The 70194-nt window shown below is 33.2% G+C and overlaps 9 protein-coding genes across 10 annotated transcripts; 5 read left to right on the forward strand and 4 right to left on the reverse strand.

Moving 5' to 3' along the window:
* Positions 1-7364: 7364 nt before the first annotated feature.
* On the reverse strand, positions 7365-15963 carry LOC115699546 (uncharacterized). Its single transcript, XM_030627016.2, has 15 exons — positions 15410-15963; positions 13634-14997; positions 12563-13261; positions 12373-12444; positions 12202-12282; positions 12040-12077; positions 11850-11937; positions 11614-11760; positions 10226-10417; positions 10063-10142; positions 9813-9885; positions 9614-9715; positions 9395-9500; positions 8556-8643; positions 7365-7800 (listed from the first exon to the last, which is right to left on the reverse strand). The coding sequence occupies exons 1-15, from the start codon at positions 15771-15773 to the stop codon at positions 7620-7622; spliced, it is 3675 nt and encodes a 1224-aa protein (XP_030482876.2). The 5' UTR covers positions 15774-15963; the 3' UTR covers positions 7365-7619.
* A 14649-nt stretch (positions 15964-30612) lies between these two features.
* Positions 30613-32072, reverse strand: LOC115698805 (uncharacterized). Its single transcript, XM_030625991.2, has one exon. It carries the CDS (start codon positions 31591-31593, stop codon positions 30655-30657), a length of 939 nt encoding a protein of 312 aa, XP_030481851.1. The 5' UTR covers positions 31594-32072; the 3' UTR covers positions 30613-30654.
* A 641-nt stretch (positions 32073-32713) lies between these two features.
* LOC115698666 (uncharacterized membrane protein At3g27390) lies at positions 32714-36278 on the reverse strand. Its single transcript, XM_030625799.2, has 10 exons — positions 35998-36278; positions 35698-35806; positions 35379-35571; positions 34861-34997; positions 34475-34763; positions 34236-34342; positions 33885-34080; positions 33605-33800; positions 33272-33512; positions 32714-33165 (listed from the first exon to the last, which is right to left on the reverse strand). The coding sequence occupies exons 1-10, from the start codon at positions 36089-36091 to the stop codon at positions 32943-32945; spliced, it is 1785 nt and encodes a 594-aa protein (XP_030481659.1). The 5' UTR covers positions 36092-36278; the 3' UTR covers positions 32714-32942.
* A 176-nt stretch (positions 36279-36454) lies between these two features.
* LOC133030269 (uncharacterized) lies at positions 36455-38622 on the forward strand. 2 transcript variants are annotated; one of them, XM_061102829.1, is made up of 3 exons: positions 36455-37585; positions 37703-37771; positions 38404-38622. In XM_061102829.1, the coding sequence occupies exons 1-3, from the start codon at positions 37349-37351 to the stop codon at positions 38590-38592; spliced, it is 495 nt and encodes a 164-aa protein (XP_060958812.1). In that variant the 5' UTR covers positions 36455-37348; the 3' UTR covers positions 38593-38622. The 2 variants fall into 2 exon arrangements, with proteins under 2 accessions (XP_060958812.1, XP_060958813.1); XM_061102830.1 differs by lacking the exon at positions 38404-38622 and having other exon boundaries at positions 37703-38132.
* A 185-nt stretch (positions 38623-38807) lies between these two features.
* On the forward strand, positions 38808-39883 carry LOC133030562 (uncharacterized). Its single transcript, XM_061103350.1, has 4 exons — positions 38808-38863; positions 39025-39430; positions 39538-39720; positions 39821-39883. Exons 1-4 carry the CDS (start codon positions 38808-38810, stop codon positions 39881-39883), a joined length of 708 nt encoding a protein of 235 aa, XP_060959333.1.
* On the forward strand, positions 39807-41659 carry LOC133030268 (uncharacterized). Its single transcript, XM_061102828.1, has 5 exons — positions 39807-40155; positions 40500-40583; positions 40675-40767; positions 40867-41165; positions 41260-41659. The coding sequence occupies exons 1-5, from the start codon at positions 39937-39939 to the stop codon at positions 41399-41401; spliced, it is 837 nt and encodes a 278-aa protein (XP_060958811.1). The 5' UTR covers positions 39807-39936; the 3' UTR covers positions 41402-41659.
* Positions 41660-45196: 3537 nt separating this feature from the next.
* LOC133030270 (uncharacterized protein At4g26485-like) lies at positions 45197-47962 on the forward strand. The gene is made up of 3 exons (XM_061102831.1): positions 45197-46922; positions 47003-47207; positions 47291-47962. Exons 1-3 carry the CDS (start codon positions 46769-46771, stop codon positions 47943-47945), a joined length of 1014 nt encoding a protein of 337 aa, XP_060958814.1. The 5' UTR covers positions 45197-46768; the 3' UTR covers positions 47946-47962.
* Positions 47963-61796: 13834 nt separating this feature from the next.
* On the forward strand, positions 61797-63308 carry LOC115700139 (uncharacterized protein At4g26485). Its single transcript, XM_030627701.2, has 3 exons — positions 61797-62259; positions 62364-62565; positions 62695-63308. Exons 1-3 carry the CDS (start codon positions 62103-62105, stop codon positions 62807-62809), a joined length of 474 nt encoding a protein of 157 aa, XP_030483561.2. The 5' UTR covers positions 61797-62102; the 3' UTR covers positions 62810-63308.
* A 46-nt stretch (positions 63309-63354) lies between these two features.
* LOC115700896 (protein high chlorophyll fluorescent 107) lies at positions 63355-66839 on the reverse strand. The gene is made up of 8 exons (XM_030628563.2): positions 66227-66839; positions 65957-66100; positions 65362-65667; positions 65206-65265; positions 64720-64965; positions 64445-64555; positions 64172-64348; positions 63355-64069 (listed from the first exon to the last, which is right to left on the reverse strand). The coding sequence occupies exons 1-8, from the start codon at positions 66725-66727 to the stop codon at positions 63722-63724; spliced, it is 1893 nt and encodes a 630-aa protein (XP_030484423.1). The 5' UTR covers positions 66728-66839; the 3' UTR covers positions 63355-63721.
* Positions 66840-70194: the final 3355 nt, after the last annotated feature.

Below are 70194 nucleotides of genomic sequence, written 5' to 3' on the forward strand. Positions count from 1 at the left end.
ATTTCCCAACGAATACGTACAAGACGCCTCAGATGCGGGCTTTGCATGTTGCTGTTGTGGCACGAAGCACCACGGCGAGCTGCGGTTTCGTGGTACGTAACCTTTTTTATCACTCGGACGGAAACGGTTCTCCCGTCTTCTTCCGGCGTTGCTTTTTCTTGGACGACCTACGGGCTTCTTTTCCACAGGTACCCCAACTTTCATATTCTTGATGTGTTACGGGAGAACCCAATCATCCTCGTCACCGGCGAGATTGATGGTATCATCGTAAATCTTCCTCCACGTTTCTTTTGAATAATAAGGTGAGCAAAGCGTGTACACACTTGTGTTCGTTTTCAATGCCGCGGCACATGCATGAAGGCAATGGAGTTTCAATAACGTGAACACGCCGCGGGTGCATGTTTTTTCAACTAGATTCACATCACCACCTCTTTCACCGTTAGGTCCCCTACCAACGTTATACAAATTGGCTCCATTTCGTTGGACGCGCCCGTACCTTGCATTTTCATGAATTTTTGCCAAGTTTTTTTCGAAGAGCGTGGCCAAAGGGGTGGCACATTTGTCGGCATTTTCGAGGCGATCGGCGAACCACGATTGGAGTGTGAACACGATAAATTCAACCAAAGTAGTTATTGGATATTTCTGAACTCTTCGTGACACTATTGAAGCTTTCGGCGGCGTTGCTCGTCATGATGTTGTATCTATCGCCCAAACAATAAGGGTGAGCCCACTTCTCAAACCCTATACTCTCCACATATGCGGCGATGGCGGATTCATCTTTCTAAGCTTCTCGAACTCTCTATCGCATTCCGCCTTCGACCATGCGTAAGCAACATTATATATTTGGTTGTGAAAAGCATCGAGTCTTGAATTTGGCGTTCACGTTCATAACAATGTGGTGATAGCATGCACAAGGATCTGCTTCGGGAAAAACGAGTTCAACGGCATGATCAATGCTTTGATGCCTATACCGACACAAACACTAAGTTCTCAACCACGCCAATTGCTACCCTCAACTTCGTAAGAAATACGTCCAGAGTCGTTATTCTCACCGTCAACGATACCATAAGCAACCGGCAACAATTGGTTGTTCGCATCGTATGCCACCGGCAACTAACATTATACCGCCGTACTTCGTCTTCAAGAAGGTGCCATCGATACTCAAAACGGGACGACAAAAAGAAAAGCCCCTTCTACATGCACCGAGTGATATAAAACGGTACTTGAACCGCTCATCCTCTAAGTACAAGTCGGTAATGGTACTGGATTCTTCGTTCCGGCATGTACAAGTACCCGGGAAGCTTCATGTATGAAAACTCGGGCGTACCCCTAGCATACGTAAGTCCCATCTCCCCGCACCTCCACGCCTTCACATAACTCATACCGATACCGTAGTTGTCAAACATGTCCCTCTCGTATGTCTTTAGCCTTGTACTTAGTTCCGTCTTGGGTGTACTTCCCCTTAATAAGGTGGCCAACTACCCATGGTGCCGCTTGACGGTGATACGAACGTCTCGCATTCAAGTTACATGTGTGTTCATTGTGAAATACGGTGACCTCAAAGTTGTCGAATGCATCTTCTTCCTCCCCCTCAATCTCCATTTACAATGCTGGAGCCTTGCATGTAACGTACAACACATCGGGGGATGACTTCTTCACCATCCACTCGAAATTGTTATTAAGGGCAAACCTACCCACAACTTGTCTCGGTTCTTCCTTGTTTTCATAAAAATTACCAAGCTCTATCACCCTTGCTTCCTTACTTTGTAAACAAGTAGTTAGCTCATGATTTTCCATTATATCTTCCTTTGTCCACATGGGAGCTTTGAACTTGGTACAAACTTCGAAAGAGGAGAACGTTGAGAACGTTGCATGACGAGCATGTTCTTCGGTTACGCACAGTCGACTCTTGCTAGTTCCGGGTGTAGTGCGATTTTCACTACGAGGTTGTCGTTCTCGCTGTGTACCTTGGTTACTCGGTACACACTCTAACCTCAACAATTGTCCCGCTACGGGTTCATCGGCTCGCTAAATCATGGTCATCGTCCATATTCAAATCTACAATAGGATCATTATTGTAGAAGGGTGTATCGAACTCTTCAAACTCGATGAAATCCTCGTCGCTTCTTGTTCTTGCCCTACATTGGTCGGAACATCAAAATTGGTCGGAACCTCTAAATTGGCGGAACCTCCTCATTCACACCAATCCCAACATACGTTTCGGGAACGCAAGACCCTACCACACTCCGAGGGAGAGGATTAGTAGGCGGCGTAGGCTCCGAATTCCCAACTTTTCTCACCTTGGTCACGAATAATGGCATAAACTCTGTATTTGACATTGTTGCCCTCATCTCTAAAAACGTTCTCAGTTGGCGTTCTCTCTTAATAACCTCTGGCGCAACCATTTTTCCCTTCATGTACAAGGAACAAATCTCCAACTTTAAATCATACGCTACGGATCAACTTCCAACTCTTCATATAAAATTTGTCGCAGTTCTTGCGGGGTTGTCTCGGTTGTAGCTGTCAACGTCAAGCTCGCTATTTGCTTTGTAGATCCAATTATAATTCTCACATAACCAAACACCATCGTACGATACAACACGGAACACTTTGTCTCCTGCAATTGCAAACCAAAAAAACAAGGTGAGTAAAGGAAAAAACACCAAAAAAATAAACATCGACATCCCATCGATATCAATAGACATAATGTCGAGAAGCACAACACCGAAATTAGGCACGCGATTGTCGACATTGTGTCGACATAATATCGACATACAATCGACAACAACAACAACCATGCTCGTCATCGACATACTATCGACATACCATCGACATTATATCGATAATAAAAACGGTTGCACATTAAATGTTAATAAATTTTACATACGTTCCCAACAACCCTTCCCAACTGAAACGTTGCATGTCAGACACGTGTCCTATCGACAACATATCGACATGAAGTCGACATGTCGTCGACAAATGTGTTAAACGGTGACACTAAATTGGCATGTTGTCGATAAGATGTCGACATAGTATCGACATTACGTCGATAAATACGCCATTTCATGCGTTTTTCCTGTACTGATTACGCATTTAATGACCATTAAATTTTCATACATTCCCAACATTTTCTTGCTCTATAAAAGCAAAGGGAAATCTTATTCATAAGTGCTCTTGTATTCTACCTATCTCTTACTCTTAAAAATTTTCTCTTATTCTCTTAAGTTTGAAATATGGCCCCAAGAAAGAACGGCAAATTCCCCATCCTAACTCTGAGGAGAGTGAAGCGGGGAGGAGGATGTTGGCATAGTTACTCCCGCAATGCGGAAAGTTTTGGACGCCGCTCGAGCTTTCGAAAGAGAGCGAAACGGTAACGAGTTCGAGTTCATGCAACTTGAAAGAGAATTTGCAAAAGCGGTGAATGGCGGCTCCACCACCTGGGTTCCCCGAAGGATGCCGTCGTTGCAAACTGGGCATCTTCAACGGTAAACCGGTGAAGCCTGGAACATTATGCAAGTATTGCAAGGCTCACCCACAAGCCAAAGAATTTTAAAAAAAATAATTTCTTATGTTATGGTTTGTGGGTTTTATTTAATGTTTTTTTTTTAATTTTTATGAACTTTTATTTTCTGTTTTTTTTTTATGTTTTTTTTGTTATTTTTAATGAAGTTTATTTTCTGTCAATGTTATGTTATGTTTTATCTACGGTATTTTTCCATTGCATCGATATTTTGTCGACATCATGTCGACAAAATCTCGACAACTTCTCAAAAACAACAAAAAATGCTTGTTGTCGACATTCCGTCGACAAACATGTCGACAAAATGTCGACAAATAGTTAATCCCAAAGTTGGTTGCATGATGTCGACAACATGTCGACATAACGTCGACATAACGTCGATAATGGTCGTCACTGACCTCTCCTTTATAATCATCGACAAACCATCGACATATCATCGACATATCATCGATAACACTGGAAAACCCAGAAATCGACTGAAAACCAGATCTGCCAGATCTCAACAATTTCAGACCAAAAAACGATTCCAACAATAAACACACGTATAACAATTTTAAACTACATAAAGTCAAACAAAATGCTTAAAATGCAACTTACCCATTATAATGGTGTAAGATTCTTGAGTGATGTTGTATTGTGCTTCGGTTTTCCACCAACACCCACCGAGAAAACAACCATGCAACAGCAAATAATTACGTGTGGGACGGATTTCAGCTTCGGTTTTTCATAAATTTTTCAATTTTTTCCTAGAGAGAGAGAGTGGTGCACGAGAGAGAGAGGGAAGAGGGAAGAGAGAGAGAGAGAAATACACTTTCAGATTTTAGCTTTTTTTTTTTTTTAAAAAAAGGGTAAAATGGGAAGTTCATGTAATTAATGGACTAAATTTGTACAAATTATAAAGGGGTATAAATTTTGATATAGGTTGTATTATTAGGGTCAAAAATTGAAATTTCCCTATTAATTTAATTAAGTATTAAATTATATAATTTAATGTAATAATTTTTAAAAAAGATTGATAATCAATTACAAAACAATATATTGAAAAGTACTAAATATGATTAATGCCGTTAATATGATTAATGCCGTTAATAGTTAATAAGAATGCTCTTCAAACAAATTATCCGACCAGATCTTTCTTTTGGCACGTGAATCCATGTTTGTGCACTTTTTCATTTCTTTATTTCTTATATATTTACACATTGTTGGACGAGTCACAAGTAAATTTTAATCATTGAACACATATTGTCCCATTTTTCTTCATATGTTGACTACAACAACTCTCTCTCTCTCTCTCTCTCTCTATTCACACCCGTGACTCACTCCTTTCCTTTCTATTTACTCTTTTATGATTATTTTTGTTAGACCTTTTGAAAATATAAAAATTATGTTATATTTAACACAAAAATAATTTTGTAATATATTTGTTTTAATTTTAATATTATATTTCAATAAATAATTATAAAATTTGTTAAAAAATTTATTTTTTATTAAAGTATTTTTTTTTTTTTGAAAATATAAAAATTATACTATATTTAGTAAAAAAAAAATACTTTTGTGATAATTTACATCAATTTTTAGTATTGTACTTAAATGTACAATTACAAAATTTGATGCAAAATTTAATATTTTTGTAAGAATGTTTTGTTAACACTTTACAATTAGATTAGATGAATTATGTTTTAGTACAAAAGATGCTAACTTTTCACTAAAATATTTTTCAAATTGAGCATCGTTCACTTGGAAGATATTTCAGTGAGTAATTGATAATTGATTTTACACTTTAATGCTCACAGTACATTTCCCAGCATATCTAGAAGAAAAGTAGTGTCAAACAACTTGCACATAAGAGAACTTAATACACTATAGAGAGGACAACAAAGACAACCTCACAATACAAAGTATTATTTCTTTAATACAAAATGAAGAGTTGAAAGATTGAATATCTAATATTTTGGTACGGCCCACAATGGAGGTATGGTGGTAGCCAAACAAAACATTATTAGTTGGCTTATGTTTGTGATTTGTGAATCACACCTCAACAATATTAGATATATTTTCCTTTTTCAATATAAGACACATCTCTACATCTAAATATATACATACTGTCCGTGAAAGTGTACGTAAATAAATAAAAGATCAAGAAAAAAAAACTCAGTAAAAGCTATTAGAGCAAAAGAAAATCCCAACGGGATCAGAATGGGCTGATTTTGACACAACCTAAAAGTAAAAAAAGAAAGGTATCAATTTATTTATTTTTAATTATAATTTGTATACTGGAGTGCTTAGCATAAACGCAAATGTAGATGTAATATTCTTTATTATGGAAGTTTACACAAAAAATGACTATTCTGTCTGTATAATTAATAGGTTTGGAATATGGCAATTCTTAAGGTATGGACCATTTTATGTGAAATCAGCTGTCTGGCTGAGCAATTTATTAATTTAATAGGAGTAGACAACAAACCATGCCACACAATTGATGGTTTCTGTCCTCTCTCTAACAAAATTAAGTCTCAAAAATTGACTTATTTTACATCACCACACTTGTACTACTAACTCATTTCAAACAAAATGGCTCAAAATCACTGCATCACATTATTGAATTTCAAACCCACTAGATTAGATAGACCTCAAAAATCGTTTTCAAGTGTATTTAAGATTATTTATATATTTATTCTTTTCAAATTATATATATAAAAAAAATCTATGAGCAGAAAAAATAGATCTACCAACTTATCTGCAATGTAATGTGACGTGACACATTATTTGAGTTAAATTATGGTGCTTTTGTATTTACAATTTTATCACTTTCCTAATAAGAAAAGATAAAATTTCAATCTATCCTAATTGTATTTTGCACTGCTCGTGATATTCTTCAACTTTTTGTATTTTAGTTTACATTTAATTTTCTTGTTAGGAAATTATAATTAGGTGTATAAATGATATATTTGTCTTGTGAAACTATTCTAGATAAATTTGAGATATTTTGACCGCAAGTGCTTTCCAATTGTGCAAACATTTATATATATTTATATTAAAAGAAAGATCTTTCATTTGAAAATATCCAAACGGGCAACTTTTCATTTCTTTCTTCTACTCTATAAAACTAAAAGGCGAGCTCTTAAAAAATATCTAAAAAAGGATATGCAAAAAAAAAGAAAAAGAAAATAGGCCTTATTTGGTGTGACTTGTGACATGTGAGCTTAGACTTAGTTGGAACTTGAGGCCTCACGACAAAAATAAGCTTGCCTAAAGAATCATGATACAACTCAAATTTGGCACGTTTGGATTGGACCACCAGCCATAACATAACATGTCACAGAACTCTATGCATATTGCCAAATAAAAAAGAAATAAACCAAAATACATATCTAGATCTCTCAAGCACAATCTGGCACTTCCTAACTATGATATCCAAATCCAATGGTACAACAGTCTACAGAAACTAAGATTCATTAATCATCAGACATACACAAAGAGATTAGTACCATTAACCCTACTAATTAGCAGATGCATTATAATTTAACAAGCTTAACACAGGGAATATAATAAGAAACTAACTTCATTATGTATTACCTTTCTTTTTCCAAGGGAAAAGCAGAAATATTCATTGGCAGTCAATGTAGTTCAAGCTTTAGGGCACCCTGGAGTCAAAAAGACAAGAGTCTTCTTGCCCATATCTGCCATAATACCTACCTTTTCTGGTTGAGTAGATTTTTGGGACTCAGGACCATTATTCAGTTAGCTTCTCTGTTCCCTTTTTCCTTTCCAAACAAAGTTGTGGTCATTTTAACTTGTGAAACTTAATTTTTTAACAAATAAACAATTGGAATGACAACAGGACTAAAGAAATCCTCAAGCTCACAAAACTAGATTGACTTGTTAACTTTACACTCGTAGCAATGGACAGTTAGCTAGAACATTGCTATAGGAACACATAGAAATCTCAAATACATGATGGAGCTATCATCAGCTAAAATATAAGAGCAAGGACAGGACCTCCTGTACTCACCATCCACAAAACACCAACTACAATGCCCAAATTTAATGGACAAGTGCATGAAGTGTCCTATTTACTAATCTCCATTGTTTACAAATTTTACATGCTTGAAGCTTGCAGAACTTGGGAAACACATCTGCAGAGCCTCAATATCCTCATGTATCCAACTTCAAGATTCTCAGCTGCAGATCTAATTTCATTCTCAACTGGCCTCGAATTTTGTGAATCAGTCTTGGGATCATGTACCTCATATGGAAGGATCTCTGAAGGATATACCCCACTGTCCAGAAATATGTCAATATACAATTTAGTGTAGTGATCTTTACAATGCAGGAAATGTCTCTAATATTAGATTCATCAATTGTACAAACAGCACAAAGTAGGATTGCAACAGCTATCATGAACTGCAGCTTGGTGATTGAAGGGAGAGATCAAAAGAACAGACACACAACAATAACAATTACCAGTAAAGTTCCATTGAATTCTTAAATGAATAGTGAAGTTCAAGGCAGATGATACATATTACAAGATATTCACTTAATATATAGATAAATACTTATAGAAAAGGTAGTGATTGTTTTTAATCACTGTATAGGTATTTTTAATATTTTCAGTACATGAATAAGATGCAACTTCTTCCTTTTTTACATAACGGTGTATAATATAGTTACAAGACTTTGCACAAATATTTAGAAAATTCCGAATAATTTACTTTATCGAAATCAAGAATGAGATAGCTTGTTGCACACATACTTGTTTCAATATTTATATGTTACATGTACTGAAAATACTAAAAGTACCTATAAGTAGTTATTAAAAACAATCACTACCAAAATGCTACCCGTACATATATATATAAAAACACACATTTACATTGTATGAAACCTAAACAACCAGAAAACAATGCAGACTCCAAAAAACATTGGCAATGACAAGATGTAACACTATTTAACGTCCCCCAATTAGTACAAAATCAACCGATAATCCAAATTAACAACTAATTATGCAGAAAAAAATACAACATCGATATTATACCTATTTAGACATGTAACATCAAGGGTCAAAGCCACCTTCCTGCCGGTATGAAAATTCATAAAACAAAGCTGCAAGCTAAGTTGCTGACCTGCAAAACAAGAGCATAGACCTTGAAAACTTAGCTTCGAAACTTTTCACTTGCAAACTCATCAATAGACAACAAAATAGCAATAATGTCAAACCAGCTCTAACATGTACTTTTTGAATTAAAAAAAAGGTAACTGGTACAGATTTTATAATTGTATATAATGCATAAAACAGAACTATTTAAGAAAGAACGTATTTCTAGTTTCTAGCAAGACTGCTCTTATCTACAAACTCAGCAAGCCAGACTTATTAGTTTTCCCAATTGACAGATCCAAGACTGAAGTTGACTTTTTATTTATTCCCTCATGAATTGGGATAATAAATAAACATTTGGAACCTCTTGCAGCACCATGAGCTAGAGACAGATTTAAATCCTTTCAGACAAATTACAAATATGATTAAAAAGCATCCAAATAATGGAAATTACTAGATTAGAATTAAAACATGACAAAGGAAAGTAGATAATTAGAGGACAGAACACTCATCCATCTTCAATGTGACAAAAATGGAAAAGGGAGGAAGTTTATAAATCATTTCGGCCAGAGTATCAGGGTCCAAATGCAATCATTTCACATGTCCATTTGGTTCCTCGATATCAAAGGCTGTATGTGATTGTGACTAGTTTTCCCCTTTTGACTTTTCCCTTGTGTTACTAGACAGGCAACAAAATGCAATACTATCTCTCTAGATCCCAAGTCCAAAAACAGGGGAAGGATAGGGAGGAGAGGGAATGTTATGAAAATATATTTTACCAGATGGAGAGAAGAAGTTAGTCTGAATCAAATTCGTAAGCTCTATCTGAGCCATCTGTACCTCCTCAATAACACCTAGCAAATTACATAGAAGAGAATGTGTTCCCTGCACAATACACCATGATCAGAGGAAAATCCAAAAAAGTATATTGTATATAATGCAGTAATTTGTTCGCTCTGAAAACTTGAGCAACAAATAAAAGAAATGCAATAACTTACTTGAGTTTCTTGAACTATACATTTTGAGTCAACAACTCTTTTGACAGCCTCAACATTTAACACGAATGCAAATGCAATGTGAGCATCCATGTTTGGGAATTGCTGGGGGATTATTAAAATCAAAGATAATAAATTAATCAGAAAAAACATCTTTACAGGGAGACAATTAATAAAGCAGACACATACTAAACTTCATTACCTTCATAACATTGATGTCATTCAGTTGATTACAGACAACTATTCTCGATACTGGTCCAGAATTTAGTGTAAACCTGTATCTTATAACAATAAAATCACTAATATGAAATATAAAAGTAACAGAATCCAAATATAGCACTTTAATTGCCCAATTGCACATATGAATATATATGATAGTAGAGATGAAAATAAGTGACCACATAAATTAGATTTTTTCAAAGAAAAAACTGAATGAATTAGAAGAAACACACCTTTGGCTGAGGTAGCCCTGATAGTTGAGAAGAACATTGTAATGACCATTCTGACTCTCAAAACCATCAACTTTCCACAACTGAAGAATTACAGATGAGATTTCTGTCAGGTAAATTAGAAAAAAATATATAAATTAGAAAACACAGAAAACAACAGAAAGACCTGTAATTCATGACGTATAAGCCTGCAACATTGCTTCCTCTTCAGATGATCTTGAACTGATGCAAGAGAATTGGCATAACTTGGTTCTTCTTTGCACTTTGAATAATTGTGCAAGAAACTGCTTAAGCTATTTAATTTTCCATCTAATGTTTTAATCTCCTGCTTCATTGTACTGATAGTATCATTCAAAACCTGTCATAAAAATAAAGTAATAAACAAGAACTTTACAGCCCAACCTCAAGATAACTATTAAGAAATTTATTTATAACATTCACAAAATAGATAAACGATGATCAGTTCTTTTTTTCAATAAATGTAGATCTGATCAAAATAAAACAGTAAGCAGATACATGATACATTTATATACACGATCAAACTCCAGCTCTAACAATTTAAATCAACAATTTTTCAAAAAAAAAAAAAGAAACGATAATATAGTCATGCATACAAATATTCAGTGTCTTTCTTGCATATTTTGACCTTGGTGCCCACAAGCACATGTTGTATGTGTGCCTTAGACTGAGAAGGAGGGCAAGAGAGTTTCATTCCAGCTATTAATTTTTCTAGTTTAAAGTCAAATCCATATGTAAGACTACACAAGAGATTGAAACTTATGGATTACTAAACAGTTTGAATCCAAATATAAGCACAAGGCCAGGAGTCACCACCTCCAAACAATAGCGGACTTCATGATACCCATATACCCAAGGGAAAGTTACCATGTTATGGTATCTGGTGCTTCAACATTATGTTTGGTAAGAAGGAAATTTGGAACGATGGAAAGGGTAGGAGGGAAAGAATTGGGTGGAGAGATGTTTGTCAAGAGAGAAAATGGGAGTCGAAAGAAAGATAAGAGGGAAGAGATCTCCCTCCAAATCCTCCAAAATCAATCCTTCCAAATTTGAAGGATTATATAATAAGACAAATTCTTTAATGAAGAGTTACATATATATTCTTCAATAACAATAAAACACATTATTATATAATAAATACTTTAGCAATTTTATATTTAAAATTTAAATTCATCCTTATCTATTCCATCCATCACTCCTATCCCTACTTTTTAAACTCTCCATCTTTCCAACATTCTTTCCTTCTTGCCAAACATAGTGTAAAACATCTCACTAGAGAAATATACAAACATCTGACATGGAATCACAATGTCCTTAAAATTTTAACATATGTTTTATTTCTTTAAACAATGTACCATATCTACAAATATATATATATGTATTTATATGTACTTTTCTTTTGTTTGCAACAGTTGTGCTTTCCCAGCTAGAAAATAATCTTGTTAAAAATGTTTCTACCAGGTTCAGATAAAAATGAAGAAATTGCAGAAATTTTATTATCTTCATAAAAGCCCATCTATTAAGATGTAAACATACCGGGCATTCACCATCAAGATTATCTGAACATGCCTGAAGATGACAGGCTACAAGTTGAGTGTCTCTTCTACAATTCAACTGCTGGATAAAATTTGACTTCAACATTTGAGACTCCTCAATTCCAGAGGTCAAAAGTTCCCCTTTTTTCTGCTTGCAAGGGTGAGTGAAATTAAACTTACTATACTTGAGCAAAAATACTCACCCTATAAGTAATAATTACTGAGAAAGAAGAATACCAGCAATTTCTCATGCTTTAGGCACATTAAATGCTGTTTGGCTTTCAAAAAAACTAGCTTATATAGCAACAATCTGGTTTCAGTTATCCTGCAGCAACATCAATATACCAGTCAATAGACAGAACCAGCTACAGCAGACAAAAATAATAATGCAACTCCATGACATAATCACTAGAATATAAAATACTACCTTTTATTATGCCTAACACTGGTGTGGTCAGCAACTTTCTGTAGAAGACAAACAGAACATTAGAATAGAACACCAATGATTAAGAAGCAACATGATTGACAAGAGCAGAATATGCATAAAAAATTTAAGATACCCTAGAACAAAATCCTTTTCTCAGTATACCTGGGACTGGATTTCAGAACCAAGCATCTCATATTTCTTAATCTTCAAGAAATGAAGCAAAACATCTTCCAACATGCTAATCTGCACATATTGATGAAACATTAATTACTTATTTAACTGAAACAATGAAAAGATTAATTGTAGCCAAAATCACACATAAGGAGAATTTACTGCTTGGACATTGAGCTTATTTATTGATGGCGAGAGCAAAGGATCTGCATCCCTAGAAAACTTGGCCAAAATCTGCAAAATAACTCTTTTAAGTGAAGACAACACAACCGAGTTGACAAAAAGATTTACTAACTTTGTCAGCACAGCAGAATATGTCAGTATCACAATACATGAAAAGTAATACACTTACATCAAGCCAATGCTTCTGTGATCTGTCACCAACAGTTTTGTCTGTTTCTGTAGACTTTTTATTAGCATGAAATGAAAGGAGCTCGGACTCATTATTTCGAAACTGGTGAAGTTCTGGACTTTTCTGTACCCTGGGATTTTTGTACATGTGTCTTCCATCCTCAAGAACAAATTCTGCTCTTCTTTTCCGTTCAAAAGAGATCTCTGCTTCTTTTTGAGAGAAAGGACTCTGTGAAATATGATGTTCCTCATGAAGATTGTTGTTTTCATGCCTAATGAAATCAGACTGCGGTGATGGCATGCCACCACCATTTGATGCTTTAGATAATTCTGTTCTGGAACAATTCTCTGTTGGTTCTTTCCTGGTAGAACTCTGAATTGCTCTACTCCCAAGGGGACTCAAAATAAGATTTTCCATCAACGGACTTTGAGATGACTCTCTGTTAATAGTGCAAAGCATAGTTGACTCTTTTCTAGGGGAATTCTGAGGTTGCAGTTTCTTGGGGGATCTCGAAGTCGGTTCTTTCCTGAGAGGACTCTTGGTAATCAATTTCCTGGGGGAACTCTTGGTTAGAATGTTGTTGGAGGGACTCTCAATTGAATCTAGCTGTGCAGATTTTTTATTTGGTGTTTCCGTCATGGGACATTGGATTGGCACATCCTTGAAAGAGCTGTGAGATAACTCTTTAATGGACGGGCTCTAAGTTATCCATTTGACCAAAAAGAACATTATCATTACAAGTGACAGTAACTATTACTCAATTTATTGAAGAAAAAAATGTTATCAGCAATGTAAAAGAAACAATGATGATAATGATTCCATAATTGACAAAAATATCCAAAGTTAATGAAATTACTGCAGAAAAGGTGCATCCTTCAATTGACAATTTAACACTTTTCAGTAAAATCCAGTCCAACATCCAGCCTAAATTAAAAGTCCAATGTTTCAAGAACCATTTAAATATAAGCTCAAAAGATAACTAGATGCTTTAAAATTAAGACATATTGAGTGCAATATGCATATGATGTTAAAGTGCAGAGAAAAACAAAAGGATTGCAAGAAGTTTGAGACCTCAAGAGTTGTAGATCTGGGAGTAGCTCCACTACCGTAAATTGTAGAGGTCGGTGATTTTGTTATGATTTGAATGTTCTCAGAGCCCTCCGGCTGAAAATTGGAGATGACTTTATTCTTAGGGGATTGATGATCAAAAGCCAATGTGGAATCAGTTCCACGAGCAAACAACATCTTATTTACAGAATTCTCTGAAATTAGGGCACGTTGGATTACTTTTCCTCCGGATGATGCCGACTGAACGTGTGAAGACAATGGTGTTCTCTGTGTACCAGTTGAAATTGAATCTAGAGGCTCTCCATCTTTTACAAGGTCCTCAATGTCTTTGTTAAATCGTTCCTCCAAACAAGCAACAGGAGCACCCACAGACTCATGTAGGAGTTCTTGGCCATCTTTATCCAGAAAACTACTGTAGGGAGAACTTAAATATGAGTACTTGGACAATCTATGTTTCAAGTTGTCAGTCCCCTGCTTGATATTGGAGGAACCCATGTATGATATATTAGGATTTATCGACATAGAACTGCTTTTTTGAATTGACAAAATGCCCTGGTCATGCTTCATGTAATCATTACTTTGGACATTTGTCAGTTTTGAGAAAGGAGACACTGTGTTTGTATCTCCGGCAAACGTAGGAGTATTCATGATAGATAGGTTTCTTAAACTGATTAAAGGACTAGGGCTTTGCATTTGGTTGGAGACACCAGTAGTTTGACCATTATTTTGATCAGACAAGCAATCAGAAGCAATTTTGTAAGGAGATCCACCAATCCTTTGACCCAAATTGATGTTAGATACAGAAGGGACCTTAGCCGAATTCTCATGAGTATCGAAAATGTCAATTTCTGAATCTCTACCATTTCTACTATCCATGTGGTGGTTGGCCTCATATATCAAAACCTCACTCATTGGTGATTTAGAATTGGCAGAAATGTTAACTGGTTCAGGATTGAGATCATTGCTGGTTTCAGCCAATAATGCATCTAATGTGGGTGATAGCCACCCATAATTATACTTATTTGGGTTTGCATCCACCATACTCATGTCATCTGAATCTTCACCAACTCTAACCTTTTCAAAGGGAGCCAAAGATTGAGAGCTTACCTTCTTAAATTCTGTTAGTGCCATAGAGTTTCCTGAATCAGTACGATTAGAATCCTTTGTTGCTGTCTTTTCATCAAAAACAAGGCGGACAGCTGTTGGAGTCTTAGGATCTCCAGAATCTGACATCGCAATACTTCGGTAATGCAATGAAAAAGTTGTCTGATCCAAAGTCGTCTCATGATGTTCATCTGAGGCAGCAGAGTCAGAAAGTCTTCCGGGTCTAATGAAACTCGACGATACAGGACCAAAGAAATTGTCCTCTGCAAAAAGGAAGCCGGATATAAATCATTCTGGGTGTTCATATTGTTAACAGGCAATAAGAACTTAGTCATTCAACAACAACCCAGTTACAATAGTAAGAAATACAATGAGAATAACACAAATGCAAACAAGGAATCGTTCTTTTATTGTATGCAGATACAAACAGTTCAATAGAAGGAATAGACGGAGAACATTTCACAACAAACAGACAATTAGCACGAATCTTTAATCGAGATAGTTTAATTTTATAACTCGAAAGACTAAACTATTTGCAGAAGTCTTCTTACAGAAAATTCTTCCTCGAATTTTTTTTATTAGTTTCTTTTTTTTTTTTTTTTTTTTTTTGGTTCTACATAAATATGATTTTCCCGAGAACCAAACAGACAATAAGGGCTAAAAACAAGAGCTTGCCATCATTGGATGTGACAGAACCAGCAGTACTGCTCCCAGGGGAAGGCGATCCAATAGGCCTGAGGAACGATTTCCTGCCATCACTACTCCCTTCATCGTCTCCGGAATCATCACTATCACCGCCAAGTTCCCTGAAAAATCCGATCACCTCGTTGTCAGGCTCCAAGGCAGTGTCCATGGCCCGAGAGCTGGGCTTGGAGTCAGGAGGCGTCTCGTAGTCCTCATCCCGGTGGAAAAAGTGAACGGAAGTGATCTCGGTGTCCGCGAAGCTGACTCGGCGAGAGCGTTTGTTCTTGGTGCGGAGAGCGAGGTTTTCGTCCTCTGTCTTGGTGTTAGAGCCTTCTTCGGGGACCTTGGAGGCCATTGAAGGAATGGAAAGCGAAATTGGGGATTAGGGTTTGAAGAAGGAATGAGGAATTAGAAGAATGTGGTAGTGAGAGCGTGGAGACTCATCTCACATCAGAGGACAGAAGGAGGGAGGAAGGAAGGAGACGCAGTGCTTGTTTGTGCGGGAAATCATTTTATTATTTAATTTATTGGTTTGAAAATGAAATACAAGAGAGTTTTTTTCTTCTTCCTTTTATTTATTACTAGGTGATTGTTACGTGCCAAGCCATTAGTTTTATTTAATATTTTAATTTTTTATTTTAATTAATAATTATAATAGTATAATTATTTGAACAATTTATTTTATAAAAATAAAATATGTGTCAGTATATTTAGTAAGTAAAACATGTTATAATAATGTATGTTTTTTTTTTTGAAAGAAATAATGTATGTTACTAATAGTAAAATGTACATTAATCTTCTAATTGAAAAATGTTCTATTATCTCATTTCATATCTAATAATAGCTACACAACTATATATTTATAGACTTTCACATTCTTTGCAAATTACTAATCGTTAAATTTAACAGAATATTCTTTTATTTTTTAAGTATATTCTGTTAAACCAAGAAATGTCGTTAGATAGGCACTTTTAATATATAAAGAAATATATTTTTGAAATTTGAAATAATAATTGGTTTTTTTATAGGTTATTCTCCTTTAAAAAATAGTAATAAAATTAAATTAATAGGATTTTTAACAACATGCTAGGAACGTTTTGCCTCTACAATTTTTTAATTTTATAACAATATATACTTTATATAATTATATTATATTAGGAGTTACATAAAAACTTATTTATAATTAAGAATACATTTTATAGCTTCTAAAAAATATAATATATTATTTTGACTCGAGGCCTATTTGAAATAATTACATGATATTAACATGGATTAGCCAAATACTCTTGAGAATCTAAATAGCTTATTGTGGGCCAACCTATCATTCACGATCCTTCTAGGAAAAGGAAAGAAGCTCTCCTAGTTTGTACACTTCCAGCACCTCTGAAGAAGAGGAAGTTTGATTCTTATAAAGGGAAGTCAATTAAAATTGATGTTAACTTTTCACGGGCTGATTCCAAGCTCTAGGGTGGTGTTTCGTCCTTTCGTGAGAAGCATGTGACAGCCTTTGGGGTCGGGAATGATGGTGTTACTCCTAGTGCTCTCATCGGTGGCTCCTTCGCCCATCGAAACCTTCTGGCCTCTAATGCGCCTTTAGGCTCTGTACTTGGGGCTATTAAACCTTCATGCTTGTTTAGGAGATTAACTGTCTAGAAATTAATGGCTCGCCTCAAGGATGTATCAGTGTCGGAGGTGGAGGTGGACAAATTTGTACTCGGTGAACAGTATTACTGCAGCAACCTGCTCACTTGTGGAGGATGGGGTCTCTGTTGTGATTTATTTTACCAAAATCTAGATTTACTAACAAGTATGTTTCATTAACATCCTAAATATGAATTTTCTAATACGATGAAATTAAACACGTAAGAGTTTAGAAAACCTTACATTGATTGCACCGGAATAATGTGACTCCTTCCGCTCAGATTTCTAACCCTTGTTCCTTTCTATCACAAAGTAATAACAAGATCTGAGTATGGATCTCTTTCTTTCCTTCGAATTGGTTACCACCGTTTAACGTACTATGATTGAGTACTTGACTTGCTATGTGTGAGCATGACACACTATCACTATGGCTCGAATTGATGAAGAACAATGAAGGAGGTTCGAAATCACTATAGAAGGTGTCTCTCATCTACTAGTTGTCAGAGAATGAAAACTAAGTTTGGTAGGTTGAAGTTGTCAGTTGGATGAGATGAGAGCATCATGTTCCTTTTATAGTTTTTCAACTAGGGTTTAGGATTAAATTATATGGATTAAAAAAATAAAATAATGGACAAAAATCAACACAAAGTGGTCGGCCATACATGGGCATGGGCTTCAATAGTTACAATTTTGCCACTTTATTTCAAATATTTATTCTTCTTTCAATAATACCACATTTTCCAATTTCAATCCTATAAATGTCAAAACTATTTATTTAATAATTATAATTGATTATCAAATAAAATTGCCATTTACTTTATTTATTAATTAGACCACTATGTATTCCTCCTTGCGCCACTATGTATTCAGAATTTCACTCTTAATTATATAGAACGCTTTATATATATCAAGATATAGATACGTTATGATTATCCATTGTTACAATCCAAATAGTCAAAGATCCTCTATAGATTATCTACATCGAATAGGGATAAATTTACCATTCTACCCTTCAATATATTTTATCCTTAAAACACTAAGCTACCTATGAATGATATTTCAGTAAACTAATATAATTACTGAAATGAGATCTCAATCATTTATCTCTATTAAGCCAAGCTCGAAGAAAATCATCGTTTCACTTCTAAATACTTATAGAAGCTATAGATTCTATATATATGATTAGCGCTCCCACTCAATTGAACTACCATGTCCTTAATTTATATATCACGAGAAGATCCAATTGGTCGACTTTAATGAACAAATTAAAGGACATAAATAATACAATTAAGATTGAACATAACCATATCAAGATTAAGATCCATAGACCTAAGAACAACCAATGATATTGACTTATAAAGATATCACGGTAATTTTATGATATCTTATCCAAGTTCAATATCAGTCTGATCTAATGTATACTCCATACATCTGATACTAGTATACTTTGTCAATGCTCTAGAAAGGACATAACACTTATCCAATGTGTAAGTATGCCTTATCATTAATTATCATGTCAGTCTAAATCCAGTGTACTGACAAATCATGAGACTTAAACTTTTGAACATATAATCATGATTATATTTCACTGTGCCAACAACACTATAATCATGAATAAATATATGTTCTGGACTTAATAGAATTTATACATTAAACATAATCATGAAATAAATCACGTGAACCATGCAACATAAAATGATTTCTGATCTTTTATTAATTAGTAAATTTGATTATATTAAAATGAGTTTTATTTAGGGCAAAAAAACCCAACAAACTCCCACTTGCACTAATATAAAACTAAAAGTGCATTTCAATTAATCTCAACATCTTGATATCTAGATCAAGTGTAGTATGTAGTATTCTCTTTGTAATAGGATCTGACAGGTTTTATTCAATACAAACTTTCTCCACCATTACATCTTCTTAATCACAAAATCCTTGATATTGTGAATTTCCTCTCTATATGTCTACTCCACTAGGGATACTGGATTCTTTACTTTTTGGCAACTACATCTGTGTTAGTCAGGAAGTAACACTAGTAGTTAATTCATTATTAGTACAATGCCAAAAATGTATAGAAATTTCCAAAGGCTGAATAAGTATCCTTTCTACAACTTTAACATTCAGTCTCACTGGTAGAATTAGAGACTTCATATAGGTTCTTACACTTCTCCAAAATTACTGTTCCATCCCCAGAGTAATCACTATCTCATCAATAGACTTGCTAGCATTAACGCAAGTCTATAAACCTGATTTGATGTAGTCTAAGAGTATTAAAATACCACCCTTATCAACTAACATACAGTTCCTCTTCTGATCTTAAGATTCACTTGATTGTCTTCCAATGTTCATTTCCTGAATTAATCTGATACCTACTCAAAACTCCCACTCAACAGCGGCTGTCTGGTCTAATGCATATAAGAGACCTCTTACTGTTGATTCTTAATAAATTCTTTCCTTGGCCTTTACCTTTTATGAAATAGTTGAAACTTTTCCCTAGATAAATAAAATCTATGTCTTGGAGTCAAAAGACTTCCTATAGAGCTAGCCATTAGAAAAAAAAAAAAAAAAAAAAAAAAAAAGCTCTAGCATTTTACTAAAGTAAGTTGTTTGCACTAGAGTAGCAAATTACCAAGTATACCATGAGCCATAGGTTTAGATAATCTCAAACCTATAATACTAGGATCAGGAAGTTCTGTTAAGTCCATTGAATAGACTTATTATCAAAATTTCCTTTCTTCTCCTTATAATAGAAATCTTTTGGTTACTCCACATGAATGAATTTTAACCATAGTTCTCTTGGCTTTGCTTCTTTGTTATTTATTCTGACTATCCATTACTTGTTTAAACTAAAAATGGGTTTTTAATCACAAGTGTCTCCCAAGTCATAACATGGTGAGTTCCTTGAAACCCTCCCACTACGACAAGGTACCATGACTTTCTATCTAAAAACACTAATGGTATTGTCCTCATCGGTTGTGTCAAGACAACAGAGGCAGTGGGACTATCTTATATAGAAAAAGATGATAGAACACTTTGGAATGAAAATATCTCCTCTACTTTGCTACTTTGTTTTCAGATTTAGTCATATTCTTAGAAAAGTAGTATTTGTTGAAACAAACACTTTCTTATCTTAATGACCATAGGATGATCCTGTTGGAATTTATTTTACCAGGATCTAGATTTACTAACAAGTATGTTGGATTAACAACCTAATATGAATTCTAAAACACATATAAAGTTAAGAAAACCTTACAGTGGGTGCAGCAGAATAATATGACTCCTTCCATTCAGATCTCTAGCCCTTGATTCCTTTCTGTAGCAGAGCATAATCAAGATCTGAATCTGGATCTTCTTTTCTCATTCTTTGATGTAGAATTTCCATAGTCTTACATACTATGATTGGGATACCACTTGATGTGTGTGGGCACTACTCATCACTCAAGGATTTTCAAAAATTTTGAGAGAAGAAAAGAGAGAGAGACGTGTGAGGCTTTTCTGAAGGAAACAAAGTGCAATGTTGTGTGTCTATTTCCTGAAGCCAACACTTTCTATTTATAGAAAATCCTCTAGGTTTAGGTTAGAATTGTATGACATTAAAATAATGGAAACTACAAATGGTAAATCCTATGCATGTGGCCGGCCATACAAAGGGTATTGGGCCTCACTTTGTAACTTTCCCATTTTGTTATTTTCCATTCCCATTTTCTCAAAAATGCCAATTTTTCAATTTAACCTTTTAAATGCCAATTCTAATTATTTAATAACTTGAAAATAATTATTAAATAATATTGCCATTTAATATATTTATTAATTTAGACATATAAAGTCTCTTAATCAATAAATAAACCTAAAATCTCTTTTCTTTACAATTTCGCCCTTGCTTAGTGAAAATTCATAAAGTAGACATAGTTTAACTTTTAGAATTTTAATTGATTAATTAAAATCAATTAATTGAGTCTTACAAGCAGTATGGTCTCAACTAGTATGGGGACCATGGGTCTATATAACCGAGCTTCCAATAAGTCGAACTGAATTTACCAAGTAAATTCCCTAACTTATTAATTCCTCATTGAATCCACACTTAGAACTTGGAATTGCACTCTCAGTCATATAGAACGCTCTATATGTTCCATGATATAGACACGTCATTAGTTATCCATTGTTATAACCCTAATGTGATCAATGATCCTCTATATAGATGATTTACACTGTAAAGGGATTGAATTACCGTAACACCCTACAATATATTTTATCCTTAAAACACTTAACCCTGTATAAATGATATTTCAGCTAAGTGAAATGAGATCTCCAACATTTATTTTCGTTTGCTTAAGCTCGAAGGAAATCATCCTTTACTTTCTATTCGCCAGATAGAAGCTATAGATTCCATATTTATGTTAGCGCTCCCACTCAATTGCACTACCGTGTTCCCAAAATGTACGTATCACCCTGACCCAAAAGTAGGCTTAACTAACAAATCAAAGAACACGGATAACACTCTTGAGATTGAACCTAACTATATCAGGATTAAGATCATTTGATCTAGGATCAACATGTGATATTGAATTGAATAGATATTACTGTAAGTTTTAATATATCTAATCAAAGTTCAATATCGGTCCCTTCCGATGTATACTCCATACATCCGATACTGGTAAACTTTGCCAATGTCCTGGAAAGGACATAACACTTTTCCAAAGTGTAAGAATACCTATCGCTGATTATACCATGTCAGTCTAAATCCAGTGTTCTGACAAATCAGGGAATAAACTTTTGAACATATCATTAAGATTATATTCCACTGTGCGGACAACACTATAATCTTTAACAAACTCATATTTTCTGGACTTAAAAAGAATTCATACATTATATTCATATAATCATGAAATAAATCATGTGAACCATGCAACATAAAATGTTATTTCTGATCTTTATTAATAAGTAAATCTGATTATATTGAAATGAGTTTTATTTAGGGCATAAAACCCAACAGATCCACCCTAATCACTTTAGAATAGCTATCAAATATGAAAACCTTAGTTAACAGTTCTAGTTTTTCTTAAGTTCATGATCAGGACATCCATGAATCTAGTAATGGTATATACTAAGTATATAACCATTCCATCATTCTGAAATTTTCCTATCACTAGGGTATTTCCTTAGAAAGACTTAGGCAATTGCTAGTAACTAATCATAGACCTATCATCAATATGTAAACTGAATTTCTGGGGAGATAAATTTGAATACAATTCAAAGTTTAACTTAATGATCTTTGAACTACATAACCAAAGATTTCTCCACCTGTATCAGTTTGCAAGATATTTAACCACTTACCTTAATAGTTTTTACCATTGTTAGAAATTCATGAAAATTTTCAAACATTTCAAATTTCTTTGCATAAGGTAAAATCTAGAGTGATTGCCTGAAGAATATAACGATAACTCATATCCACCCCTAAATGTACATACATATGTTCAAATACTGATGATCCTACTTTCAAGTGGATATAGACATGCTTTCTCTTTACAGAGGATGACTTGTCAAAATCACTATGAACAAGATGCAAATGTCATAGATGTATTATGTGGTTGTGGTTTTGATGACTTAGGTCTAGTTACAACAAAGAGTTCTTAGAATAGTCCAAGTGGAATCTGGTCACAAAATACAAAACTCATAATCCCTTCATTAACATACAGTTTGGATCCATTGACAGAAAATGGATATAAACAACTTGTGAAAGTTATACTGTATTGTCCAATGTATTATGAAAACTGAAATTAAAAATGTCTATTTAGAATCTAAAATTTAAAGTTAAAGACTTAAATTTATACCAAATTTATTTTGAGTAATAATTCTAGCTTGGATCATCACTACTAATCTAACTCTAAGCTTAAGTTGGCTTTGAGTAAGCATATACAAGTAAGAGATTCTAAGATCGATAATTTATATCGTTTTCGGTTAGAATGTCTGAAATATAAAATAGAATGACATCATAAGCATATGATTTATAAGCCATCTATCTAATGATATACTATCTAAGCAATTTCTTAATAAAAAAACTAAGAGGAAAATTAAAGGATAATTTTGATTAAAATAAGAATCCAACGATGTTCCATTTAGGCGATAGTCAAAGTTATTCTTATTTTATAAAATATCTTCATTATTTTATATTGTAAACACTAGTCTAAGTTGTCATCTTTGGATGTAAAACTTGATGTTGCAATTACAAATACTAATCTGTCGAGATCTAACACTATTATGTTTGTCTAACAGATGACAATCCTTTCAGATTTGTCCCATTAAAATAACAAATTAAGTTAGACCAACAATGAAAATTCAAAATTATACTACAATAATTAGCAACAGAAAATAACATGATTCAATATTAATTCATACATATTCAGAAATTATCATACATTTAGCAATTAATAAAGACATGTAAAAATACAAAACAAACACATCTTAAATAATTTCCAAGGTTTCTAACAAACTGTTACAGTGTCCTGTTTAGGCGAGAGTCAAATATATCATTCATTGAATGGAGTAGTCAACTCATCTAAAATGGATATCATTCTAGCAACCTTTTATTCGATCAAGATAAGAATTCAGCGTTGCCCCGTTTAGGCGAGAGTCAAGGTCATTCTATCTTTTGAGCTTCCACTATTGTTTCATACTTTGTAAGTCCTACTCTTAGCAACCACTATTATGGTAGACGTTACTAAGAATAAAAGATTTACAATAATTTTTATCTTTCAAGATTTTACGGAGTTAAATTGTTAATGAATGAACATCTATTAGGGATGAATCTCACTAAAACAAGAACTATGTAGAACCAATAATGGAGATTGAATATCCTTATAACTAAAGCTCATTATTTTAAGGGGTTTATATTTTCATTTGATATATATTTTAATCTGTTTATTTTAATATTGATATATTTATTTAACTAAAATTACTAATTTAGATAACTCTAAATATAAATTTTAATTTAATATTTATAAAATTATATCCAAGGAGAATCTGAAAAATAAAAAATTTATTTTTCATCCTTAGTATTAATTTTTTTCAACAAATATTATGAAAATTACTTAATTTAAGTTGATCCAAAATTAATTAAATAATTAATTTTCAACTCAAATTTAATTTTCTATAAATATATATATCTCAATTAAATTTAAAATCCACTGTATTTAAAAAATAATACATTTTTGAAATTATACATTAAAATAAATTAAAATAAATCTGGAAAAAATTATTCTAATTGATGTTAATCTAAAATTAATAATTAAATTAATTTTTAACATAAATATAATATTCATATTTAATTAAAAAAAATCAAATATTTAAGTGTCTTGAACTAATCAACTGAAACATTAAATTTTTTTATTTAATTAAATATAACTAGAAATATATCAAAAGTCCTAGAAAATATCTATCTAGATATTCATAAACTAATTATTAATTTTCTAATATAATATATTTTTATTTTATTTATTTTAATAAAACATTATGAAAATTACTTGATTTAAGTTGATCTAAAATTAATTAAATTAATTTTTAACTTTAATCTATTTTTCAAAATTGAAAATTTTCAAAATATCTACATTTAAAATAAATGTATTTCAAAATTTATGTGAGAAAAAATTGATTATTAAAATAAAATAAATATATATTCTGAAAATTATTCTAATTTAAGCTGGTTTGAAATTAACAAATTTTTAACTTAAATATAATTTTCTATTTAATTAATTTATCAAAATAGAAATAAATAATTAAGCATATTGAATAAAATCAACTTAAATATGAATTTTAATTAAATATCTAAGAAAAATATTCGAATTTAGGTTGATCTAAAATTAATTAATAAACTATCTTTCAACTTAAATATATTCCACTATTTAATTAAATTTCTTGAAATAGAAATAAATAATTAAGTATCTTGAATAAAATCAACTTAATTATTAATTCTATTTTTAAGTTCTAAGAAAAATATCCTAATTTAAGTTGGTCTAAAATTAATTAAAAATTTTTAACTTAATTTTTTTTTCTATTTAATTAAATATTAGAAAATATAAATTAGTTACTAGAAATTACTATCTAGAATTTTTCTTCAAACTAAATGTATTTTTCTAAATTAATTTTAAAATAATCTAATGAAAAATTAAAGTATGTATTTTCATTTGATATCTATTGTAATCTATTTATTTTAATATATATTTATTTGATTAAAATTACTAATTTAGATAACTCTAAATATAAATTTTAATAAAATATTTATAAAATTATACTTAGATAGATTCGAAAATAAATAAAATTATTTTCCATCTTAGTATTAATTTTCAATAAATTTTATGAAAATTACTTAATTGAAGTTGTGCCAAAATTAATTAAAATTAATTTCAACTCAAATTTAATTTTTTTTTTTAATAAATATACATGACTAAATTCAAAATCTAATGTATTTAAAAAAAATATATGTTCGGAATTACATAAAATAAATCCTAAAAAATTATTCTAATTTATGTTGGTCTAAAATTATTAAATTAATTTATAACATAAATATAATTTTTCAATTTAATTAAATTTCTTGAAAAAAAATATCTAATATTTAAGTATCTTGAATAAAATTAATTTAAATATTAATTTTTTATTTAATGAAATATATATAAAAAATTGTTGGGTTTTATGCCCTAAATAAAACTCATTTCAATATAATCAGATTTACTTATTAATATAGATCAGAAATAACATTTAATGTTGCATGGTTCACATGATTTATTTCATGATTATATGTACATAATGTATAAATTCATCTGAAACCCTTTTCACATACTTGATCCTGTTTATTGTGTCGTCAACACATTGGAAAGTAAACATGACTATGTGAATAAAGTTTCCTAGATTTATCAGACATAGGGTTTTACTGATATGATAATCTACAACAAGAGTTTACTTGTATTTGGAGAAATACTATGTTCTTTCTAGAACACTGGTTAAAGTAAAGCTCAGGTTGGATGCATGGAGTATGCATCGGAAGGGACCGATATTGAACTTTGACTTAGATTTATTAAACTTACCGTAATATCTATTCAAGTCAATATCGCCTAGTTGATCCTAGATCAAATGATCTTAATCCTGATATGATTAGGCTCAATCTCGAGAGGCTATTCGTGTTCTTTGATTTGTTAGTTAAGCCTACTTTTAGGTCAGGGTGATACGTACATTTTGGGAACACGGTAGTGCAATTGAGTGGGAGCACTATCATAAACATGGAATCTATAGCTTCTATCTGGCGAATAGTAAGCAAAGGATGATCTCCTTCGAGCTTGACCAAACGAACATAAATGTTGGAGTACTCATTTCACATAAGCTGAAATATCATTTATACGGGGTCAAGTGTTTTAAGGAATAAATACATTGTAGGGTGTAACGGTAATTTAATCCCTTTACAGTGTAGATCATTCATATAGAGGATCAATGATCAAATTAGGATTATAACAATGGATAACTAATGATGCATCTATATGGTGGAACATATAGAGCATTCTATATACTGAGAGTGCAATTCTAAGTTCTATGCGTGGATTCAACGAAGAATTAATAAGTTAGTGAATTTTAGTGCTAAATTCTTGATCTACTTATTGGAAGCTCGGTTATATAGACCCACGGTCCCCGCACTAGTTGAGATAATATTGCTTGTAAGACCCATGTATTTGGTTTTGATTAATCAATTATAATTCTCAAATTAGACTATGTCTATTTGTGAAATTTTCACTAAGTAAGGGCAAAATTGTAAAGAAAGAGTTTATAGGGGCATAATTGTTCATTATGATACTTTGTATGATTCAATTAATAAATATGATAAATGACAATATTATTTAATAATTATTTATAGTTATTAAATAGTTAGAATTGGCATTTAAATGGTTGAATTAGAAAATTGGCGTTTTTGAGAAAATCAGATGCAGAAAAGGTAAAACTGCAAAATTGCAAAAAGTAAGGCCCAAATCCACTAGCATAGGGCCTGCCACTTTTGTAGGAAATTTAAACTGATATTTTCATTATTTTAATGCCAAATAATTCAAACCTAACCCTAGTGGAATGCTATAAATAGATAGTGAAGGCTTCAGGAAAATTACACTAAAATTTCTACACTTTTCATTTGACACTTTCTGAATCAGAAAAACCTGAGCCTTCTCTCTCCCTATCTTTGGCCGAACCCACTCCCTCTTTCTTCTTCCTTAAATTTCGAAAATCCTTAGTGTATGAGTAGTGCCCACACACAGCAAGTGATACCTCAATCATAGTGAGGAAGATCGTGAAGAAAGACTTTCAGCAAAAAGGAGTTTCAGCATCAAAGATTCAGAGAAAGAGATCCAGGTTCAGATATTGATAATGCTCTGCTACAGAAAGGAATCAAGGGCTAGATATCTGAACGGAAGGAGTCATATTATTCCGCTGCACCCAATGTAAGGTTTCCTAAACTTTATATGTGTTTATTTCATCGTTTTAGAAAGTTCATATTTAGGATGTTAATAAACATACTTGTGAGTAGATCTAAGATCCTGGTAAAATAATTTCCAACAAAAATACCAAAAGTCTATTCAGAAAACAACTATCTAGATATTTCATAAACTAATTATTATTTTCTATTTTATAATATAATATATTTTAGTCTATTCATTTTAATAAATCATTAATGACTTTTTAATTAAATTGATCTAAAATTAATTAAATAATCAATTTTCAACTTTCATCTATTTTTTTTAAATTTCAAAATATATGCATTTAAAAAAATACAATTCAAAACTTATTAAAAAGTAATTAATAACATAAATTAAAATATATCTTGAAAATTATTCTAGTTTAAATTGATCTGAAATAAAATTTTTAACTTAAATATAATTTTCTATTTAATTAAAGGGAGAGAAACGAGAAAATTTGAAAAAAAAAGAGTTAGTTACAAAAAGAAAGTTTGTTAAAAAACAATCACATACCTATAAGTATACGACTTTCTTAAAACACCTAGTTGCTATAATGATATTTCAGCAAACTAATTTAATAATTGAAATAAGCGTCCTATCATAAAGGTTGCCACACTAGTGATATCCAATACCACCATAAAATGTTATATGGCTATTAGTGAAATTAAATTTGAGGTCTTACATATTAAATTTAATAATTATTTTTTTTTAAAAAATGCTAATTATTCATAAGATGCCACTTCGTAGTAGAATCGGATACCACTGGTGTAATTATAGTACAAGGTGGTGCTTCATCCCAAAGAAGAGTGCACCGTGCACCGATGTACTTGGCATCCAAGAAAATTTTTTAGTCCATTTTTTCTTATTGTCGTGTACATTGTAGTTATTTAAGGACATCTCTAATAAAATGCTATAAAGATAGTGTATAAGTATTTTTTAGAAATAATTGCATATTAACACGTTCATTTAAAATTATTTAGGAATTTTTTGTCAGCTTTTTTATTAATGTTAATACCGGAATGGGCATACCAAGACTATTGTTCATTGTTTTTGTGTTTTCTTTCTCTCTCTTTCTCATTTCACGCACTACACATCAACATGTTCTTTTTTGTCTTTTTCTCCATTCACACGCACGCATATCACCATTTTTTTTTTCTTTTTCAACTTGTTTTTTTTTTATTTTCTGAGGCTTTTCAATTTTACAACATTTCTTACATTATATTGTTGATATTAAAAAAATAATTTCTCTTCCTTTTGTTTATATATTAAATAAATTACTAAAAAATATATATTTTTTTTATTTTTATATTTGTAGATTATATAAAAATATTTTAATAAGTTTATAAAATAAGTTGTAAATAAATTAAATAGTATCTACAACATCATATGAGTTACATTAAAAAAAATAAAGTAACCTTAAGGTATCTTAAACAATAAAATAACATAATATAGTCTAAAATTATAAAAAAGAAACAAAAAAGTTTCTTTTAATATTAATCGTCCTTTTATATTTCTCACATATTAAAATGATTATTTTATTATTTATATATGTTACAATTCTGAAATAAATTTTTTAATGAAAAAGTAACCAATTGATATCTTATTTAAATCAAAAGCAACTAAATGATTGCTTTTTTCAAAACTCCCAAAAAGCAAAAATTTTTGGAAACGAGATTTTTCCAGTTTTTTCTATTTTCGGTAATTATTTTAAATTTTGGTATGTAAGCTGACGTGGCACAACGGTATTTGTGCAAATAATTTTCTTAAAGGTATTTTTATAAATAAAATCATTTTTAGGTATAATATTAAAAAAACCCCTATTTTTTAACCTATATTCATAAAATTGAACTCCAATAGTAGTGTATAGTGTGGTTTAAATTTGGCACATATTAAGAGTTGTGCCAAATTTAGGACAAAAATATAGTATGCTCAGAATTTTACACTATAATAAATATCACTTTTTTTATTTATTATTTTGCCACTCATTAATGTAATTAATAACTTTTTTACATTAAAAAGAACAAATTAATACGATTAATCAATTGATAATACATACTGTCTTCAGTCATCTGTGAGGGGTTTCAACAGCAGTCGTCTTCAGTCGTCTGTGAGGGGTTCAAGAGTAGTCGTCTGATGAGAGTGGTTCGGTTCGGCTCAACAATTGCAACTCATTCGTGGGATAGAGTCAAGTTAGAAACAAATAGCTTGGCGTGTGTCCAAGCGATTTAGAGCGGTATTTTTATACCTTCAAAGTTTGGTCTAATTGTTCAAGATGTTCGAAATTTGCTTTTGGCTTTATCTTTTGTTGATTTGTGTTTTGTAAAACGATCTACAAATAAGTTAGCTCATTGGCAAGAGACTCTTATTTCTCTACAAATCGTGTGCTTCAGTTGGAGGAATGTTCCTCTGAAGTGCGTTCTATTGTTTTGAACGAATTTATTAATTAATAGATCTTATGATTTTTATTCAAAAAAAAAAAAAATAACTTTTTTACATTTTATTTATATATTTAATAAAATTTTATACATTTCCAATCAAAATTTAATGTTTTTGTTAATTTTTTGTACACATCTGTACCAAAAATAAAGTTAATTTCTATAAAATTTAGGTCAAATATAATATAGACTTATTTTTGAGCCAGAACGAGCACAAAATTTATACCATTAATTAGAGATGGTCTAAGATTATCTTGTAAAATTTTAAAAATTTTAAAATAATTTATAATATAAAATGTAATGTTAAAATAATATATTTTACTCGTATATAAAATAAAAAAGATACTCGTACAATAAAGACTGTTTGAACTTTATTTTCATCCTGTTAATTTTTTCTAAATTTTGCAAATTACATGATATTTTAATAACTACAAAAAAAAAAAAAAAAAAAAAAACCTGTACCACAGAATTTTCCAATAATTTTTTTCTATGTATAAAATACTGTATATAAATTCTGAGTCTTAAATAAAAAATAAAAAATTCTTTACAAGTTACAACTTTGTTTAGTTAGTAACAAAAGGGGCTTCCACGTTTAATATTTTGTTGTATAAACAAACACCCACCCACCCACAAAGTAAGATCAAATTCAAATAATTTCTCTTTCTTCTTCTTTTCACTCAATTTTCCAAGCATGAAGAAAAAGACAAAACTCACTGGTATTGGAGTTACTAATGGTGGAATAATACAAGCTTCCGTTTTCACTCCCATGCCCACTATCTTCCATCTCACTCTCCTCAATCTCTGCAATCCCTGGTTTGAAGATGAACAACCCATGTCCATTCCCAGGACTCCCAAACAACCAATCATGCACATCCCAAAACACCTGAACCGTCTGACTATTCCCATTCCCACCCACCACCACTGTCTGATTCCCTCGAAACTTCCATTGAAGGTTCTTCACATGGATTACCACGATCCCATCCACGCTGATCCACATCTCCGGATCTTTAGGCCCCGCCGTTGAACTCTCAACTACGATCTCGTGAGCCTTCTTTCTCTCGTCGAATTTCGCTCGCGTCGAGAAAGTTCTCTTCGCGAACACGTTCTCCTTCTTGTAGAACAGAACCGCGTCGATTAGCGCTGGCCGCGATTTCGTCCTCTTGTATGCTTTCTTCTTGATATCGCCGATTAAGAGCACCACCTCATCGTCGCATATCAATGCTACGTAGAAATCGGTGCAGGGTTCCGGTCCGGCAGAGAATTTCGCTGATCGGAGATCCCAGTATACGTCGATGGAGTTATTGGATTCGATCTCGAACGATTTGAAACCTTTCTTACTCCAGAAATGCCAAGGTTTGAGGTCGATTTTGCAGGTATGGCAATGGAAATCGCCGTCTATGCTCTGGATGGCGATGTTGAAGAAATGGCTCATCAGGTTTTTGCACCAGGTCACCGTTACCTTCCGCCAGTAGCCGGAGATATTGGCCATGTAAACGCAGGTCACCGTGCTCTGTGCCGTTCTCGAGGTAATCGGTTCATCTGTGATTTTCTCTGCTAATGGTGGCGCCTGGTTCAACGAGTGATGACCTCGTAATGACCGACTAAACGACATCGTTTTATGTTCATACAGATTTCCTTATGCTATCTGCTCTGAAATTTACAACAGAAAAAAAAAAAAAAAAGAAAAGAAAAGAAAAACTGAAAGGCTTGATGATTTTTTTCTTTAAATATTTGTATTAACTCCTCATAAAATCTCTTTATTGAAGAAGAACCTGATAAGATTTGGAACCTAGAAGAACAATGAGAGACTCAGAAAGAAGATTTTTGACCTTTGATGTTGAAACTTGGAAAATGAAATTTTATTTTCTCTTTTTCTTTTTCTTTTAGTTTTTGTGTCATAAAAATATGAAGTTAGTTATTTAGAGGGAAAATTCTATATTGAGGTTGTAAATAAATAGGACTCCGAAACAGAAGGGAGTAGAAAATTTTATATTTATATTTTAATTAATATTGATTTATTGTATTTTGTACACAGCTGTTTGATTTTCTACTCTTGAATATGAAACTGTTTTTTTTGTATGCCATTTTGGGTTAAATATCAGTGGTTCCCATACGTATTTGAATTAAATAAAATAACTGAATACTTATCTCATTTTATTCGTAAATTGATATAAAATCAAGTCATTTTATTTAGACTTTAGAATTGTTTTATTGATAATGATGATTCAGTGGTGCAATCCCAATTTATCATATTAAAAATATATACGTTCATGAGAGATAAAAGAAGGAATCAAATTCGATATTTGACTTGGTTGGTTTATTCTTATCCATATTGTCTAAAACTCAATTTAATATCATTATATCATTCTCAAAAGATGTAAATCCAAATTTAAATTAAACTGTTGATTGAGATAATTCCATTTTACGAAAGAAAACAAAAAGCAGACGTAATATAAACTGTGGAGGTTGTTTCTTGTTTTACTGTTCCTGTTTAGACCTGAAGAAATAGGGTTGTTATGATTAGTTATTGTTGAGTTGGTCAAGTAGGTATTTCAGTTAAGATTCTCCTTGGCATACGAGACTTGTAATTGTATAAAAAAATACCCACGCCCAGAGAAGGGAGCACTGCAAAAATGGCTGTGGAGAGAGAAAAATGCTCCTGTTGGAATCGATTTCTGGTGGTTCACCAGGTGTTCTTTTATCTTTGTTGATTGTTTTAGTTTTTCACAACATTTCTTATAAATTTTCTTCAATCTCTATATCCCCATAATTTTCAATGTACATGTCTCAGAAAGAAAGAAAGAAACAAGGAAAGAGTGGTAACATTTCGATTACAAGGCTAAAATTCTGAACCCAAGTTTTCATGTTCAATCTCAGAGACCCGAAACTGGACGTCCTGTTCTTTTCAAACAAACGGCAAATGGAAATGGTATTCCTTAGCAACACGAAGGTCATTCTTCATCAAACTATATCTACATTGTTGTTCTTGTACTCAGTTGCACTGTTTTGAGTTTGGTCTCTCAGAATTAAGCTCCCGTTTCCATTTTTGGGTTCGAAGATGACTCCCATGTGGTTGGCTGATGCACTATCTTGAAGTGCTTCCAAATATAACAACTTCACTAGATTCCTAAATCTGCGCCTGAATGTCGGTATGCGAGAAATTGACCCAACAAGACCCTGCAGTCTGGTAAAAAAAAATATGCATGTTTTAAGCTTATAGAGAATAAGGACTTACAATACCAGCAATCCAAACTCCTGAGCTAATTAAGAAGTGGCTAACCTTGACTTACCTTCTAATTATAGCTTGTAATTGAGCTCTTTTAACGTTATCAGTGGAAGGGAAGCAAGTTCTGTCCCACTCCTCAGGTTTATCATTTTTGCCTCTCATAAGCAATTCTTTCAGACAGTTTTCTTCATTCTCATGCAACTGGAGAGCCTTTATTTGCTCTTTCATGATCAACAGGGGTCCAATGAACCACTCAAACACCTTGTCTTTGGGTCCATTTCTCCTCGTCAGCTCCACATCATCAGCTTGTGATTCGATTAAACATAAATAAGTAAATCATGATCTGAACAGAAATCAACATTAATGAGCAACGGACAAGTTAAAGTAAGGTACATACAGATCATTAACCCAGATGAGTGGCACTTTGCTGATCTAAGCAGACATTGTAATATAGACCAAGCAGGCAGTTTCACGCTTAACTTCTTACAATCACCCGTTAAAATGCATTCTCCGATGTCCTTGAGACTTACCAAACCATCGCGAATAAGTATCCTGCCATTCACCTCACAAGATTTAAATAGCCAGTCCCACACCTGACATTAAAAAATCAGAAGTATTATTTTCACATGTACACAGAAAAAAAAATATTGATTTTCTGTATCTTGGAGTGTCCTTGCCTGCATTGGTTTATACTGTTGAATTGCCCATTTCAATGTTCTTGAACCTTCTGAAACAAGTTTTGAAGTGAGTGAGCCCTCTCTCTCTAGTTTTGAGGTGATTGAATCATCCTTTCCATTTTTTGCTTCTTTGTTGCGGTTGTCATCTAGCTTGTCTCCGACCGAACCAGAGTTAACGTCTCTACTGTACTTAGGCCTGGCTGTCACAAGCAAATCTTATTAGTAAAATCCAAAAACAGAATAATAGGCATTCTATTGTGAGATGTACAAATTGTTTATTAGATCATTCTTCATCTCAACAGGAGTTGTAACCAAAAATTGACAACACACAATAATAATACAACCGTGTACCTCGGGAGGCAGGATCCCTCTTTCAAGTAGAGCAAATCATTTACATATTCATCAAACAAGGAGACCACCGATATGACAAATGCAAGTCCCAGACAAAGTGAGTCTTCCTGGAAAATTTGTCTAACTTTTAAGATAAATTTTCATACGAATACTGACAGAACCTAACAACATAACAATAACATTCAAAACTAAGATAATTAACTCTATAAATAGACAACAAAAGATGCTTCTTAGCAGACCTGATGAACAACAACTCCACTGTATAGCCCCAGAAAGAAGCTAGAGACAATAGCACCCATCACTGCTCCAACAACAGCCAGAGGCCATAAGATAATGGCAAGGCCAGCAAATGGTACACACACCGTCTCTAAGAAAGGCCCTTCTCTGCCAATCAAATCTTCTAAAAGCCTCTTCCAACCTTTAAACAACATGTATGGACTTTTCCACAAAGCAACGGCTGTAATCAAAGGGACATCTACTGCGACACCAATCAAGCAGACTAACAAACAGCTTGGCAATTTTGAGACACTATCATAGAACAAATAACATATCTAGAGGTTTTACTTCCACGTTTCAAGTTCTTGTAAACAAATCAAATGAAATGAAATAAAATAGAATTTCTTACTTGATCTCCATTGGCTTTTCATCCTCAGGTATTTGAGCAATTAATTCATCCATGTAGGAGAAATAAGAGTGGAAGCAAAAATCTATTAAATCTAGAACCACAATGCAGCTTCCCTTGATAGTAGACCAACAACCATCCTGGTAGAAAAGAGAGCTCATGATTGTGCTTCTAAAAAGCCTTATTATGATCATCTGGCATGAATTCGCTTAATAATACAAGATTAGAAGCAACTATTCAACTTTTGCTGATGATGGTGGGATGGCCAAGCAAAATGAAAATCTACACTTTTACTACTTATGTTATGTATAAATCCTACTATAGACCATCCAAAGCCATAACAGAGAAACTTACAACTAAATACAATTTGTGTAAGACCCTTAAACTAATCACATTATATCTCAGTAACCATAGGTTGTCAGTCAAATGTCAATTTGTATAGTGTTAGCTTCGGTAACCAAACTATACTTCTAGCAAAGAAAGAAAGAACATAGTATTAAAAAAAAGAAAAAGAAACATACAGCAAAGCAGTGGAAGAATTTTTCACTGAAGTTATGACCCTTAGCCTCAAATGTAGCAATAAGAGGAGCAAAAACACCATACCCAACTCCACCCAAAACACTTGCAACAATCCCAATACATGGCCAGAGGACTGAAGGGACTGGCAGTAATACCAAAGCAAGAACCTTCAGAACCATCCCAAGTCTCTTGCTCCTGAAATTATTAGGACAACGTCACAAACAACTTTGCGACTCTCATACTAACATTAACATAAACATTTAAAATGATGAAAAAAAAAAGAAAAAGAAAAAAGAAATATGAGAAGAGAAGCTCACTGACTTTGCCACACAGTAATAAGTCCAGATAAAATGAGCAGGCCAAAGACCAATTATCACAGCTGAATTCCCAACCACAATGATAGCTACCACGATTGGCCCTATTATTGCAGCTGAAACGCAACATAGAAAATAACTCAAAAAACAGTTTGGCTATCTCACATCAATCCATACCAAGAAAAAAGCAAACGAAAAGAATCCACTACAGGTGTAATGTAAACTACACCATCATTTTCCAAAGAAATATATGAAAGTAAAGTAGTGAAAAGATACGAAAGATGGTAAAATTTAGATAGGTACGTACCTTTGAGGAGGCCAAGTGTGAAAAGCAATAAGAAGAAAGGCAAGAATGAGATGAAGCTCCATAGGCCGGCCAGAAACCCCTGTGGAACCTCCATTAGAGGTGGGTATGAAAATAATGTAGTGGCAGTCTGGCAAGAGTTGAAGAGAGAGGGAAATTGGTTGTTTGATAATGGAAATTGAGGAAGTACAAAATTTTTGTGGGGGTTAACAAGTGTCCATAAAGGAGAGAGTGTTGAAACGAAGGGGGGGTTACGTGGAGAGTTTAGATGATTGAGATGGACACGTGGCTACCAGGGAACTCGAATACCGTGATGTTGTATCTGCCACGGGCAGTTGGGACAGCAACTCGCCGCCCCTCCTCTTGTTTGCTAATTGCTCTCTCCTCACTTTTTTTATTTTGGCGGGAATATGCACTTTCTACTTCTTCTTCTTAGTTCTTTTCCACTCCATTTCTCGTTATTTTAATATTTTCAGTTTCTACAAGGTATTTTTGTGGGCTGTATATATACCCTATGCAGATGTTACTGGCCCCACACGTATTTGTGAGGAGATCGTATATATTTCTTAAAAAAAAAAATACTTTGCTTCTCTATGATGTTTAAAAACGTGTATGATCCTTAAATCAAAATTTTCGGTTGTTAAACTAATTAAAATTTAACACCTCAATTAATTTTTTATTTTTTAAAAAATTAAAATTCTAATAAAATTAATAAAATTAGTTAACATATTTAATATAAATTAAATTAATTTATACTTAAACTTTGACAAATTTAACAGGGTAAGAGACATCAATTTTTAACAGGTGATCATGATCTTGATTCATGATCCTTTGGAAAAACCCCACTAAAGTATGGCTAGAAGTAATGCAGAGGATAGTAAACCATGACTGTTGACCGTTCAAATCAACTCTTGAGTCTGTGTCCTTTTTTTTATTATTATTAATTTTTTTTCCCTTAATTGAATCTGTGTCTTCTATTCTATTAAATTTAGAGATTTTTACACCTCATGTCAAAATTGACATCTTTTTTACATTTTTATCAATACACGGTTTTTTAAACTTTTTTAACTTTTACATTTTTCAATTTTACTTTTCAAAAAGTTTCATAATTACAAAATTACCTTTTCCCTTCTTCCTTACACACGTACACGCACGCCACCTCATAACTCCTTTTTTATTTTTTTTTTTTGAATTTTTCATTTCTCTGATTCTTCCACTCTTCAAACCGTAGCTTCCCACGATCACCATTCTCAAGCCCTAACCCATTTCTTCTTCCCACGATCACCTTCTCCAAGCCCTCACCCACGTTTTCCTCAACCTACATTGTCATCCTCCACTATTTTTTTCTATATAAATGGCAACCACTAGAAGTGGTTCGAAATCACCATCTCCGGCGAAGAAAGTTTCTAAAAAATCGAAGAAGGCTCCAGCTGTTACTTCCAAAGTCGAACCTAAAATGGGGTTAAAAAAAATTGCTAAAAATTTAGTGGCTGATGTTCCAGAGACATCGGCCTCTAAGAAAAGAGCCCTTCCTGTTAAAGTAGATGCTCCTAAGACTAAGAGAGCAAAAATTTCCAAGTCTGCACGCGATGTAAGTTTCTCTTTGTTGTTTTTAAATTTTTCTTTAGTTTTTTTCTGGTTGTTTTATTTCTGGTTTCCTCATTTTCCTCATTTGATGATTTAAAGTTTTCCCCATTTTTTGTTCTAGGTTTCCTCAGATTCCGATTTTGAGGATGAAGTGCATGGTGAGGACCAAAAGCCCAAAGTTAAATCAAAGGTAATTTAAATTTGCTTGGTTTCATTTTATTGTGTTAATTTTTACATGAGCTTTTTAGGTCACTGGTTTAGGTGTTTATTAGGATGTTTTTATGTTTTTTTTGTGTTCTTTATGTATTTCTGTCCTGTATTGTGGTTGATGTTGTTTTGTTGTTTTTATTCAGTTGTTGTTTGGTTGTTGAAAAAAAACCCAGTTCAATTCGTATTTTGTCACAGTTTTGAGTTGCTTTTCCCCATTGGTTGGTTATATGTTTTTTGTGAATTTGTTTTCGGTTGTTTTACACACTATTGGTATTGAAAAGCATTTTACTAATTTCAATTGCAACCAGATCTTTCAGTTTATTCTTTAGTTTTGTATATGTTTATTGTCGAGTTTTCTCGGTTGTTTGTCACACTACTATTTTCGACTACCATTTTCGAAATTTCATAACAACGAGTTTGTACAGTGTTGTTTTATTTTAGTTGTTTATGTTTTTTTGAAAGTTGTTTATCTCTTACATTTATCATACTGTAAGGGTTTAGGAAAACGTTGTTTTTAGGTTTTTTATCGTCGTAATTTGGTTACTACATTTTCATATATTCATTGTTATTGTATCTAAGATTTGTTGCTTTTGTTTTTCTTTTTTGTTGCAGGTCCATGCTAGGACCTCAGTGAAGGTTGAAGGATTTGACCTACCAAAGAAAAATCCTGCTAAGGTGTCTTTTTTTAAAAAAAAAAAATATTATTTTTATTATTTGTTTTCTATTTTTTTTTTAGTTTTTTTTGTTTTTGTCCTGATTTATTTTGTTTATATTGCTACAGGAATGGGATTATATATATGACCAGAAGAATCTGTTCATTGCTAAAGCCTTTTCCACTCGCTACTTTCCAGTGATAGAGAACATTAAATCTTGTCTTTCGGATGTACGGCTTGAAATCTTTTCAAAAACTGTTTTGGTCATTTCCTTGACCTTCCCGAGTTTAAAGTTCAACCCCAAGTGTTTCATGGGTTGTTGCTCGAGAGGTTCGGCAACCTAATGATGCCGAGTTGTGGGTTATGATACGCGGTGTTAGGCTTAGGTTTAGCATTGAGGAATTTGCATTGATTATTGGGTTAGGCTGTGAAGGTATTTGTAGTGTCTTAGATTTTAAGCAAGAGGTTAATAGTCTTTGTGAAAGATATTGGCCAACTTCGTCCTCTATCACTAAGGAATACGGTAGGGAATGTTTTACCACCAAGAGGTGGGGTGATTCGATGAGGATGCTTTGTGAAGTTGGCGAGTTTTGTATTTCGTGGAGTGGTTCTTGCTTAGTGGCACTAAGCATAAAAATGTACCCAAGTCTATTTTAGATGTTGTAGATAGTGGGAGGTACAATGAATTTGCTTGGGGCCGGAGTTCTTTTGAATTGACTATTTCCTCATTGAAGGGTAAGCTTGATAGTTGGGTTGACGGGGTTAGGAAGGCAAAGAGTTCGGGAAAGAGGCCGAGTGTTTTTTACACTCTGATTGGTTGTCCTCATGTTCTACAAGTTTGGTTCTACGAGTGTTGTAAGTACATGAAAGGTAAGTACTGCCAAAAGGAAAGCTCTCGTATTCCAAGGATCACTCAGTGGACATGCAATAGTCAACCTACTTTCAAAGTTTTGAAGACTACTATCTTTGATGTTTCCAAAGATAAGGTATATCTGTTTGTTGTAATTTGGTTTTTCAGTAGTTGTTTTTGTGTTGTTTTTTATTATTATTAATCTTTATAATTGAAATTTTAATTTTGGTGTTTTTTGGTCAGCTGCAACTTTCAAATATGAGGCCCACGGCTGGTGAGTTCAAAGCTTTGAGCGAAGCGGTTTCAAGTTCGACACCGACTTCAACTCTTACAAGAGTCTTCCTGTCCCCGAAGAGCCAACTCGTTGCTCGAGTGACATTTACGTCAAGCTTGAGGCCTTTTCTCGAGAAATTTCATGGGTTGGAGGTCAAGATCGATTCGTTGCATACTTCCCAACGAAGATTTCATCCGATTTGGTTGAGTTGAAAGAGTTTGTGTACGCACGGTTGTTTCTTTTGGTGCTCAGATGGCTTCAATGCAGACACAGTTTTCTACTGTTTTTGCCGATTCCTATGCCAAGGTATTTTAGTTTTTCAATAGTTGTTTTTCGGTTTTTTTTAAGTTGTTTTATACTAATTTAATATGTCATTTCAATATAGGAAAAAGGCAGTGACTCTTCCAATTTTTGATTTAAATGAATCTGAAGAAACTGATGAAAATGAAGAAGAGAATGTTATGGGTGATGACGAAGGGGAGGGTAGTGAAGGTGAAGAGAAGGATGATCAACCCGATGAAGATTCTGACTCAAAAGAAAAAAATGATAATGGCAGTGATGATGATGCCACTGATAGTGAGGAGAAGGTAGATAAGTAGACAATGTAACTAGGTTTTAGTTACTTTGTGTGGTTTATTTTGTTGTAAGTCCGTTTTAGGTAGTGCTCTTGTAATTCTATGTTATTGTTATGTCTCTTGTTGTGTTTTATTTTTCAGAAATTTGCAACTATTTTCAGACTATTTATTTGTATTTATTATGTTATTTATATGGCTGTGTTTGTAGATTTTGTTGTTCGGAATTTATTGTTGGTCTTATTATTTTACTTGTTGTTTTTATTTTGTTATGTAGTTTTTTTTAAGTTGTTCAAGTACTTCACAAAAAATAACTTCACTTTTTTCCATTTTCTTTTTCCTTTATTTTCTGTATCAAGAATTTCGTTGATTTCAATGACGGCCCTACTCAAATAGATGTTGAGGCTACTGTTCAGTCCGGGGTAAAAGCAGTTGAGCTTATGGTAATGTTGCTTTTGTGTTGTTTTTTGGTTGTGTAAAGGTTGTTATTTTTTAACCATGCTCTAATTCCTTTTTAATACCATATTTAAACAGATGTCTTCAGATGGAATTGGTGGTGATCCTTGTAAACAGATTTCAGTTTCTGAAAATGTTGAGGTTACGGATCGTCGTCTTGTTTGTTTTGAGGTATATTTTTTTTTTTTTTTGGTTGTTTTTTAGTTTCTTCATACTTTTTGTGTTTAACACTGTCTATTTTCTTTCATTTTTGTGGAAAAAATATATTAGATGGGTGCAACAGGTCTCAATGTTGATTCTAACATTGAACTTGAAGATGACCCAATTCCCGTTGAAGAAACTCCTCTTGTTGACAAGAGGAAATCTAAGAAACCCATAGCGCTGACGTCTCCGTTTATGGAGTATGACTCTTCCATTTCTAGTTCTAAAGATGGTTACGGTTATGGAGTTGTTAAGTATGTGGCTGGGTTGTGTCCTCTCGATGATAAGATTGGTGAAGATGTAGAACATAAAGACGAGATTGATTTTGACTTGTGGCTTGGTGAAGGACGCCGATCGAAGAAAGATCCGTAAGTGTTTATTTTCAGCACCTTTGTTGTTTTTTTGTATTTTTTCTTTTTTACTTTACTATTTATGTTTCACTTTTTTTTTTAAAAATGTTAGGCATGATAAGGAGAAGGTTTACTTGAAGGGTAAGGATAAGATTGTTCCCCCTTTTCGTTTTGGCGTGGAAGATGTTGCAACCAAGATGTGGTTCCACAAGCTTGCATATCCTGGCCAATGTTTGACTAATTACGTAAGTTAATTTATTTTTTCTTTTGATTTTTTTCAAAAATTTCAGTCTATAGTTTTATTCATGTTGTTTGTTGGTTGTTTTTAAGTTGTTGAAATATAATTCATTTTCTGATTTTCCAACATTTATCATTTTTTATTGTTCAGCATCTGGACATCATTTTTTACTATCTACGTAAAAAAGGAAAGTATGCAAAGGAGCCAAAGGTTAAGTTCACAACCACCGATTGCTTATTCTTCAAAACCATTCATGCTTTGTATGAAAAATTTATTGCACGAAAAAAAATCTTTCTTTGATAATCGCACTTGACATGCCATTGCTGATTATATAAGAGGTAGAAAAATGTTATGTGGTTCCCCTTGGCATTTGTGCGATCATGTTTTCTTTATCATCCATATGGAGACTGAATCACATTGGATTCTTGGTCGATTGAATATTGAGGAAAGGCGTGTGTACATGTACAACTCCTTGTCGACTGCTATGAAAGATAGTCTCGCCATCAAAGCTTGTCGGCCCATTTGCGGTGTTGTTGCCCCACTTTTTTGCTTTGTTTGATGAGTTCAAAAAGGAAAACAAACCGATTTGTTTAGACCCTTTCGAAGTTGTTAAGGTTGATGGTTTGCCTCAACAAACCTCTAAGTAAGTTGTTTTTATTTTTTATTTTCAAATGTTTTTAAAATTTGTAATGTTATTTTCCTTTTCTAAGTTTTTCTCGTCGTTGTTTTTTGGTTGTTTTGCGGTATTTGTGGTTGTTTCGTTGCATCGTTCGCCGAATACTTTATTGATATGAAACCGATTCCTCCCATATTTGATGTTGAGAAACACCGTGATAGGCTTGTCGTGTTGTTCTATAAGTATGCTCGCATGAAAGAAGTGGAATTTATTGATAGTGAAGATGAGGCTCCTCCAAAGGGTCCAAAGAAGAATTTGTCTTAGTTATCTATTGGTTGTTGTTGGAAATACTACTTTTTTTTTTATGTAGCTTTTGTTTTTTCTATTACCAGATTATGTTCATAATCATAGACAAGTTGTTGTTTCTATCATGTTTTTTTCTTAATTGGAATTGGTTTTTAATTTGTTCATATTTTTGGATTTTTAATCTTTATATTTACTCTTACTCATGACAGCATACTATTAACAACCTTATTACAACCATCTGATAAACAACTAAATTGCATTTGTAATCACTTTATGTAGTTTATTTTTCCTTCTTATTAATTTCAACCTTCTTCCACTCATTTAATTAGTTATCTATAATATTTGATGTTCTTTTGTATATTAATGATAATAATACCAATTCCCTATTATCAATATCTCTCCACATAAAAAATCACAATAAAAAAATGTATGTAACAACCAATCGTAATATGCAGTATGTGTTTTCTAAATGTTTTAATATAGTTGTTTTTTGGTTGATGTGTAGTTGTTTCCACTTCTATGCTGTAATTCTTCTGTGGTCTTTTTGTTATGTCCCTTTTGTCCACACTTGCCACACTTGTTTTGTTTCTTTGTTTCCGAAGCGGCTGCCATTCTTCTTTTCCTCGGCCTTCCGTACTTGATTCTCTCCTTTGGAGGCAACACTATGATTTCTTCAAAAATGCGGAAGTTCCCATTCTCTTACGTTTCCAACTGGGTATACTGTTTCTTCATATGTTTGCAGCCATGCTTTTGATGTGTAGTATTGTGCACAGTAGTTGTATGTGTTTATGTTCAAGTCCTTCATGACGGCGACTGCATGGTTACATGGCATTTCATCTTTTTGAAATCTATTGCATGTGCACGTCTTCTCCTTCAAGTTTACTATTCTTGTTCTGTATTCATCTATCACCTCAAACAGTGTTACGGTTTCTTTGGTTTCACCTGCAAGTTTTAAACCAACTTTAAAACAACCAAACAACTATGCAAACACAACTGTTTTAATTTTACTTTATGCGAACGATAATCCGAACTTACTGTTAGTCGCAATGACTGTACATAGTTCCCTATGAGTTTTTTCTCAGATGATGGTGTCAGCCTTGTTGTGCATTTTTGTGCCTCCTTTCTATTATTGTATGTCCACTCTTGCATTTGTGCCCTCGAAGCACTCCATTAATGTTGTCACCGGTGTTTCCCTTGTCGCTAAATTTGCCGAGTTCGGTGCCTCGGCCTATGTTTGATGTCATGGTAGAGTACCTACAATTTGGACGAGTTTCGTCATAGTTCTACTTTTGGAAAAAAAAACTCCAACGCAACGCAAAAACAACGCAAATACAACGCTATAAATAGGTGAACATATCATTAATTTTATCCTCCTTATTAGTTTTCACCGTTGTTTTCTCGAATGATACCTTGACCATTTTTCATGGCCAATTTTCTCCAGTACGGTCTTATGCGCTTATCCAAGTTGTCTAGCTCCCTCATATGGAATTCAAACTCCATTTCGTGTAAGCTTTTGCACTCGCAAAGAATGGCACTACGAAATGCTTTGCATTTTTCTTGAATTTTGTTTTGAGGTTCGACAAGAGGTGGAAGATGCGGTAGCCATGTGTTATTTCAGGGAACACTTTCCTAGTTGCTTTGATGATGCTTTCATGTCTGTCTGATATTAGGCATTGACATTCTCGAACCCCGAATGCTTCTCTTATTTTTTTTAAGAACCACTCCCACGATTTATCGTTCTCAGAATCAACTATGCAGTATGCTAGTGGAAAAATTTTAGATTCTGCATCTTGTGTGTTGGCAGTGAGCAACGTGCCTCCATACGCGGCCTGTAGGAATGTACCGTCTACCACGATGATTGGTTTGCGGTTTGGCCAACCTTTTATAGCGGCATTCAATGCAACAAATGCATATTTGAAACTCGTCATCATCATCTTTCTCTATGTCTATTAATGTTCCTGAATTTTAATCAAACAGGATTGTTTCAAACAACATGTACTCAACGAAATAACAACTCAAAAACAACTGTTTTTCCACAAATATTATCAAAGTAAAATTTTTAAATTTTTTTTTACTCGGATTTGTTTTCCGTAGCATGTACAGGTATCTAGGCAAGAGATTGTACGACTCTTTAGCATTTCCATGTACTGGGTTTGTGCTCGCTCTTTACTACGCCATGCTTTCATGTAATTCATCTTTATTCCGTATTTGTCTTTCATTTCGTCTTTATGTCTCAGTGGCTGCACTTTGTTTTCGTGTTCAAGAATTTTGGTTTTACAAAGTCTGCTATCAACTTTGATGTAGCTTGTCGTTGATCTCCAAATCTTATTGTAATCGCACATGTGTGTTCTTCTTCGTAGCTCCTTATTATGAATGTTTACGTGTTTCCATTTTTTGTAGCCTTTAAACTCCATTTGCAGTTTGTGTCCAAACACACTATGTTGTATTCTTTTGTGCAAGATTTCACTACTTTGTATTGAAATGTCTTCTTGATTGCAAAGTAGCATAGTGTACTTATCAATGTTTCTTTGTCCTTGTAAATTTGCCCCTTCTCTATTGTTTCATGTCGTTTGTCATTGATGATCATCATTTCTGTGTTGTCCACTTCCTCTTCTTCTTCCTGGTTGTTTTCTAGTTGCTGTACCATTTCTGCAGCCACAAGCTTTGCGTAGTCGGTGAAGTCAAAATCTTCATCTACTGCTGTAGTTTTTTCTCTGTTGTTGTCTGGTTGTTGTATGGTTGATTCTGATGACACTGTTATCGTTTCTAGGAAAAATGCATCAACTTCACCGGATCCCATCGTCTGCTTGAGATAGTTGTTGCTTGGAAGTTGTTGCCGTGTTGTTTCCAGTGTTGCCGCAAGTCTTCACTTGTCTTTGCGTAGTTCTCATACGATTCCATGATCATATTGTTCCACACCATTGTTTGGTTAGGTGGTGCCGTGTTACTGGTTTTGTTCACACACAATGGGTACCTTGTGAAATCAACCTCCTTCGTTAATAGCTTTATGTAGAACAACAGACTTTTGTCATCCTTGATTTGTAGTGGTTGGCCTCCTTCCTTCAGTTGATATTTCAGTTGTAGTTGTGTTGATTCATGGTTGCATTGGAGTTCTTCCATCATTATTCTCATTAGTTCCTCAAAAGTGCACTTGGTCGAAATTAATTCTCCACTTGATTCATAATCAACATAGTTTTTTTTGTCATCCCAATGCCCATTGCTTTGCACCAATATTTGTAATGGTTCCGTTTCCTGAAATAATGTAAATTATTTACTTGGTTCAGTTTTTGTAGTTGCAAACAACTATTTTAATCTGCCAAAACAACCAATAAACAACTCTTTCCAACAATAACTTATGCATCTAACACTTTCAGCTGGCCGACTATTTATATAGGTTAAATCAACTATCAAACAACTATTTCAAAACTGATCACCAATTAATAACAGAAGATTCATATTTTCCAGTTTCTAGATCCCAAACAACTATTATTCCACTGTAAAACAACTTGTAAACAACCGTTTCAGAATAAAACACTGTAGCAACTATTTATATGCCTTAATGTTTATTTTCATGCAAACCGTTGTTGTTTTTTTCTCAGATTCATCAATATTTCATTATTTTTTCAATTTAATCCGGTTTTCATCAATTAATATCAAATTTCTATTCATCTACACTAAAATTTTTTTTCCACGTTCATGAAAAAATTTGTTTACCTTCAATTGTCCTTCTGATTCAATCATGGGTGAGTTTCTTTGATTTCCAGCTCTCCTTCTACTCGGTTCTTCTCCTCTGATCGCGATTTCTTTGTTCAATGATTGTTGTTTTTGAGTTTTTTTTGTACATCAATGGAGGTTTTTTGGTTTTTTTTTTTCCCTTTTCGTTTTTGATTTTGGATTTTCGGGATTCAGCTGGTTTCCTAGGAGTTCTACATTTTTTTAGATTTTGATTTTGCTGGATTTGGAAGAAAAATGGTTGAGATTGGGTTGTTGGGGTTGGATCGTTGGGTCAAGAAGAAGCTGCGGCTGGTCACGAAGAAAAATGGTTGAGAATGGTGGTTTCCGTTTTCTCAGCCGGTATTTTTGTAATTACCAACTTTTTAGTTTCCACTTTTGTTTATTTCCTTTTTTAGGGCCATAAATGTAAATTTCATCTATTTTTGGTCTATAATAGAAAAAATCTCTTAAATTTATCAAAGAAAAAAAAAAGGACTCTGTGTCTTCTATTCTATTCTATTATGCCGTTTCAAAATCCATAATTATCAATTATTTTATAAAAATAATAGTGTTAGTACTTATACGAGTACGTATCTACCAGTGGTATGTGGAACTAACCCCAACAAATAATTATGATCCTTTTCTAGTACTACTACTCTCTGTTCTGTTATATATATATATAATAAAACTAAAGACCAATTATTATATATTTTACTTAAAACTCATTTAGGTTAGGAAAAAAGGAAAATGAGTAGGAGGAATAGAGATAGATGGATAGGAGAGTACAACAGTTCTCAGCAGATACTGCTAGTTGGAGAAGGTGACTTTTCCTTCTCTGCTTGTTTAGCTAAAGCATTTCGCTACGCCGATAATATGGTCGCTACTTCTTTGGATTCTCTAGGTAATTTATATATTATATTTTTAAAATTATATATTAATTACATGACTTAATATTACTTTTTAATCTATAAATTAACGTAGATGTGTTACTGGGAAAGCATTGGCATTGTCAATCGCATCTGGATGAGTTGGAGAAGAGAGATTGTTTGGTTTTGCATGAAGTAGATGTTCATGACATGGACCGACATCCTACCCTTAAAGACATGGAATTTGATGTCATTGTCTTTAACTTTCCTCATGCTGGTCATGTCTCTTGGCTATGTGAAAGGGATGACATTCTTATTCAGTAAGTTAATAATTTCCTACACTAACTTTATGTGTAAATACATATTAATGTTTATTTGTATATATATATGATTTACTTTATAGGAGGCACAAGAATTTGGTTGGAGGTTTCTTTAGAAGTGCTAGTAAAATGATAAAGAAAGGTGGGGAGATCCACATTACTCACCGGGGGGACGAACCTTACAACCAATGGGAGGTGGAGAAGCTAGCCCAAAATGAAGGGTTGATTCTCAAGCAAAAAGTGTCGTTTTTGAAAGAGCTTTATCTTGGCTACCACAACAAGAGAGGCAGTACTATCCAGGGCAACAAAAAGTTCCCTCTAGAATGCTCTTTCACTTCCAAGTTCTCTCTTCCTCATCATGATATTATTCATCACCACCCAAAAACGACAGCTATTGTTGTTGATGAAAAGATATCTATATCAGATGATCAAAATGACATCATAACATTAATATCTGAGGACCATGTGCACACTCAAATGATCAGTATTGCTAATAACAATAATTTTTCTGATGGAAATATCACAGATGATACTATAATTGATGGAGAAATAATAGCACCAACTAATCGTCTTAGTACTCTTACTATCTCAGAACATGACCATGAAAACCAGGCATCAATGATCGGTAGTACTGATGATGAGCATGATGTCGTTTCTCCTGTTGGTGATCATCTATTGATGATATTAATGATCATCTCCATGAAATTAAGAATATTACAGATGAGATCATGTCGTTGAAGAGGTGAGTATGGTGAAAGGGTTAACCATTCTTCAGAGAATGTATATGTTGGATTAAATCTCCACTTACACTGATATTAAGACCCAATACAACTTAATACAAAGGACAGAAAAGGAAATACATGCAAAATCCCTAAGTTGACCTTCGGTCTCTAAAAACCCTAACAGAAATTAGTTAGAATGGATTTGGTTAAATCCACACCTAACTAATTTCTGTAACTACCTAACTAATACATACAGAAGCAAAAATAGAAACCCTAGATCTATATATACCTCAAGCAACAACCAAATCTGGGTGGTTGAGTGAGTTCTTCAAGATCCAGAGTGAGAGAACTTGAAGAAGGAAGAATCAAAGCTCGTACATGCACAGAAAAACAACAGAAAGTTAGATCTAGAGAGAGAGAGGGATTAAACACTAAATACATGTATTAAATAGAGATTACCAGTCAAAATTGTTACCTGTGACTTGGAATCTTCATTGTTGTATGTTTGAAACACCTTGATAGTGGAATCGAGCTCTCAAATTCGAGGAGCAGCTCAAACGGAGACGTAGCCAATTTATTGGTGAACTTTGGGAAATTTTTTTGGTGTTTTCTAACCCTAATCTTTCTGGTTTTGTGGGTGTGGGTGTGTTTAGATCAGATCATTCTAGATCTGATCTTTGGTTTGTGTTTAATTTGGGTTTTCTGGGTTGATTGAAACCTAGCTTCGAGTTTCTCAGAGAGAAACTCTCTGCTAGGGTTTCGAGGAAATCAGAGAGTGAGGGAGTGAATGAGAAGGTTCTCGATTCCTTCCTTGGTTTTGTTCAAAGACAAAACGAGGCCGTTTTGGGGACTAACTTTGAAAAGTCAAAGTGAACAGGGAAAGGTCGAAATTGACCTTAAATATTGATTGGTTTGTTCTGTTGGTGTAGGGCCAAGATAGTAAATTCCTATCTTAAATTTCCTACAATGGTATCAGAGCTTGGTTAAAGCTGGAAAAGAATCAACTTTCAAACTAATCAAGAAGGAAGAAAACTCAAGCAAGAAATCAAGAAACACAAACAAGAAATTCAAGAACTCAACCAGATCAACTTGAAATCTTTAACAAAGGATTTCTGGGACACATTATAATTATCTTTATAACTAAATTGCCTATTAACACTTATCTTTATTTGATCTTATTTAAATTCATTAATTATGAGCAATTTAAAGGTTGACATTGACAAATTTGATGGTTCTGGTGATTACAGGATTTGGAGAAGGAAAATTAAGTCACTCTTGGCTCAACAGAAACTGTTGAGAGTGCTTAATGATCCCATAGAATGGCCAGAAGGGACTACCAAGATTCAACAAGAACAATACTTGGAAACTGCAACTGGAATCATGATATTCAACTTATCAGATGCCATAATCAGATTAATAGACAAGGAGGAAACCCCTGCCCAGATTTGGAAGAAACTGGAAGAACAGTTTCAACAGAAATCCCTAACCAACAAGATTTTCTTGAAGGAAAGGATTTTTGGGTTTAAAATGAGTTCATCCAAATCTCTTGATCAAAACTTGGATGAATTCTTAAGGATGCACATTGAACTTGCAAATTCTGGGGAAAATGAGGCACTAAGTGATGAAAACCAGGCTATAATTATCTTAAACTCACTACCTGAATCCTACAGAGAAGTTAAAACTGCAATAAAGTATGGAAGGACATCTATAACCCTAGAGGAGGTGATTTCAGCACTCAAATCTAAAGATTTAGAGATGAGGATAGAGAAAGGTGGACATTCAAATGGTGAAGTCAACCTGAGTAGGGGCAGACCAGGTCCAAGAAAACCTTGGAACAACAGAGGTAGAAGCCAAGGCAGAGGTTCAAACAAACAGGGAGGGTTTCAAAGAGGCAGATCAAATTCTAACCCTAGAAATTCTGATGAAACTAATGGTTGTTACAACTGTGGTAAACCTGGGCATTTTAAAAAAGATTGTTATTTCTTGAAAAGAAATAACAAACAAAAACCACATGGACATGGAGATTCTAAATACTCTAACTCTAAACCTAAATCTGATTTGCATGATGCTAATGTTACTGATGGTTATGAAAGTGGTGAAGTGTACCAAGTTGGACCATCCATCAAAGATGAATGGATCCTTGACTCTGGTTGCACTTTCCACATGACTAATAATAAAACTTTCATGTTTGATTTCAGGAAATCAAATGGGGGCTGAGTTATACTTGGAAACAATCAGACTTGTGATATACAAGGCTCTGGATCTATCAGTTTTAAAATGCATGATGGAATGGTCAGAACTCTAAGTGAAGTTAGATATGTTCCTAACCTAGCCAGGAATCTAATTTCACTAAGTGTTCTAGATGACCAAGGCATTGTTAGCAAGATTGAATCTGGCCAAATGAAAATAAGCAAAGGAGCCCTAACTATCATGAAAGGACATAAAGATGGAGGTTTATACTACTTAAAAGGCACACCAGTTGTACCTTATAACTACACTGCTCACAGCAACAGTGATGACTCAAATGCAATGTTATGGCACAAAAGGCTAGGACACATAAGTGAGAAGGGACTGCAACTAATGAGTGAACAGAATCTGCTAGGTAAAGACAAGGTATGTAAACTTGATTTCTGTGAGTGTTGTGTGCTTGGAAAACATCATAGATTGAAATTTTCCACTGGCACACACAACACTAAGAAAATACTAGAGTATGTTCACTCTGATCTATGGGGACCAGAGAAAACAAGTACTCATGGTAGCTGTGTCTATTTTCTATCTATTGTTGATGATTTTTCTAGGAAAGTTTGGATTTTTCTTTTAAAACATAAAAATGAGGCTTTTTCTAAGTTTACACAGTGGAGAACACTTGTGGAAAATTTAACAAATGAAAAATTAAAAACTCTAAGGACTGACAATGGATTAGAATTTTGTAATGAAGAGTTTAACAATTATTGTAAAGAAAATGGTATACAGAGACACAGGACAGTTAGAATTACACCCCAACAGAATGGAGTTGCAGAGAGAATGAACAGAACCATTCTCAACAAAGTGAGATGCTTACTGTTGCAATCTGGACTATCACAGGAGAAGCAGCTTTAACAGCTGTGTACTTAATCAACAGGAGTCCATCCAGTGCAAATGGATTCAAAACTCCAGAGGAAAAGTGGTCTGGTAAACCTCCTAACCTATCTAATCTTAGAGTATTTGGTTGTGCAGCATATGCACACCAAAGTGTTGGGAAATTAGAACCTAGGGCTATGAAATGTGTTTTTTTTGGGATATCCAGAAGGAGTTAAAGGATATAGACTTTGGGTTTGGGAACAAAGGGGATTTAAAACTATTAATAGCAGGGATGTAATATTCAAGGAAGATATTTTTCCATGTTTGCCTATCTCTTCTAACCCTATTGCAGGTACAAAAGACATTGAAAATGCAGGTAACACTGCAAATGAAGGAACTGGATCTATTCAGGTGGAACAAACAGTGAACACACCTGAACAGAACCAGGGAGATCAGGTTCAGGTGGAACCTGGGGACCAGGTTCAAGTGGAACCTGATGATAACACTGGCCTTATTGATGAAGGGACTCAAGAAGACTTGGGGGATTACCAATTGGTCAGGGACAGAGGTAGAAGGGTACCAAGACCTAATCCTAAGTACAATTTTAATATATGGGATGAAGACATTGCATATGCCTTTATGAGTGAGTTGGAAATGGTCAATAATGAACCTCAATCATATGAAGAGGCCATTAAAGGACCAAATTCCAGGAAATGGAAAGGTGCAATGGATGAAGAGATGGAATCTCTTAAGAAGAATAGAACCTGGATTGTGGTGCCTAAACCTAAAGATAAGAGCATAGTTGATTGCAAATGGCTATTCAAGGAGAAAGAAGGCAGAACTAAGAATGAACCTATAAGATATAAGGCCAGATTAGTGGCCAAGGGATTTACACAGAAAGAAGGCATAGATTTTAATGAAGTTTTTGCACCAGTTGCAAAATACAAGACTATAAGGATAATGCTAAGTCTAGCCACTCAATACAACCTATAAATAGACCAAATGGATGTTACTACTGCTTTTCTACATGGTGAATTAGAGGAGGAGATCTATATGAGGCAACCTAAAGGCTATACTGAAAAAGGGAAGGAAAACTATGTCTGCAAGCTAGTAAAATCACTGTATGGGTTAAAACAGTCACCTAGGCAATGGAATAAAAGGTTTGATGGATTTATGCTAAAGCTAGGATTTTCTAGGAGCTACTATGACCACTGTTTGTACTATAAAGGAACTGATATTAATAAAGTCATATATCTACTTCTGTATGTAGATGATATGCTTATAATCAGTAAGGAAAGGGCAAGAGTAAACACAATGAAGGGCCTACTCAAGACTGAGTTTGAAATGAAAGACCTAGGGGAAGCTACTAAGATACTAGGCATCTCTATTAAGAGAAACAGAGGAGAAGGGACACTTAGCCTAACTCAGGAAGACTACATACACAAGATAATTGAGAAATTCTCAATGAAGGGATCTAAGATTGCTAGCCAACCTATAACTACACAGTTTACCCTATCTAAGAAGCAATGCCCTGAGAGCAAAGCAGAGAAGGAGGAAATGAGTAAAATTCCCTATGCTAATGCTATTGGATCTGTTATGTACCTAATGGTAAGCACTAGACCAGACCTTGCTTATGCTATTAGTGTGCTTAGCAGATTCATGACAAATCCAGGTCAGACACACTGGCTTGCTATGAAATGGCTACTAAGGTATCTAATTGGGACAACTAAGCTAGGACTCAAGTACAAGAAACAACAAGGAAGCACAACAATAGAATGCTTCAGTGATGCAGACTATGCTGGGGACAGAGATAGTAGGAAATCTACATCAGCCTACATACTACTACTAAGGGGAAATTGTGTAAGTTGGAAAGTCCAATTACAACCAGTTGTGGCATTATCCACAACTGAATCAGAGTACATTGCAACTACAGAAGCTATTAAAGAAAGTATATGGGTTAAAGGAGTCCTAGAAGAGCTAAAATTACTAGACTCAAAACCAGTTATTTACTCTGATAGCCAGAGTTGTGTGCACCTATGCAGCAACCCTATGTTCCATGACAGAACCAAGCACATAGAGATAAAGTACCACTTCATCAGAGACAAAGTGACACAGGGACACATAAATATTGACAAAGTACCTACAGAAGAGAACCCTGCAGACATGGGGACTAAAGTGATCACCCTATCTAAGTTTAAACATTGTTTAAACTTAATAGGGTTGGATCAAGGATAATGTGATCCTTTGGATCACAGAGCTATGACCCTCAGATTTGACTCGACCACTACAATATCAGCTCAGTGAAGGTTTAGGTGGAAATTGTTGGATTAAACCTCCACTTACACTGATATTAAGACCCAATACAACTTAATACAAAGGACAAAAAAGGAAATACATGCAAAATCCCTAAGTTGACCTTCGGTCTCTAAAAACCCTAACAGAAATTAGTTAGAATGGATTTGGTTAAATCCACAGCTAACTAATTTCTGTAACTACCTAACTAATACATACAGAAGCAAAAATAGAAACCCTAGATCTATATATACCTCAAGCAACAACCAGATCTGGGTGGTTAAGTGAGTTCTTCAAGATCCAGAGTGAGAGAACTTGAAGAAGGAAGAATCAAAGCTCGTACATGCACAGAAAAACAACAGAAAGTTAGATCTAGAGAGAGAGAGAGGGATTAAACACTAAATACATGTATTAAATAGAGATTACCAGTCAAAATTGTTACCTGTGACTTGGAATCTTCATTGTTGTATGTTTGAAACACCTTGATAGTGGAATCGAGCTCTCAAATTCGAGGAGCAGCTCAAACGGAGACGTAGCCAATTTATTGGTGAACTTCGGCAAAATTTTGGTGTTCTCTAACCCTAATCTTTCTGGTTTTGTGTGTGTGGGTGTGTTTAGATCAGATCATTCTAGATCTGATCTTTGGTTTGTGTTTAATCTGGGTTTTCTGGGTTGATTGAAACCTAGCTTCGAGTTTCTCAGAGAGAAACTCTCTGCTAGGGTTTCGAGGAAATCAGAGAGTGAGGGAGTGAATGAGAAGGTTCTCGATTCCTTCCTTGGTTTTGTTCAAAGACAAAACGAGGCCGTTTTGGGGACTAACTTTGAAAAGTCAAAGTGAACAGGGAAAGGTTGAAATTGACCTTAAATATTGATTGGTTTGTTCTGTTGGTGTAGGGCCAAGATAGTAAATTCCTATCTTAAATTTCCTACAGTATAATGGGCGTTTTGACCATATTTGTCTACTAAGATTTTTCTTATTTTCCGATTTGGCTTGATATATATACTTTGGGTGACAAAGGCAATTATAAATATTTCCATGTATTGTTTTTCATTTCTTCGTAAAATTTATATATTAAATTGAAATTTTAAGACAATTATATAAGAGTTTGATATCCAAAAAATTGCAGCCAATATATATTAGTTTTCCCTTTTCAAAAAATAAAAGCAAATCACGTGCTACTCATTTCTAGAATAATATTGTATTTTCGAATATTCTAATAAAAATGATGTGCGAAACTAAACAATTTAGTATATATTGGACCAACAGGCAACAAACACGTAACAACAGAAAATAATAAATTAAGAGATTTCAGAATTCAAGTAATGAATTAAACAGTAAAATAGAAAAGAATAACACTAGATTTAACGAGTTCGAGCTATATAACTCTACATCTTGATCGGAATAGCAACAGACATATCTTTATTGATATCAATATTTACAAGGTTACAAGAATCTTCACAAACTCTTAGAGATTACGAGAAGAAATTTTTCTTTTTAGTTTAGACTCTCTCTCTCTCTCTCTCTCTCTCTCTCTCTCTCTCTCTCTCTCTCTCTCTCTCTCTCTCTCTCTCTCTCTCTCTCTCTCTCTCTCTCTCTCTCTCTCTCTCTCTCTCTCTCTCTCTCTTTACACTATCACGATTTTTACTCCATAATAGTTTAATTCTATTTAGATTACAAATATTGATAGCTATTTATAGATTTACATTGTTGCCTAAATTATTTCCGAGAATATCGTGGCACATTTACACTGTCTTAAATGATCCAGCTCACCACTAGCAACAATAATTCACGTTAGCTTAAAGACGTGCTTTCAGTACGAACCATCCGGGAGCTAAATTACTCATAAGCCTTTTGAATTCGTACAAGCGCTCCTTCCCAAATGAAAAAACAAAACTGGCAATAAGCTATTCGAAAATACATCTTCAGACTAATGACAAGCTATCTAGAGAGATAATACATACACAATACAAGCTTATTTGGAAACACCTTCCGAATTCTACAAAGTCTTCCACACAAGATTTTTCAGATCCACACCAAGCTTTCCATATCTATTTTCCAGATTAACAATTTCATTTCTAGATGACAAAACTTGTAACCATAATCAACAAATCTCCAATTTGATTTCAAGTTGAAGTTGCTTGAGAAATCGTTGTTATAAACAATGTTGCTCCCTCAGCCGCTCTGGGCTCAGCTGACTCCAATTATATATGTGTATGTGTATGTGTAATATTGATGATTGCTTTTTATTTATTTAAATTTGATTTTTTTTTAAATTAGTGTTTAGTTTACCGTATCACTGCTACCCGCCACTTGGCTTGTGTTGTTGTTGCATTTGAAATGTTAGTATTTTTTCCCATATTAGAAATTTCATAGTTTATGTTGGATTTTGTGCCCTAAATAAAATCTATTTCAATATAATCAGATTTACTATTTAATAAAAGATCAAAAATCATTTTATGTTGCATGGTTCACATAATTTATTTCATGATTATATCTTTAATGTATAAATTCTATTAAGTTCAAAATATTTATTTATTCATGATTATAGTGTTATCAACACAGTGGAATATAATCATGATTATATGTTCAAAAGTTTAAATTTCATGATTTGTTAGTACACTGAATTTAGACTGACATGATAATTAGCGATAAGGTATACTTACACCTTTGATAAGTGTTATGTCCTTTCCAGGGCATTGGCAAAGTATGCCAGTATCGGATATATGGAGTATACATTAGATTGGACCGATATTGAACTTAGATAAGATATCATAAACTTACAGTTATATCTTTCTAAGTCAATATCATTGATTGAACTTAGGTCTATAGATCTTAATCATGAGATGGGTAGGTTCGATCTTAATTGTATTATTTATGTCCTTTAATTTATTCGTTAAAGTCGACCAATTGGATCTTCTCGTAACATGCAGATTAAGGATATGGTAGTTCAATTGAGTGGGAGCGCTAATCATAATCTATAGATTCTATAAGTATTTAGAAGTGAAACGATGATTTCCTTCAAGCTTGGCTTAATAGAGACAAATAGTTGAGGCCTCATTTCAGTAATTATATTAGTTTACTGAAATATCATTTATAGGTAGCTAAATATTTTAAGGATAAAATACATTAAAGGATAGAACGATAAATTTGTCCCTATTCAATGTAGATCATCTATAGAGGATCTTTGACTATTTACATTGTAATAATGGATAATTCATAGCGTATCTATATCTTGATATGTATAGAGCGTTCTATATAATTAAGAGTGTAATTTCGAATCTATAGTGGCGCAAGGACGAATTAATAAGTTAGAGAATTTACATGGTAAATTCTAGATCTACTTATTGGAAGCTCGATTATATAGGCCTATGGTCCCCACACTAGTTGAGATAATACTGCTTGCAGACTCAGTTAATTAGTTTTAATTAATCAATTATAATTAAAATTAGACTATGTCTTATTTATGAATTTTCACTAAGCAATGACTTAAATGTGAAGAAAAGAGATTTTGGGGTGTATTTGTTAATTTAGAGACTTTGTTAAGTCTATTAATAAAAAATAAATGACAATTTTATTTGATAATTAATTATAATTATTAAATAAATAGTTTTTTGACATTTATAGATTGAAATTAGAAATGTAGTATTATTGAAAGAAGAATAAATAATTAAAATAAAGTGGCAAAATTGTAACTAGTGAGGCCTATTAGTGTGGTCAGTCACTTAGTGAATTTTTGCCCATTATTTTATTCTTTGTTAATCCATATAATTAAATCCTAAACCCTAGTTGAAATACTATAAAAGGATGCTCTCATTCTCATCCAATAACTCACTTCAACTAAATTAAACCCAGTTTTCATTCTTTGACAATTAGTAGATGAGAGACTCCTTTTATATAGTGATTTTACACCTTATTCATTGTTCTTCAACAATTCGAGCTATAGTGATAGAGTATCATGTCCACACATAGCAAGTCAAGTACTTTATCATAGTGCGGAAGACGGTGGTTAACTAAACCGAAGGAGAGAAGGATATCCAGGCTCAGATCTTGTTATTACTCTGCGACAGAAAGAAACAAGGGTTAGAGATCTGAGCGGAAGGAGTCATATTATTCCGCTTCATCAATGTAAGATTTTGTAAACTCTTATATATTTAATTTCATTGTATTAGAGAATTCATATTTAGGGTGTCAATGAAACATACATGTTAGTAAATCAAGATCTTGGTAAAATAAATTCTAACAGTTTATGTTATTATTTAATATATTTATGCATGTTATAGTAGAGTTTGAATATCTTAAATATTCATTCGTAGTGAAGTAGATTCTATGATTAAATGTACTACGGTCAGATAGGTGAATTATTTTTTCTTTTGTGCATAATTGTTCTAGAATGTTTTTTTTTTTATATTTTTTTGAAGGTTTTAAAAATTTTAGGTTTATGATTTTTAAGTCATTATGTAGCTGAAATTTTAATAGAAATAATGAAATAGGTAAAAAGTTAAATTACAATTTTAAAACACAGAAAATAAATTATAATTTAAATATTAATAAAATAAAATTATACATGTAATTTAATATTTAATAAAGTGATATTATAAATTTAATAATAAGTGACTTTTAATTTAAATAACAAATGAAATAAATCTATAATTTAATATTAATGTGTAATTTAAAATTAAATAAAGTGATATTATAAATTTTAAAAAATAATTAATTCTCAATTTAAATTATAAATGATATAAAAATTAAATTGTAAGTTGATTTCAATATGTAATTTAAAATTTAATAAAGCGATTATAAATTTTTAAAATATATAAGTTTTTAGTTTAAATAATGAATGAAATGAAATAATAAATGAACTGTAATATGTAATATGTCATTTAAACTAGCATAAGATATTAAAAATGAGCATAAAATATGATAAAATAGCATAAGATATTGTAAAATAGCATAAATTGAGATTTTTATATTACCTTGATCTCTTTGGTTATAAACCAATGATAAGATAGAATAATTGTATTTGTATTATCACAAAGTGATAATTTTTTTTATTTACTTTTTATACATGCACGAAATACCTTAGGCCCGTTTGGGGAGGTTGAGTCAGGAAGGACTCTTAAATATGCTTCTCTAAATTATCCAGGATTTTTTTGTCCACATGGATAGTTTGGGTTTGTTTATACTTATAGTATGATGTATTGCTTATTTGATTTTTTCATTAGTAGATATTTTGGTATGTTGTCTCCTTACGTGTTCTTGTAAGTTGACAAACTTACTATAAGGTTGCATACTTATGAGAATTGTGCAGAGAAACTGCCAAAATTTTTACTAATAAATTTTTTTATTTTTTATTTAAAAATTAATATAAAATTTTTACAATCATTTTAAAATTAAAAAAAATATTAATATTCATTTAGATATATAAAAATAAAATTAAACATAATTATTAAGGGAATATACTCATTTAGTACCTTGTGTTTTTATGAAAAACATATTTGGTACCCTATGTTTTCAATTATACTTGATTGGTACTTCATATTTTTAAATTGTACATATTTGGTACCTTAAAATAAAATTTAATCAATACAATTTTATTAATTTAACCAAACAATTTTCAGTTATATGTAATCAAATAAATAAATTAGAATTTAGAATTCATAAAATTTTAGACTATTGATAGTATTGATTAAATTTTATCAAAAAAATTTAAATTTAGGGTACCAAATAAGTATAATTTTAAAATACAGGGTACCAAACTTGTATTTAGATAAAACACAGGGTACCAAATGTGTAGACACCCAATTATTAATAATCATTTTAACTTCATCACAGGACCATAATTTCCAACCCCCAACTCTAATAAATTCATCATCAATCATCTTCCATAACTCCTTCCTAAAGTGTTCTTTCCCCAAATTTCTCCTATCCTTTTAAGATTGCACCAACATCAAACACAGTGAAATACTTTATCACTCATCAATTTCTATAACAGCAAAATTAAAATGACAAGAACAATAATAGTTCCATAACAAAACCCATAAAAAAAATACAAAAACACTTGAAATGCTCTGTTCGACATCAAGCAAAGAGAAGCAGAGAAAAGGACACTTCGAGGAGGGAGACAAAGTGAAGGAGATCCATATCTAAGGGTTGCGAACCTCGTGGTGAAGTTTGTTTTGGTCATAGAAAGTCGGAGCATCTCCATTCGACTCTAAGAAGAGAGAAGTTGAGAAAGAGATGGAGACAGTGAAGAACGTGAGGGAGAACCAACATTGGGGTTCTCAGATGCTCGCAATACTAGTGACATCGTCATGATTGCTGAAACTTCGTCGTTTTGTTAGGGGTTGCTGGTGACGATTGCTGATTGAACTAGATCTGATTAAAAGAGTTGATTTTGAGTGAGTGGGTCTCAGATTGTTCTTTATGTTTGTGTCTTTTTGCTCCTTTTTCTTTTGTCGCAACTGACTAATGAGGAAAGTGATGATGATGAAATAGTGTTACTCTTATAAATGTATATGAACATGAGTTTCATGATTTTTTTTTTCAAAGGTATGAATTTCAGAAGGAAGAAAAAAAGGATGACGAAGAGGATGTATATTTTAATTTTTATAGGGTTAGAGCTTTAGTTTTTGGGTTTTAATTAATGATTTTTCTATTTTAATTTAATTAAAATATGAATATTAAATATTTATTATTTAAATTTGATTTTAAACTATTTTTTGTTTTATTTTTAATATTTTAAATTGATTTACAAATAAAAAATTAAAATTAAATGATTTGAACTAATCACATAGTGACACGTGGACACTGACTTGTCACATAACAGTCAGGTACCTACACAAGTTTCACACTAGTAACAAAATGTATTTTTATCGCCAAAAATACGACTTAAGTACTTATCTGTTACTCGACATAAAACTTAGATATTTATGCCGCAAATTACTCTTTGTATATTATGTTTTTTGTTAAAGTTAACCGATTCCTAATATTTTTTATGTTGTTTTATTTTTTTTCTAGCTAACATATTTAAAGATTGACCAGAACCATGAGTTGCTAATAAGTTGCAAAGACTGTGTTGTATTCTATTTGCTTTGTTTCGTAGCTAGTATTTTATTTAGTTATTTTAGAAACCGGTTCTTGAATTATTTATTTCAATAACCAGTTTTTGATTTAGTCAATTCAAGAAATTGCTTTTTAATTTAGTAATTGTTGATTTAGTTAATTAAATGAACTATTTTTTTTTATTTATTTATTTTATATAACATATTTTTGTGTGTTAGTTTTTATATTGGTTGCTTTGTAGAACCAATCTTTTATCTCAAAGTTTTAACTAGTTGATAAATCACTACAAAAAATGTCACTTTTCCTAGTACATTTTTGTGCTGGCAAAAGTTTGGTATTGCCCTGGTAAAATAGAATTTACTATACTGATGTGTTGGCAAAAGGGATTGGTAAATCAACATTGGTATTAGAACTTTTGCCAGCACAAAATGAAAAGTACTGGCAAAAATAATTTTTTCCAGCGCGTAAATGCGCTGGTAAAATTTAGATTTTAGCCACTGCAAATGTGCGCTGGTAAAAGTAATAGCAAACTGTGCTGGTAAAAGTAACATTTCTTGTAGTGAATGTAACCGATTTCTTTATGTCATATTCTAACATCCAACTCTGACATCTAACTCCAATGACGATGAAAACTCTGATGAATTTTTTGACGATGATGACAACTCCAGGGAGTTGTCCGATGACTTTCCGACGACAATGACAAATTTTGGGGAGTACGACAAACTCCGGTGGTAATGACTACTCCGACGACTTTTGTTGTGCGACGACGATTGCTCTAGAGACGATAGCTGCTCTGACGACTTTTTCATCGATATTTGTTCTTATAAATCTTGTTAACTTTATTTATGTTGTTTTATTGGGGTTTCTATTTTTTAAATTATATATATATATTTTTTTTAAAATTACTATATTTTGTATAATAAATTTTATGTCCATAAAAATGTAAATTATTTATTTTTTTTTTTTTCATATTTTTGTAAATTCTAAAAAAATCACAAAAAATATGTTATATATTTTAGTTAATTATAATTCATATTTATAATAAAAAAGTGTTATTTATAAATATAGTGTCCAAAGATGAAACGATTTGTTGTTTGTTATTCAAAGAAATGTACTAATAATTTTTGTAGGATATACATAATAATTTTTGTAAATGGTGCAATTGCGAATTGATGATAAATGCGCATGCTCTACTATCTCTTAAATGGTGCACTTAATAATTGTGGTCTATATTCATGTGGAAGCCTGATCGATAGTTCAATCAGATTCAAACGCATCGTGATACTCTATGCCCCTATAGCTAGCTAGTTTTCATTATCTCAAATACATCCTTAATTTTGCCGGGCCGTTTCAAAATCCAACATTAAATTTATAAGAATTTGTACTTAGTATACATACATACTACCAGCATTGCTATTGGGCACCAGTGGTGCCTAGCACCTTCTAAATGTGTCGACTTGTAATTGGCTAGCGATACTCTATAAAAATTATTATATTAAACTATATGGGACCCGATACTTAATTGCACCAATAGCGATATTGACACGTAGGAGGGTGCTAGGCACCAGTGGTGCCCTTTAGCATTTCTCTACATACTACATATATGAATTTATATTCCAACCCACACATGCATATTCATCTATATCTAGTTCGTTTTAAATAACTGCTTAACTATATATGTGTATATATATACATATATACTCTGTCTGCCTAGTAAAAAAAATTAGAGTTCACCTCAAATTGTAGGAAGAAGTAAGAATGATTAGTAGTACTGAAATAAAGAATCAGATCGGAGAGTATATGAATTGTGAGAAAATATTACTTGTTGGAGAAGGTGACTTCTCTTTTTCTGCCTGTTTAGCAAAAGCCTTTTGCTCTGCCAAGAATATGGTCGCAACATCATTGGATACTCTAGGTTCGTTCATATACCTATACTACATATGCCATAGAAATTAATTTCACAAGTTGTTTGATTTATCTTCAATTTGTATATATGTATGTATGTATGCATATACGCAGATGTGTTATTGAGGAGGTATACCAGTAGTGAAAGTCATTTGAATGAGTTAAAGACAAGAGGTTGTTTGGTTTTGCATGAAGTGAATGTGCATCACATGAGCCAACATCCCGCCCTTAAACACATGGAATTTGATGTTATTGTTTTTAATTTTCCTCATGCGGGCCATTTCTGTCTAAATGAATCAAACCAAACTCTCATTCAGTAAGTTTATTTATTAATTAATGTCACTCTCCTCTCTTTTATATCATAACTTATTCTTCTTGTAAAATGTTTTTAAGAATATTTGAATTATATATTAACTGATGGGAGTATATATAATAAAAATAATAGGATGCACAAGACTTTGATAAGAGGTTTCTTCAGAAGTGGGAGTAAAATGCTGAAGGAAGGTGGGGAGATCCACGTGGCACATAGGGATGACAATCCTTACAACAAATGGGGCTAAGAGGAGCTAGCACAAAACGCACGTTTGATTCTCAAAGAAAAAGTGTCGTTTGTGAAAACACGCTATCCTGGCTACAATAACAAGAGAGGCAGTGTTATCCGAGGCAACAAAGAGTTCCCTCTACAAAACCCTTTCACTTTCAAGTTCTCCGTCAGTATTGATCAAAATTAATTTTATTGGAAAACATGTACTCTTCGAAAGATCATTGTTAACAAACTCACGAAATCTGCAGCGTAGGATTTCGAAGATTAGTTATTTGTTGTATAGGTTATAACAGCTGGTATTAAAGTAGTCTTTACTTATTGTTGACTTTGACTCTATATATTATAAAGTAATATATCCACAAAATTGCAGACCAACATATGTTAGCTTCTCCATTTCAAATATATATGTACGTATTTTTCTTGATAGTTTAAAATTCTTGCTTTTTCTATTATTTCCTCGTCGATTTGCATGGTAGTCTGGCGTGGATAGTATACAGAATACAGTTGTACAGATATATCCCTATAAATTTTTCAAAAAATAAATATAAAGTATAAATAAACTTCTTGTAAAGTGTCAATTTCTTTCTTAATATGTTCATTAAGTTGCCACAAAAATACGCTCTTGAGGAAACAATGAAGGATTTCTTAATTAATTACAGACTTAAAAAATTGTAACTTTATCTAGTCAAGGCCCTTACATTATGACAGTTAACTGATAACTAGTCGTGTTCAAAGTTGATTTCATGCTTTACAGATTAACCAACAATATTACATTTAGACTTTCAAGGATTTTATATTGTAAGATAAAATATGTGCTTTTGCGAGTGAAGAGGAACGACTGGGTAATAGATCAAATTAATAATATATCACTGTTGAGCCGTCTTATAGCTTCATAATCTGTTGTCTTGATGAGGCTCCGTGAGCGGAGTTAGGAAGACACTCTGGAAAATTTCCCTCTTGATCTTTTTGCGAAGTTTGTTCTTGTCTTTTCCAACAAATAATCCAGCTTATTAGGGTCTAAATACAATCTTTCAGTGATAAAAGCATCTACATCGAAGCCACTGTCACTTTCCTTGTAGTTGTCATTAGAGTAAACACCAATTGAGTTTTCATCGGTGTAGTTATCGTCAATGACAGCCATTCTTCTCAAGGAATCTTGAGGTGCAGTGGATGGGTTTTGGTCTAACTTTAAGAGTCTCTTTACACTATCAATTGCTGGGTCTATGATATCTAGGAATCCCATAACCCATGAAGCATCATCGACAACTTCAGTACGCTGCAGCAACCGAAATAAGTATGTGTAAGTCTATTTTACTTATAATTATACACAACAATTCTTTGACATAAACAAGAGAAATTTGTTGTGGTAGTAAATAACCTGCTGGAAATAGAGATTGCGGATTTCCTCAGCACGAATGGAATTTCCTTGATCCTCCTCAAATGCTGCCCATGTCATCCATGTGACGAAACTCTGAGAATTTATATTTAGAGAGGATCTAAATAATCTACGAGCTGCAGATAGGTTGCCAATTCTTTGTTCTAGGACTCCCCAAGCCTACAGCAACATGTATGAACATTACTTCAAATGGGTCTATTCCTATTTTTCAACCACATCCGGATGAATAATTTCACCAAATTATATGGCAGTTACCTGTAGGCATCGCGCAGCAGTATCACTAGTCGAGTCAATAGACAATGCCTTTTGGTATAATTCCCTAGCTGTGGTTATGTTTCCTTCTTTCCACTCCATCCATCCCCATGCCTTAAAAAAATCACATTTTCTCATTTATACAGATTATTCCTAATTCATATGTGATATGCATAACATACAGAGCACCATTATTTCATAATTCTCACTATTCAGTGCACAACATAGCTAGCTATAATAAATTTGATCGGTAAGTGTTTGCAATTTGAGATTCTTACCATCCATACTGGTTGGTGAGTTGGGTCTAATTCAGATGCTCTTTTGAACAACACTCGAGAAAGATTTGCAGTTGAGTGTTTATATTCCAATAAAGCAAGAGATTGAAGTAGAACAGGATCCCTTGGATTAAGTGCATGACCTATCTTTAAAAGCTTTCTTCCCTTATCAACATTTCCAACATTGGCTTCAAAAACTCCCCAAACATGCCATGCAAATCTATTCTTGGGGCTTGCCTGGATAGCTTTCTACATTATAAAAGAAGCAAAGTATTTAACTAATTGCACGGCAAGATAATTTTCAACAGCAATATATAGGTAAGTGATAGACACAGATACTACATTTTAGTAACTGGGACATCTTAATAAAACCTCTAGTTTCTATGTAACGACGTGATTCTTAAGTTGTTTAGTAGCTTCAATTCTACTATAGTGAAATGGAAATGGAAGTAATGGTAATGCTATAATTTGGAGATGAGAAATATTCACCTCAAAGAGTCGTCTAGCAACTCCATTATTTTCCTGTTGACTCTCCATTTGTGCCCATGCCTGTTTCAAAAGCACCCGAAAAGTAAACAATATTAATAAATCATTAAGAAAGTTACTGTAACCAAGAGAATAATGCATGCAGAAAACAATACTTACCAGCCAACTAGCACAGCTTTTGGGATTACACTTGGTGGCCTGCTTGAACAGATATCGAGCCTGCTCAAAGCGATTTGCTTTCGCTTCCAGCAATGCAAGCGTTTGGTATATGTACTCATTTCCTCCACAAAATTTAAGAGCTTTAGCCAGAAGACTCCTTGCCTTCCTGATATTCCCCTGTTTCAGCTCAAGAACTGCCCAACCATGCCAGGCAGCAGTATGCCTTTTGTCAGCAACAGTGGCAGCATCAAATAATTCTCTTGCCCTCCTTATATTTCCCATACTTTTCTCTAAAACAGCCCAACACTGTTGAAGATGACAATAACATAGTCAAAATAGAACCTAACAAATAAATGAAATAATAACACCCACAACTGAATTTCTCAACAGTGAAATTCAAGACTACTGAAAGAGGACTGGTTCTGTTTTGACTGAACCCACCAATGAAAAAAAGACTATGACAACTCAATTAAACTACATTTGATTTTCTTAATTATCAATTGAACAAAGAGAGTACAATGTACACATATCACTTGCTCAGTTTAGTAAGCTTTTTGTTTTTCAGTAAACAAAATCGTGATATGTTTAAACGAACCTGCCAGATAAAGGGGTTCTCTCCCTGAGTAGCTTGGCAACCTTTCTCATAAACAGCTCGAGCTTCCGCAGTCCTTGATTGCTTGCTTAAAGTTTTCCCCAAAACCACATAAGCTCGCCCATCTTCTGGCCAGTAGCTTATACACTGTTCTTCCAAGCAAAAACCACACAAAACACAATCACTCTCTTCTCCATCATCAAATTCCAAAAACAACTAACAAATAAACAAGCACCATTAAAGTACAGAACATGGGCTGGCAGAAGATTAAACCTTTTGAAGAATTTCCTCAGCTTCGGCAAATCGGTAACTCCTGTTTAGAACCTTGGCCTTATACAAAGCCAAGTCCAAATTCACCGGCAGAGGCTTCCCCTGCAAGGAGCCCGACTCAACCCTCTCCCGGGGCTCAAAAATCGGTATCTTCTTTGCAAACTTCGCAAGTCCATCGTCGATAGCTGCCGTAGATTTCAACCCATCTTCATCATAGTCTCCAACTGAGCTCTCCATTGCCGGTCGGCGAACCACGAGAAAGTCTTCCGGCGAGGAGTCGGTGGGCCTCTTCGAAGCTACTTCCTTGGTCGAAACAACGGCTGCGGCGGCATAAGAAGTGGAATCAGAGTAAGGAAGCGCGGAGGCGTGGTCGATGACTGGAGCGGAAGAGGAATCTCTGGAAGAACAACGCGGAATATGGAGTGTACATTTGGAGAGGTTCGTAGGGTTCTGTGAAGTGAAGAAGAGAGTAAAATTAGGGTTTGAAGAAGGAAGAAGGTGCATATTGCTGTGTATATCGGAGCTCAAACTATGGAAGAAATGTGAGGCAGGCAGACGAAGAAGAAGAGAAGAATTCAAATTACAATTATACCCTTCTTCTTTCTTTTTACGTAAATTTGTTAAACTTATGTTTTATAATTAAAGTGAATTAGAAAATAAAAAAGCATAATTAATTTCAATCTTAATTAAAAGGACAGTTTTGTACTTTGATAAAAACGGTTAACAGTATTATTCCAAAAAACAACGGTCAGCATAGGATCGGCCACGTGTTTCACTTTATGCTATGGCTGTGCTTCAAGAGGAATATATTATTAATTTATCATTATTATTATTTAATTTGGGCCTAAGTGAAAAGAATGAGCTATTTGAGAAAAAAAAAACTGTAAATTTATTAAGACAGATCAATAAGTAGAAGTTAGACAGATCAATTGACACAATAGTTTGCAACCATTTCAAACAACCTCATGATCCTAATACATTTAAATTTCTTGGAACATAAGATAGAGATTAAGGACGGCAATTATACCTGTGGATTTGGGTACCTGCGGGTATCCGCTCCTAATGGAGCGGGAGCGGGGTTCGACTTTTGGAGGCGAGAGTGGGTGTGGGTTTAAATGTTCATACTCGAATCGGAAACAGGGCAGGGGTGGGGAATAGATATCCGCCGCGAACTCGCCCCGATATGTTATATGTATAAATTTAAGTTTTTAAGTCATAACTACTACAATTAAAATAACTTCATGTTTTAATTTTTTTATTGATTATAGTAATGAGACATTTCAGTTTTCATGAAAATGTCTACAGTAATGCATATTAATAATTACACTTAACTGTTTTACAAAAATGATACTTAACTATTTATTTTCAATTACCAATTTTGTATTTGCTAACTCCATTTACTATACATACTAGAGTAAATACCATTTTAGAACCTGTATTTTGTAAAAGTTACCAATTAGACCCTTTGTTTTGTTAAATGACAAAATGGACCCTGTATTTGCAAAATTATACAAATAAGACCCTGAATTGATTTTTTGTAAAAATAAAACTTACTAAAAATTCGATCTAGAGATGTTATGATAAAACTAGTTACATTTTCTGTATCTGTTCGTGTTAAAAATTATCTTAAAGTTGATTGTATTAAAAAATAAAATTATTGAAAATTGAGCTTAGGGTCTTATTTTTACCTTTTTATAAAACATAGTGTTCATTTTGTCATTTAACAAAATAGAGGGTTCAATTGGTAACTTTTATAAAACACATGGCCCAAAATGGTATTTACCCTACATACTATATGTAATGGGTACCCGATAAGAATCCTTCCTCTGTTAAGTAATTCCCGTCCCGTCCCGTCCCGTTTTAATTTAAACGCGTATTGGGCGGGTATAGAGTGAATTTAGGAAGGGGGTATAGGGATGGGGGAGCGATCCCTGCACCCGTCCCATCCCGTTTACATCCCTAAGAGAGATACGTTAGAAAATAAAGATAAAGAGACAATGACTTATCTTTCCATCTATGTTTCACTTTGTTGACTAAAAATTTCACAATCTAATTCAACCAGAGAACAATGAAAAGCTCCACCAAAGAACACCAAATCAAACCTTTATCTAAAGCTTTAACCTCCCTTACAATTCTTCACCACAACTCCAAAACTAATTCTCATATTCTTTTCATCGATAAAGGTATCCACATTAAATTATATTTTTCGAGTGGAGATAGCTTATCATCCTAGCTAAAAACTCCTCTACAAAATTTAGATTGATTTTGTAGAACACAATCAATAGTGTTATTAAAACCATCCAAATTGTTACCTTGTGCTTTAACATAATCCTGAAGAAGAAAAAATCACCCAATTTTCCACATATGCAATATTAAGTTTCTTATTTTTAAACAAAATATTATTACGATTGCTCCAAATCATCCAAGTAATATTGACAAAAAAAATCTTCTTTCTTAAAGTTTTCAAATTTTCTTAATAAAAATTCTTTAATATTACAATACTAATCCATATTATAGAATTGATGAAATTTAGTATCCCTCCATGTAGATTTAGCTTTGGAACACTCTAAGAGGGAGTGCCAGATTCCACTTTACTGTTGATGCTGAAAAATAGTCAATACTAGCTCGTTAGATTGACGAGATAAATAATAAGTTAAGTAAATATTAAAGAGAGACACACATAATTTATAGTAGTTCACTTCCCATGTCGTGATGGTAATAAAATTACGTCTATTTCGAATTTTTATCTCTCACGATAATTACAAGGGAATTGACTGAGGAAATAGCTTAGATTTTTAGAGAGAAATTAGATAGAGATATCCTGACCTTATGGGAACTTAGTAGAATATAAAAAATGAGCTGGTGGAGCTCTCCTTTTATAGGGAAGGAGGTCCATTAAAATAATAATAAAATAATACAAAAAATATGAATTAAAATATTTTTGGATGATCTTGACCATTGATGATGATCTAATGCTAAAATTGACTCTTAATGAAAATTTTTACTTTTCGGAGCTTGAATCACATCTGTTGGATCGTTTTTGGGTAATCTGTGGAAAAAATTACACTTGTCTTGAGAACAAATTTTTTACTTGAAATCTTCAAAATTGCAATATGGGTGTGAGACATGACTTGAAATTTTTTGAAAGATATTTAAAATACAAGTTGAATCACATCAATCGAATCAATATTGAGGTAGTTATGGTCGTTTTACTGAAAGTTATTCAGCACCGAGCACCTGTATTCTTTGATGCCTAAGTGATATATTGACATCACTTAGACAATTTATTAGTTTTGGTGAAGTCACTCACCAGTTCTCAGAGATGTCGTTTTTTTGTGAAATTAGGTAGACTTAAAACTCTCTAATTTTGTCGATATTCCCCCTTGCCGAAAAGGTAAAATATCAAACTTGTCACAAGTCGTGGCTCTCGTTTACTACAAAAATAGTCAAGACAGAACCATAATTAGATAAGCAAAACCCAATGCACAAGGCCACATGTCAACCTGGACGATGGGTGCTCCTCGGGGGAGTTCTCGGGGCTCGTTTTGATACTTCTAAGGCATTCGAGATTGAAAAAAAAGTCTCCTACCCCATTTTTGACAAAAATAAGAAGAATGTCTGGAGAAGAATTTGTGTTTGGTGAGTGAAAGCATGCAAACCAAGCCATACATCAACCGGGGCACAAGGCCCATCGCCCATGTTAATCTGAGTGTTAGGGCCCCGTTTTGGCTCCCAACGGATCTTGTTTCCGAGACCACTTGTATCTTCGTTATTTCTGTAAATAGAAAAGATGTCTGGAACACTTTTTTGGAGAAGCACTTGGAACTGGCCCAGGTTGATAAAATGTAAACCTGGGCAATGGGCACTAGGCCCAAGCACTAGGTCCACTTAGGTTCTAGGTCCCAGTTTTGCCCAAAACACTCGTATCTCAATTATTGGTGAAAACAAAGAATATACCCAGAAGACTTCTT

The sequence above is a fragment of the Cannabis sativa genome, chromosome 8 (assembly GCF_029168945.1).
Source record: "Cannabis sativa cultivar Pink pepper isolate KNU-18-1 chromosome 8, ASM2916894v1, whole genome shotgun sequence".
NCBI lineage: Eukaryota > Viridiplantae > Streptophyta > Magnoliopsida > Rosales > Cannabaceae > Cannabis > Cannabis sativa.

What these genes read in the sequence shown, in the direction of transcription:
- LOC115699546 (XM_030627016.2), bottom strand. Translation starts at nt 15,773, where the DNA reads ATGGCCTCCAAGGTCCCCGAAGAAGGCTCTAACACCAAGACAGAGGAC. An exon ending in TTCTGTCACATCCAATGATG is followed by an intron (nt 14,998 to 15,409) that starts GCAAGCTCTTGT and finishes TCCTTTTTGCAG; the next exon opens with AGGACAATTTCTTTGGTCCT. An exon ending in ATAAGCTCAATGTCCAAGCA is followed by an intron (nt 12,283 to 12,372) that starts GTAAATTCTCCT and finishes CAATATGTGCAG; the next exon opens with ATTAGCATGTTGGAAGATGT.
- LOC115698805 (XM_030625991.2), bottom strand. Translation starts at nt 31,593, where the DNA reads ATGTCGTTTAGTCGGTCATTACGAGGTCATCACTCGTTGAACCAGGCG.
- LOC115698666 (XM_030625799.2), bottom strand. Translation starts at nt 36,091, where the DNA reads ATGGAGGTTCCACAGGGGTTTCTGGCCGGCCTATGGAGCTTCATCTCA. An exon ending in GTGGAGTTGTTGTTCATCAG is followed by an intron (nt 34,343 to 34,474) that starts GTCTGCTAAGAA and finishes CAAATTTTCCAG; the next exon opens with GAAGACTCACTTTGTCTGGG. An exon ending in TTACAAGCTATAATTAGAAG is followed by an intron (nt 33,166 to 33,271) that starts GTAAGTCAAGGT and finishes TTTTTTTACCAG; the next exon opens with ACTGCAGGGTCTTGTTGGGT.
- LOC133030269 (XM_061102829.1), top strand. Translation starts at nt 37,349, where the DNA reads ATGGCAACCACTAGAAGTGGTTCGAAATCACCATCTCCGGCGAAGAAA. An exon ending in TTTCCAAGTCTGCACGCGAT is followed by an intron (nt 37,586 to 37,702) that starts GTAAGTTTCTCT and finishes TTTTTGTTCTAG; the next exon opens with GTTTCCTCAGATTCCGATTT. An exon ending in AGCCCAAAGTTAAATCAAAG is followed by an intron (nt 37,772 to 38,403) that starts GTAATTTAAATT and finishes TTTTTGTTGCAG; the next exon opens with GTCCATGCTAGGACCTCAGT.
- LOC133030562 (XM_061103350.1), top strand. Translation starts at nt 38,808, where the DNA reads ATGATACGCGGTGTTAGGCTTAGGTTTAGCATTGAGGAATTTGCATTG. An exon ending in GAATTTGCATTGATTATTGG is followed by an intron (nt 38,864 to 39,024) that starts GTTAGGCTGTGA and finishes TGCTTTGTGAAG; the next exon opens with TTGGCGAGTTTTGTATTTCG. An exon ending in TTGATGTTTCCAAAGATAAG is followed by an intron (nt 39,431 to 39,537) that starts GTATATCTGTTT and finishes TTTTTTGGTCAG; the next exon opens with CTGCAACTTTCAAATATGAG.
- LOC133030268 (XM_061102828.1), top strand. Translation starts at nt 39,937, where the DNA reads ATGTCATTTCAATATAGGAAAAAGGCAGTGACTCTTCCAATTTTTGAT. An exon ending in TAAAAGCAGTTGAGCTTATG is followed by an intron (nt 40,584 to 40,674) that starts GTAATGTTGCTT and finishes ATATTTAAACAG; the next exon opens with ATGTCTTCAGATGGAATTGG. An exon ending in CGCCGATCGAAGAAAGATCC is followed by an intron (nt 41,166 to 41,259) that starts GTAAGTGTTTAT and finishes TAAAAATGTTAG; the next exon opens with GCATGATAAGGAGAAGGTTT.
- LOC133030270 (XM_061102831.1), top strand. Translation starts at nt 46,769, where the DNA reads ATGAGTAGGAGGAATAGAGATAGATGGATAGGAGAGTACAACAGTTCT. An exon ending in TACTTCTTTGGATTCTCTAG is followed by an intron (nt 46,923 to 47,002) that starts GTAATTTATATA and finishes AAATTAACGTAG; the next exon opens with ATGTGTTACTGGGAAAGCAT. An exon ending in AGGGATGACATTCTTATTCA is followed by an intron (nt 47,208 to 47,290) that starts GTAAGTTAATAA and finishes TTTACTTTATAG; the next exon opens with GAGGCACAAGAATTTGGTTG.
- LOC115700139 (XM_030627701.2), top strand. Translation starts at nt 62,103, where the DNA reads ATGATTAGTAGTACTGAAATAAAGAATCAGATCGGAGAGTATATGAAT. An exon ending in AACATCATTGGATACTCTAG is followed by an intron (nt 62,260 to 62,363) that starts GTTCGTTCATAT and finishes GCATATACGCAG; the next exon opens with ATGTGTTATTGAGGAGGTAT. An exon ending in TCAAACCAAACTCTCATTCA is followed by an intron (nt 62,566 to 62,694) that starts GTAAGTTTATTT and finishes TAAAAATAATAG; the next exon opens with GATGCACAAGACTTTGATAA.
- LOC115700896 (XM_030628563.2), bottom strand. Translation starts at nt 66,727, where the DNA reads ATGCACCTTCTTCCTTCTTCAAACCCTAATTTTACTCTCTTCTTCACT. An exon ending in CTGAGGAAATTCTTCAAAAG is followed by an intron (nt 66,101 to 66,226) that starts GTTTAATCTTCT and finishes TTGGAAGAACAG; the next exon opens with TGTATAAGCTACTGGCCAGA. An exon ending in CTGCTGCGCGATGCCTACAG is followed by an intron (nt 64,349 to 64,444) that starts GTAACTGCCATA and finishes ATGTTGCTGTAG; the next exon opens with GCTTGGGGAGTCCTAGAACA.